This window comes from Hoplias malabaricus, chromosome 4, assembly GCF_029633855.1.
Source record: "Hoplias malabaricus isolate fHopMal1 chromosome 4, fHopMal1.hap1, whole genome shotgun sequence".
In the NCBI taxonomy this organism is placed as follows: domain Eukaryota; kingdom Metazoa; phylum Chordata; class Actinopteri; order Characiformes; family Erythrinidae; genus Hoplias; species Hoplias malabaricus.
The window spans coordinates 62,673,153-62,745,241 of NC_089803.1; the positions used below are offsets into that span (position 1 = coordinate 62,673,153).

General features: G+C 38.4%; 3 protein-coding genes across 4 annotated transcripts in view; all 3 read right to left on the reverse strand.

The window, feature by feature from the left end:
- Positions 1–29,312: 29,312 nt before the first annotated feature.
- On the reverse strand, positions 29,313–39,844 carry mdm2 (MDM2 proto-oncogene). Of its 2 annotated transcripts, none has more exons than XM_066669610.1 (12): positions 39,800–39,844; positions 38,192–38,263; positions 37,820–37,894; positions 36,290–36,423; positions 35,686–35,735; positions 35,526–35,584; positions 34,986–35,049; positions 32,753–32,907; positions 32,429–32,572; positions 32,079–32,144; positions 30,947–31,324; positions 29,313–30,662 (listed from the first exon to the last, which is right to left on the reverse strand). In XM_066669610.1, exons 2-12 carry the CDS (start codon positions 38,249–38,251, stop codon positions 30,432–30,434), a joined length of 1,416 nt encoding a protein of 471 aa, XP_066525707.1. In that variant the 5' UTR covers positions 38,252–38,263; positions 39,800–39,844; the 3' UTR covers positions 29,313–30,431. The 2 variants fall into 2 exon arrangements, with proteins under 2 accessions (XP_066525707.1, XP_066525708.1); XM_066669611.1 differs by lacking the exon at positions 39,800–39,844 and adding an exon at positions 38,355–38,624.
- A 10,916-nt stretch (positions 39,845–50,760) lies between these two features.
- On the reverse strand, positions 50,761–58,432 carry slc35e3 (solute carrier family 35 member E3). The gene is made up of 5 exons (XM_066668592.1): positions 57,718–58,432; positions 56,780–56,890; positions 54,638–54,796; positions 53,562–53,644; positions 50,761–52,219 (listed from the first exon to the last, which is right to left on the reverse strand). Exons 1-5 carry the CDS (start codon positions 58,108–58,110, stop codon positions 52,033–52,035), a joined length of 933 nt encoding a protein of 310 aa, XP_066524689.1. The 5' UTR covers positions 58,111–58,432; the 3' UTR covers positions 50,761–52,032.
- A 1,422-nt stretch (positions 58,433–59,854) lies between these two features.
- Positions 59,855–72,089, reverse strand: part of nup107 (nucleoporin 107) — a 16,210-nt gene continuing 3,975 nt past the window's right edge. Inside the window, exons 6-26 of the mRNA XM_066668249.1 lie at positions 71,742–71,845; positions 71,236–71,363; positions 71,001–71,049; positions 70,755–70,826; positions 70,580–70,668; positions 69,346–69,538; positions 69,121–69,211; positions 68,890–68,969; positions 68,586–68,645; positions 67,615–67,760; positions 67,038–67,086; positions 66,266–66,335; positions 65,740–65,855; positions 65,415–65,604; positions 65,157–65,269; positions 63,508–63,610; positions 62,411–62,571; positions 62,063–62,188; positions 61,490–61,603; positions 60,896–61,063; positions 59,855–60,087 (exon numbers count right to left, since the gene is read on the reverse strand). Of these exons, the coding sequence (XP_066524346.1) occupies positions 59,980–60,087; positions 60,896–61,063; positions 61,490–61,603; positions 62,063–62,188; positions 62,411–62,571; positions 63,508–63,610; positions 65,157–65,269; positions 65,415–65,604; positions 65,740–65,855; positions 66,266–66,335; positions 67,038–67,086; positions 67,615–67,760; positions 68,586–68,645; positions 68,890–68,969; positions 69,121–69,211; positions 69,346–69,538; positions 70,580–70,668; positions 70,755–70,826; positions 71,001–71,049; positions 71,236–71,363; positions 71,742–71,845 (2,330 nt within the window). The 3' untranslated portion in view covers positions 59,855–59,979. The remainder of the gene's footprint in view (positions 60,088–60,895; positions 61,064–61,489; positions 61,604–62,062; positions 62,189–62,410; positions 62,572–63,507; positions 63,611–65,156; positions 65,270–65,414; positions 65,605–65,739; positions 65,856–66,265; positions 66,336–67,037; positions 67,087–67,614; positions 67,761–68,585; positions 68,646–68,889; positions 68,970–69,120; positions 69,212–69,345; positions 69,539–70,579; positions 70,669–70,754; positions 70,827–71,000; positions 71,050–71,235; positions 71,364–71,741; positions 71,846–72,089) is intronic.

A 72,089-nucleotide genomic window follows, 5' to 3' on the forward strand; every position in this document is an offset into this window, starting at 1 on the left:
GTAAGCTCTGTGTTCAACACATCATACTTCATTTCTCTTTGATTTTCACCAAACAGTACCACAACTTCTGACAGGATCTTCCTCGCAGTCATTTGGTTAATACTACCAAGATATGACAGAGTGCGGGGGTAAATTTTTACAACTAATTTCATAAGAGCTTTAACCCTTTAAAGCCAACAGTTTAATTTTAATCAAAGTCTGCTGTGAATTATTCAGAATCTACATCATAATTCGATGAATCAGATCTTGTTAGTTATTAATTACTTTAAGTCATCGGGTAGCCACTATAAACAAAGTTGTTCAGTTACTGTTATGTATTTGGAGTCTACTATAAAATTTCTGTATGTTATATTCTGTAGTAGGTAACACGTGCAAAACTATCACCATGGCAACACCTTATCTAAAGCCGTGTACCTTCACCAGTTCTGCTCTGAGGTTAAAAAAAACAACAATGGCTTTCCAGTGCCTTCCTGTAACTGCGTCATTAAGGGGTTACAGCTGCTAATAACTGAATGAGGTTTGCAGCCTTTGGTCCAGTCAGATTGTTTCTTTTTCAGGTTTTGTGTGACTGAACATTTCCATTAGATTCAGTCTTTAACTGCAGTCTTTAACACACCACATTAGCTGCTTAACATCGCATCTGAAGAGAGTGCATTTGAAAATCATGCTCTATCTGACAACCATATCCTGCCACATATCTGGCAACCCGCTCCTCCTTTCCTCCGAATGTGCATACGAACAGGATCACGCGTTGTCTGGAGGGTCGTTTACCACAACATAATTCAGACCCAACAGCTGCTGTTTACAAAGAAAAAAAAACACCACCAAGAACTAACTCTCTCTTCCCTCTATGCTTCTTTCAGCGGAACAAAAGTCATATCTCTGCTTTGGGAGGGTGGCAATTTCCAATGAGCTGGTATCTTAATCACGCACACACACACACACACACACACACACACACACACCAGTATATAATGGGTCTGGCCACAACATTAATGACACCCCCTTGTTTCTTTTTGATCAGCACCACTGACCATACAGGAGCACTTTGTAGTTGTACAATTAAAGACTGTAATCCGTTCATTGCTCTGCATACTTGTGCTTTTTCACCCTGTTTTTCAATAATCAGGATCCTCATAGAACAGGTATGAATTGGGTGGTGGATTATTCTCAGCGCCGCAGTGAAAATGACATTGTGGTGGCGACAGCGTATTAGTGCTGCCGGAGTTTCTAAAACCCTCAGTGTCACTGCTGGACTGAGAAAAGTCCACCAACCAAAAACGTCCAGCTGGCAGCATCCTGTGTCCACTGATGAAGGACTTGAGGACGACCAACACGCACCGTGCAGCAACACATGAGCTACTCTCTCTGGCTCTCTGAGGGCAGTTTTGGTGAAGTGCCAGGTCTTGTGCAAATGACAGGAGCCTCACTCTCACTCTCTTTAAGCTCCAGTACTGAATACTAGATTTTACTTTCTTTTCTTTTATACAAATTTTAACAGCTGGTTGTAGGTTAAACCGGTTGTCCTCCAGAATAGAGACAAAAACAAACACAATCTCACACAGCCACACATGCTCTCATATACCCTCTAAAACACTCACAATCTGAAAGAGAAACAATATCCTGCTCTCTGGCCTCCAGACACACACCCTGATGGGGATTGACCTTGAGAGTAAAAGCTGGAGTGTGATATGAAAGCTTTCCTGTGCTTCTCTGGGGGCTTGTCTCCTTTTCATTAGAAATCTGACGCTGTTGAGACCCCTGCTCTCTCGCCCTGCACTCTTTCTCTCCAGGAGACCCTCTTTTATTGCTAGAGACATAGGGAGGGGGTTATGTTGGAGGTAGGATACTGAAACAGTGTGGTTTGTGGGTTCTCTTTACTCATAAAGCCTTGGAAAATGATGATGATGATGATGGTGACAGGGATAGATTCCAATTGATCCATATTATGATATCTACTTTTATCTTGTCGTGGTCTCTATTGTTATTCCTCAATATACCTTATATACATTGGAATGAAATGTACACATCACATGACACAGAAAAAAGCAGCTCATTACAGAAACATACACACAACATCAACACACACAAAGTACTACTTAAAATATGGATAAATATAGATAATCAGCAGTGAAAGCTAAAGTATGCTAAATCCCCAACAAGTTTAACATGATGCTTGACCAAGACACATAGAACACAGGAGGTCGTTATGAACCCATTTCTGAGTTATGAAGGCTGGAAAAACGACCTGCAATCTTTGGTACCTGTGTAAAGTTTTCTTTCTCCCTCGCTGGCTACATCTTTCTTTCCCTCCATTTGTTTTCCAGTGGAAGACCCCAGTCATGCAGCTCTTACAGCTACAAACAGCTCCATCACGCTCAGCTGCCACATCAGCAGAGTTACAGCACCACAAACCGATCCGTCATCCCACACAGAGCCGGCACAGAGAGAGGAGGAAGATGAAGGAAATCTCACCATCCTGTGCTCCAGCTTTTGAGTCATTAAACACAGACGTATTGGTTTGACTGAGTAGTGAAGGCTGCTGTTGTGCTGTGTGAATGAGGCGTGTTTGTCACGTTCTCCATCAGGGAGAGTCATCTTCAGCTTCCACAGATTCTGCCTCATGAGCACACCTCAGCCCTCTTCAGTTTCATCTGATGTCTTTGTGGCAATAGAGCTGTGACTATCGTTGTTTCACATGTCTATTGTTTAATGTCCAAAAATGTTGCAGTCACTCATTGCTGAAAGGCGTCCGATCGTAGACTCTGGACATAGGCCTACTATTACCTCGCTCAGTGCTAATGCTGGGTTCTATTTTAAGTCAGATGCCAGATTTTCTGAGCTCCACCTACAAAATCTCACCTGGAACGCCTCTGCAGGTTGGATTTCCTAATCGAGCATCAAGTTCAGAATCCAAGATGGCTGCCTGCATATTAATAATGTGTAAAAGCAGCAGTGTTAAAGTTCTAAAGTAGTAGCATTAATATGTAAAATATTGCAAAATGTGCTGATAACATCTGGTATCACTAACAAAAAGGGCTAACTAGGTAAGCAGGTGTCCACTACATTTGACTGTGTTCTATATTTGAGCATAATCTGATGAGAACAAGATACATTTTTGGGACTAAAATGGCAAACTACAATTGACTGGATAATATTTTAAATATATTGCTTGGTTTACACAAATGAGTTGAAAACTTTTAAAGTATCTAAAGTCATACACAACTACAATAAGTTACATAAAAAAAACAGGAACAGATGAACATCTAATCAATTTTCATGTACACACTGAACATGTGTCTAACCTCTCCTTGTTTCACTTCTAAAAGTCTCACTCATTTTCAGGTCTGCACTGAGCTAACAAGCTGCAAAACAGAACAAACAGTTTGGAGCCCAATTTGCAAGTGTTGCAATTACAGAAGCAGCACAAAAAAAGATGAAGAAAAGAAAACTTTAAACACGTCAAGAAAGAGAGTGTTCAGATTACAACAGCACATTTCAAACAGACCACAATGCTTCAGGAATAAGAGAGAAGTTCAAAACAGAAATCACTGGAAAAGGAGACTCAAGAAGTGGAATCATCTCAAAACTTGTCATTTACAAAACAATATACTTGTGAAAAGCCATCATACTTTACAAAACAGAAAACACGGCCCACCGTTACTGACACATTCACCGACATTTAGTGTTTTTACATTTATATAACTTTCCCTCCATTTGTTGTTGTCTTGAATATTTTTTTATTTAACAAAACCCTCCCAGACACAGATTAAACTCAAACTAAAACCTCATATCTGCTCAACAAATGAAATATATAGAAATAACTTCCAAGAAACAAAAAATCCCTAATGAAGTTTAGACATATAACTTTATACCTTCACCTCTATGCAGCACACGCAGATCCATGAATATGCAATTAGTCCCCATCTCCATCTCCACTCAACCGCCACTGTTCACTTACAGCTCAAAGCCCTGCCCTGTAACTTGACGTAATTAGTTCTTTAGGTTTTTGACACAGCTGGCTGTCTGAATCCTCCTGTTTGAGTTTGTCTTTGGAGCGTAGCAGTTTCAAAACCGAGGTGCTCAGCCATGGTGTTGATTGTTTTCACTCATGATACAACTAATATGTGTAATATGTGTATTAACATATATCAAACACACAAATAATAACAATGTTAAACACTCAGTTTGTGTGAATTTGAAATTCTTCACGAAAATCTCGGAATGGATATAATTTGTCGTATTTTTATTCAAGATTTTATTTTTCATTTCCATGGTTTTCAGCAACCTTTCGATTGACTTATAATGGGTCTTTAGGTTGAACAAAAATGGTCTTAGGAATATGGCATCAGAAAACACACTGAAGTGTATAATATTAGCAATTTACATTTTAATTATATTTTCAACCATTACCCGTTTAAATAATGATACTCAAGGCATTTGAATCTGTGTAAAAATCCAATACAAGTTCCACAAATGTTAATGGAATTATTGAATTACTGAAATGTAATTTTCTTTCTGAGACCAAAATGTGCAGATGATTGAGCAAGTTCAATATAGTTATAGGACTACATGGACTTGTCATATGATATTTTCATTTAAATGTGAGATTTATACACAACTACAGAAAACAAGACACTGTTTATTATTGATTTTTGTGTCAAACGTATTGTGTAAACAGCCTGTTAGCTTTAGCTGGAACTAGGGAATATAAAGCAGAGCTGCCAGCAAATTTAGGACTCCTTTTTTAACAGCATTTCATATTCAGTCTGAATTCTGTATCTGTGTCAGTGACAAGAGCGGTGGTATCAGTCGGTTAACCTTATTACATCAGCTACGTATTCATGACCATGGATTATTCTCATTGGGTTGATCCCACTGTCTTTAACAATCAGTAGGGAACTATATGGAATATATAGAAATACAGAAGTGTTGATGATCTGAAGCAGTGAAGCAGTAACTCTAATGAAGGTCAGAGGCTCTGAAAGACTGAATCTTAGTGTGATGCAGCAGGTTGAGACAAAATAATTGGCAGCGTTCATAATTAAGTGGAAAGATGGCACAGAGGGTCAGCAAAGAGGGTCCACTCTATGTCCAGGCCATTAAGGACAAGATCAATTCTGCAGAACATCCAGCAGATGTGCTTGAATTCACCAAGAATACATAAAGAGGGAGAAATATTTCCCATTTATAACATTTCAGGAAAAGGAAGAGCACTGGGAAAAAGATTGGATTTACTTCATTTCCACAAAGAGTGTATATTATTTATGTCCAAATGTGCAAAGGAATCAGCATTTCTTCTGAAATCAAAACTATTAAAAGCTTGTTTGTTGCCTTTAACTGCAGTAAGGGCCTCTGTTCTTATCGGAAGGTTGCACGCTAGCAGCTAGAACAGTGCCATGAGGTTTTACAGCAGACTTAAGAGCATTAGTGACTTTTTCTGGCCCACTCTTGGCACAGATTACATAATTATGTACGTTTTGCACAGTTACACATGTATCCATATCTGTGCACATTAGAACAGCTGTTATTGTTACTGATGACAGGAAAAATATTTTTAACTCAATTTCCATAAAAAAAAAATAACAAAGATCATTTTCTTTAATTCACGAGTACAACCACTTTCCAACCAGCAACATTTCTGATTCATTCTATGTTTAATATTCCACTTTCGTTGTTTACAGTCTACAGGGGGGCGCTTCATTATTTCTGAGTAAACCCCCATGTCTGAGATCATGTATGTAATCTAAATGCCTTGTCCATTAATCCTCGCTGGAAATAACTCAAGACTAACTGCAATTAGAGGCGTTAATCCTGAATCAGTCAACAAGTCCACACTGTGAAGTGCCCCCCACCCCCACGGCACACACATATAAAAGGTGGGCCTTCCAGAATTTATGTGGTGAGTGCACTCATTAAGCATTTGATACCACTGTGAAGCAAATTAGCAACACAGCTAATTAGAAAATAAATTGAAGTCATTAGCACAGCGTGGTGATTATACTCTTAGAGTATGGATAGATAAGGATGAAGTGTCATTTATAAATGTAGAAAAATTCAGACAAAGGAATCCACCTGGAGTGGGTTTGTTAAAATACTATTCAATACACTTCTATAAGATTTTATATGCTGTAGCTTCAAAATTATCCTTCACTGTAATAACAGGCCTAGCCCAGATACCGGTATGCAGTCCCCAAACCATTATTACTCCAGCTATTTAACTCTAGCCATTCAGCCTATCACAGTGTACTCCACACCCATTCAGCCCACGGTATTTCAGATCGGACTCTTCTTTGACTGAGGTGCAGTAATGCACAGCCAATCAGAACAGCCCTCACTTCCCTATATCCTTCATAAATTGACAGTCATAAAAACATTATTGATCCTATAGAATTACTCAGGTTGCAAAATGGTCATGTAGGAATGGACTGATTGAATCATGACTAAATATTATACACAGTCAAAATAAAACAAAAGCCTTTTAAGAAATATTGTAAATGATTTCAAGTCTGATGCAAAAAAAAAAAAAAAATACCCAAAAGATAATTAAGCTTTGATCTTCTCTTTCAGAAAGATTGATGAGCGCAGTTATCCTGATTAGTCACTCGTCTAAAACGCCACTAATATTCATTTGATGGATCCTTGATGTTCCATTTTCCTTTTATTATTTTGCTTATTTTAACTATGATTGATCAGCAATTATTCCCCTGTGCTTAAAAATAGATCATACAGATGTTTCTGCCAAACTTAAAGTCTCAAACGGAAAAGGATTTCCTGACAACTTGAAAAAAGTATTAAGATTAGAGTTAATTATCATAATTTATATTTATTTTCCTAAAAGAAAACAGTCGTTAACATTTAATGAAGCTTTTTCTGATGTATACAGTTGTTTCCAAAGCAGCTTTTCCAAACAAAACCAGCTAATCTGACTGGATAAATACATCAGATTTAAAAAAGAAAGAAAGAAATGCTTGTTCTGTAGCATCCCTTATAAACATAAAGTGTATTCATCTGTTTTCAAGAGTTTAATCCCTTTATCCCTGTGGAAAAGATTGAAATCAAATGCTCTGGGGCAGCTGCACACAAGCTTATGGTCACCGTGTTTAATGCTATGTATAGACCACAGTAGTATAAACTGGCAAAGCTCCATTCAGTAATTTTGGGATGAGATAGCCCAAAAATTATTAGAGGGTGCTCCATCACTCCAGAGAACACAGCCCTGTCCTGCAGAGCTTTATGTCCCTTTATAGTATGTGGCTGAACACAATCTATTTCATTTGTCACTCATTATAAGAGGTGTCAAAATCTTTTGAAAAATATAGTGCAGCTTTGATATTACAATAAAATGCCCTACCCAGTCTCTGTCCAATTAAAACTTGTATTTTCATTTTTGTTGATTAAAAGTTTACTACATCTTTTGAACACAGTAGGTGTCCTTCACATTGTGTGAAAATTGAATGATGAATGAACCAATAGAATTACTCCAAATTTACTTTTTACATTATAAGAATATAATCTTTTTACACTGACTTCCATTAAAAGTTTACAAGGTTTGTTCCTTCTCCTGTTAAGTTACTGTTTTGGGAGATACGTGATTTTAATAGGACAGCGACGATATGCTCTGAAGAAGTTCAGGATCAGTCATTTTTTATGTTAGGAAATTTAATTACTAATTTAATTGTACTTATAATTTCTCTAATCTCAGCTCAGCTGTCCCACCGATCTCTTTCATATGCATTACATGACAAGTACAGAAGCCACATTTTAACAAGAGGGTTTCATTTATTAATGTGTCAGAAGTATTGTGTGTTTGTGTGTGTGTGTGTGTGTGTGTGTGTGTGTGTGTGTGTGTGTGTGTGTGTTTGACTCTGAACGGTCCCATTGGAGTAGGACAGATTAATTAGATATTGTAGCGGTGAGATGTTATTACCAATTAATCAATGTGTTGCACACTATAAAGCTCTGGGGGAGAACTTTTCAGGTTAACACAACTTGACACGAACAGTGAACTTGCAGCCACATCTGATTAGAACAGAATTTCAACTGTTTAAAGGTGCACCCATTGCAGACACAGATGTTTTATTTGGGCTGTTCCTGAACAGCTGCATATGAGCAGAATGTCCCTATGTTAAATGGTAAGCTTTGAATAGATGATGTACACAATGAATATTGGTAGGCTCTGGACCCACAGTGATCCTATGAAGTGCTTACAGAATAATAAATGGAAGCATAGAGAAAACCTTTGTATTCAACTTATAAGGCACCACAGCTGTTTGTTTTCTTATATTTCAACAAATTTTGGGGAATAAATGGTACATAAGACAGAGGGCATGCCAAAGTTATGGTACCTGTTCTATTTTAATGATTCTAACGTGTAAAACTGAGTAAATAATTCCAAAACTGTTTATTAAAATAGTGCTCCACAAACCATATTTGGGTTGGCTATATGAGGATGTGCTGAATTATGTTAACTTGAATATATAAAGTGTCCTATAGCTGTGATATATAAACAGCTTTTTGTTTCTCGGCACTGGGGTTTAATTTGTGTTCGTGTTTTATTCTCGGGGCAGATTGAAGCGAAGGACTTGTAACGAATGAACTGTGAGCAGCCGTGAAGTACTGCAGAGTGATTGTATCTTGCTGATTAATGTCGTCCATCTGCAGCTACTCCAGCTCTAAAGCCTTCTCTATTCCTCAGGATGGAGGCACTATGTCCTGTTTATCTTCTGAAAAGAACAACGCCTGGTTCCACCAGTGTGTGCGCTGTAATGGTGACTGAAGAGTGGTATTATGGGCCAGACTCCAGCCAGAGTCCAAGGACATCTGGAGTTGGCGTAATTTCACTCTGCCATTGAAAGGACTGCACCAGCTTGGCGTAAACGATGGAGAACACGCTGGAGTGACAGCAGTGAAATCCATCCTCTTCATGCCTCCACATTCGCTCAATTCAATACAATTTCATGGTTCCAATAAAAAGGGGAGTATTTGTCCTAAAATCTGATTGGATGAGCCACATTCGTTGTAAAACAACACACAAATGACGGCACATTAGGACCGAGGACTTTAACTGTGAAAAGCTACTGTAATAAAAACCACTGAACTGTTCATGGAATCATCTTTGTTATGTTTTTTGTCAACCGTTGCCTACACTGGTAGCCTCTAGTTTTTGATTTGTTTTAGGATTTTTGTGCATATTATGGAGCATTTTATCATATTTTATCATATAAATGAAGAGTCGATACTGAAGCCTACTTTAATTATCACAACTGCATCCTTACACAACAACCATATCTTCATCCATAAACCTTCAGAACTACTTAATCACAGCCGTGCAGAGACAGGAAACTGCAGCTATGTGTCCGCTACACCAAAATTTATAGAGGAAGGGTGGACAGATGAGGACGTAGAAGATATTTACTGCTGAATCACTGCATAATGAATTCGGTTAAGTGTCTGTGGAAGTTGCTTTTTGTTCCATTCTCTTTGAGTTGTGCCTCTGATGAGCAAGGCTGAAACTTTCTAGAACATGTCAGGTTATTACGGAGGACAAGCTCATTTAGACGGCATCAGGACTTCATGACGGGATTCGTCAGAGAAGGATGTAAATAGAATTAATGAAGCATTTCTGCCCCGTTTTGCTGCTGCCGTGTCATTCAGCTGTCACAATATTCCCCACATCCTGGAGCCAGATATTATCTCCTTCCTCAGGCCTTGAATGTGTGGATTCGAAATGTCACACTGTCAAAGTGGCTCGGAGATGAAGTTACACTTTGTGTTCAACAGGATATTATAAGTTGAAGGAATGTTCCAGCCCTTTTCCACTTCATCTTTATTTGCAGCGTTAGTACTCTATGGTGAGACACCATGGGCAATAACTGAAATTAATTTCCTTTTACCAAGAAAAGAAGTCAATGGGCAGCTGCGGAACACTTTCATGAACTCTTCATTCAAAGTTAATTGGTCACTTTTGGGAAAAGAACTCATATCTCAAGAAAAGTAACTGTACAAAAAGAAAGGGGAAACATTCCTCATTTTCAGTGCAATTTAATTAAAAGCAATACAATATGAAGCTATTTCAGAGCACTTCTATTCTATTTGTTAATCAGGAAGTATAAAAAATGCCTGAGTGGCTTTTGTTTTTAAACATTATTGAACAAAGCTGTAAATCTGCTTTGTGAATGGTTTTCCAAAAGGAAGGATTTGTATGTACCAGTGGTCTTCATAGGCTCTATAGACTGCCATGAGACAGGAAACTTTAAAAATGTGAAAAACTAGTTTTTCTTATATATATATAAGCGGTTTATAAAGTTTCACAGGCTACTACAGGATAAAGGGGAGTAGAGGGTGCTAAACCCCAAACTTTCTGGACCTTGGGTATTTTCTGGAATTTACTGAAGTTAGTTCTCTGAATATATATTTACAATCACCCCTACAGGATTTGAACCTCAGATGGTCAGAGTGTGTGACATTCCTGCTGATGGTGGTCAGACCATCGTTATAGTATGAAAGGGAAAAAGAAGGACTACCAAACAAATGAATGCTCAAAAAAGGAAAATGAACATAAAAACATAATCACATTAGAATAACACTGTCACTTTCTTCCACTTTACACTTGGAAAATGTCTTTTTCCTCCCATGAATATACAAAAATAACAAAAAAAATTCACATCCAGTTTGTTAGGTTTTTATGAAAAAATGCTGTCCATTTCTGTCATTTTCCACATTTAATAGCCTTTAGATTTTAGAGTGAACTGTTCCCCTTTCAAATGTGTGTCATATTGGAATGAACTTTAATCCTTTATTAAGGAATTCTGCAAATTCAGACAGAATTACTGTCTGTTTTTTTCACTAATAGTATGTTACAGACGTAGCAGCTAGTGACTTGATGAAAAATACTGAAGTATTCTATTAAGGTTGGTGAATGTATGCCTTCATATTTTTTCGCCATGCTTATGGAAAACATTCATACAGCTGAAATAAACCTCATCGAGGTCACCTCCTTTACAGTAGGAGAAGAAGAAGAATTCATTAACAAACTGATTGACCATAGCTGCTGAGGGCTGCTAATTGATCGGGTCGTGTAAATTATGCATGCGCTCATCTCTGGGGGGTTCCACGGCACTTGTGGTGATTACAGTATACATAGAGCTATGAAGGATGATGTACTTTGACACCAGGGTTATTTGAAGCAATGTGACACCTTGCTAATTGCTGCAATTAGGCAGATGGTGTCTCTAATCAGATGAGTCCTTCTCCTTGAACTTGGGCATCTGTTTGAGAACAAACCTCCTCATAAGCTGAGTTCATCAATAACTGCTCGTTTTTGGTGCATCTAATGAAGCAATATGCCAAAAAAATTTGATACATTTCAGGGATTTTGCCACAGTAAATGAGTGTCTTTATTGCACACATCTGCTGGCAAATTCGCTATGTCACATTCTGTTCATTCCAGTGAAGAGCACTGCCAGATCTGCATGAAGTATGGTGGTGGAAGTGCAGGGAAATCTCCTTTATGCAAATACATTGTGAAGTCAGTAATTTGTCTGCTCATCCAGCATCTTTTCTCAAATGAAGATTACTTAAAAACTGCCTTTATCCTGTCTCCTGGGACATTTCTATAAAGATTTGATTGCATATAAACATTACTAAAATCAGAAATGATTTGTTCTGAAATCCAGAGGTACTGGTGGAAGCTCCATCATGCCAGCGAACACAGTTCCAGTGCTCCACTGCACAATGCATTGAGCACAGTGACCTAAAAAGGAAAGTCTACAATTGTGGGGAACTGTGGTCCTCTCTGGTTGTTTACATTCAGAAGCTCTACTTATTTTAATGTTGAACAGTGTGTTTGAGGGGGGAAAACAAACACATGGCAGTGAGACTTTTGAAAAACACTTTAGATCCATTTTGAACACGCAAATAGACATGAGAGCAAGCAAATGATGAGGAAACATTTTCTGAATTTTATAAAAAGTGTTTTTTGATTACAGTCGGGAATGTCACCTTTAAGCTCATGTGTTGCTCCCGATAATTCTATTTCATTCATTTCTATAGCAATTCCAAGAACTTCATGTACACAATGGGTCCAACATAAGTAGCTGAATTCACTCCTGGGTCCACTTGCAGTGTTGCTATTTTTTTTTTTTTTTGGGTAGTTATTCAAAAATGTAATCCATTACTCACTACTTAACTAAAATTGTAATTGGATTACTTTACTCATTAAATCTTGGAAACTGTGATCTCAAACCTCATTATTTTACTTTTAAGTTACTAAAACCCATACAAACACACTTGAATAAAATCAATGAACAAATCTTTAAAGTATGAAAATAATAGACAATTGTTCTTTCCATAGTTTGTTTAGGATCATATAGCAGTAGCAGCATCATTAAACATGTATAAAATTACTTTCACTATACTTCATGTGACTGTTTTCTCTGAAAAAGCCTTTATGTATTTAAGAAATATAAAATAGTCAAATAAAACTTAAGTGGTCAAAAATGTAAATAAATAAATAAATAAATAACACCTAAAGCATGTTTCCAAAAGTTGGCATTGAACTAACAAAAGCTTAATCTTCATAAATTAAAAGTTACAGACACTTCAAGGGGCTCTTTTTAAACTAAATCTCAAAATCCACTACTGAAGAATAAGCTATTTGCTCTGTAATAGTGGTAATACACACACACACACACTTTTTGTGGAAAAATGTGTGTTTTCCTCCTTTGCCGCTGTATATTAAATGGGTTTGTGCTGCTCTCGTCACATTCAGAGTCACATGAAATGCTGTGCAAGCAGCTACACCGAGGCGTTAGGGCACACAAAAATTACACAGAAAAGGACTTAGGAAATGTTATTAATATTATTAAAATATCTTATAGAAAAATGTGAGAAGCGAAAGTAATGTAGTCTTTATTTGATAGTAACTGTAATGATTGCAAAACATTTACCAATAATTTATTGCATTACTTGTAATCACATTGTTGTAATGCATTCCTTTGTACCACATTAACCCCAACACTGTACACTTACACCCTATTATTTAAACAGAGATCTCTACCAGATCTGTGAAACATGATGGTGGTAGCTTAGCTCCCTGCAGAATTGCTGTTTATCGAGTTACGATTCATGCAAAAAGGATCAGGAGTCTGGACGTGTTCATTTTGCGATTTTGCACAAGCACAAAGAAAAGTACAGCATATGAGTAACTCTTTGCAACACGTCATGAGAATATGTGGTGTACGGCTTGACGGACAACCGAATTCAGCCATCAGGTGTCAGCGAGGCAGTGAGGTTAACCTTCAGGGAGCTGCTGGAGCTCATTTACGTCTCTCCACTGGGCCGAGGCGGGTCACAAACACCTCACAACAGCTATGCTAGCTTAGTGAGTAACTTCATCGCCCAAACCAGCAGACCTCCACAGTCAGAGACAAATTGCTTTGCACGAGGCTGACAGCGTGTCAGAAGGAGGTGAGAATACAGCAAGCATTACCCAGGAGACACAGGGAGTGACTGAGAAATCCCAATAATAACAACGCTGAACCTGTTTGTACTCATCCAGAGAAGAATACAGACTTCTATCTTAGACGCTAACCTAGCTAACACTAACACTAACTAGCTAACTAATTTCTCACGTATGAATCTGCCGTGCTACAGATATGTACATTTATATGTAAATTTCGAAATCTTTTTTGTTTAGCAGAATGGACTGGTCATAGTTGAAAAATGAATGAGAAGACTTGGAGCACTAAACATTGTATTGGTTTACAGAAAGCATCCTGCCTTTCAATGAAAAAAGCCGATCAGTTTTCTAGTAGAAGCACAAGCAGAAAAAAGGTCAAACCCTACAAACTATTTACAGAATAGTTATATCAAATGCTGCTTTATTTTTATACACTGCTCTTTGTCTGTTTTGCTCCAGTGTCAACAGAGGAGGATGGATTCCCCTTTTGAGTCAAGCTTTCATCCTCATACTCTGACAGAGTTTATCCTTGCCACTGTCACATCAGCTTGCTCACTTGGGGCAAGGACCCAGAACTCTGTAAAGATGATCTGAGGCAACACCAGCTGTAAAAAGCACTCATAAATAAAAGAGGATTCTGTTGAATTGAACTAATATATTTTTAAAATGTCCCTGGTGGCTATTTATTTTAAATGTATAGGTCTCTCCTCATTCAAAGAGATATGAGCCTCGTCTTTTGTAAATGAAAATACCTGCTCAGTGATGTTACCAAACGGCTTTGAGTGGACAATGTTTCCTACAAGAACACTGGTTTTGATTTTTCTCAGAAACTACATTAGCCACTTACCTCATGAGAACAAATCATCTCTCCAATTTGACCTTGACGTACCTCTGAGTTCAGACGAACATCTGCCTTCAATAAATCCCTTTCCAAACCCTCTGTTATTGCACTATGAGCTTTTTCACAGGAGCTGCACTGATTAGCGAGGCTAGCATGGAGCAAGCTCCTAGCTAAGTGTCATTCATCCTCCTCACATTGTAAATAATTGTCTCTGTGGTTTCACCGCGGCTAATGACTGAGGCTCCTGCTGTGCCTTAAGTGATCATGACAGCGCTTTTGACTCCATATCAACTCTGAAGGACTGAGCACTGTGTGCTGTAGTTCTGTTTGTACAACAATAGAACAACTACTGTTCAGTGTTTCACACCTAATAGCCATCAACTGGAGTCCTTTACTTTTACATGTCTCTGATCACACCATCAACACAGAACAAAATGTCAGTATTCTCTGAATATATTACACAAGGTAGAGCAGGTGGCCAGATCGTTTGTGTGCCACTAATCCAGTGTTTCTTCAGAAATCAAGTGCTGGGCCTAATCAGTATCACTTTAGGCACTTATCACCCTGTTATGGCACTGGCAAGTGTTGTCGGAACTGGACATGTGACAGCTGTCGTGAACCAAGCTTGACTTGTGTTATAGCACATGTTGTGTAGGCCAAATGTCAATTTAGCCCAGTTACAGACCAAAACACACATTGCATATGGCTTATATAAATGGACCTCTGGCTGAGTTGAAGAAACCAGACTCACCTTGCTCAACTGCTCTGTGAACTACAGGCGTGGGCCACATTTGGGCCAACATTTATTGCTATCTGGGTATTTATAGGGAGTGCATCTGAAAAAAGAGAGAATTGTACCTCTAGCAAGCCTTCAAGACCTGGTGCTGCACCAAAACTGTCCCCATCAGATAAACAGCACTGAAAGCTTTTGTCTCTGGAAGATAGGAGAAAATAAACAACTCATAAACAGCTCAGCACAATGGGTAAGAAATGTGGAGCTGTCATTGAACCCACACTGAGAAAAGAAAATGGATAAAAAAAAAAGGAACACTGCACTAAAACAATAAAACTGGACAAGTGAGATGTGGAACCACGGCAAGAACTATATATGGTGTAAAATCATTTTTGAGTGTTTTTATAGGGTATTTAATAAAATGGACAGTGTGTTTAAATTAATTTGTACAGCAAACTACACGTCATAAAGGAGGCTAATATGAACAATGACAGATTGTAGCCTTTAGTACAAAAAAACACTGATATATCAGCTGAAAAAAGCTCTTTTCACTGCATGTGTTCACAGCTGAGTGAGGGCAGATGAAGAGGGTCACCTGACCTCCAGAACCCAGCTGGAGTCAGACAGAGTCCAACAACAACACACACACACACAGTCTGATCAAGGCTGCAGTCCAGTAAAACTCACGCTCTTCTGAAGGCAAGGACCACACAGAACATGTTCTGAGGCAGAACTACAGAGTCTGAAACAGTGTTGACACTATATAACCAAATAACATGTTCAAATAAGTGAAGTGCCCTAAAAATGTGCCATTACTCTGCTAACATTTTAACACCCAATATATATAAAAGCTTTGTTCCCGAGGGCCGCATCATTGGAAGATCATGAGCACTGGGCAGTTTATGTTCTCTTCCAATCCTCTTGATCTCCAGTGGTGTTGAGTGAGCAACCAGTGGAAAAGACCTGTTAGCTAATTTCAGAGGGTTTTTGGTAGCACAGTGTTTTTTTTAAGACCTAGCTAACCCTGTAATTAGCTCAGGGATTAATAAAGTGTAATATATCTGTTGATCCATGTTTCTAATGGGTGAAACTGATGATGATTAAACTGGACTGAAATTTGATTGTCTGAATTTTAGCAAATGCAAGAGTAATTTTGCATACAAATGTGCTAAAATGTGTTCTTTGTAAATGATGCATCACAAAACACGCCATTTAACCAGAGTTGCCGGGGGCGAGTGTAAACATCAGTGGGTTTTCTCTGAGTCCTAAAAGGCGATCCTTGCATCAAGCTAGCGCTCCCTTCAGGCTATATGGCACCATTGCAGTGAAGGGGAGAAAAAGAAAAAAAAAAACATTGAGCACTTCCCAGGGTTTTCTTTTTTATGTATTTTTTTGTACCTGCAGGGTGTTGTTTTGCGAGACTTCAAAGTGAAGCGTGCAGAAAGAGCAAAAGGTAAAATTAATGACGGTCCGCTCGCCAGACGCTGATGTGACAGCTACTGGTTCTTTTTTCTGGAAGGTTTTCTGTTTTGTTTTTTTTTGTTTTTTTTTTGTTTTGGATGTTCCTCATGCTCAAGGGAGCATCTAATGAGAAGCTAAGAGCAAGAGACTGCAACAAAGAAAGAAAGAAAGAAAGAAAGAAAGAAAGAAAGAAAGAAAGAAAGAAAGAAAAGGCAGCAATGTATGTATGGATGCTGAAAATAACCTGTGGCAGATGCTATGTTCATGATCCTTACTGTAAACACAGACATTATTTATTTGTCTACAAGTTTGTAGGCAGCTGTTCATCCAACATTTCTTCTGAAACAAAAGGTAATAAAGAGTTTGTTCATTTTTTAACCTGACTTTAAATTGAAAAGTTTGTATACACTTGCTAATACAACACTTTCATGAAGTGAAGGGAGTTAAAAGAGACTTTGTTCTCCATTGTTGTACTCCTTTGGGAAAGGCTTATAGTAAATGTTTGACCATTGCTATAAAAATTTGATTGTACCTATGAAAATATACTATTTTTGTATACAGTACGTTGATGTTATTGTTATTAAACCTTTGGCTGTTCACTTGAGGGGTTGCCACAGCAGATGCAGAGAACTCAGCCCTGGATTTTAATAGGTTAATAGTAGCTAAGTTAATAGCTTAATAGCCCACTATTAAGGTAACTCGTCCATAAGGTAATGGACTGAGCACCACCAATCTAGAGAACACAGTTCCACTTCTCCACAGCACTGTGGAATCCAGAACTAATCATTGAACATCAGTAGCTGACCTCTACATCGCTTTTGTGGCTGCCATTAAACCCTGGCAATGTTCCAATATCTAGTGTAAAGGCTTTCCCAAAAAAATAGAAGCGGTTACTGCAGTAAAGAGGGAAAAACTCCCAATTAATAGTCAAACGAAATGTTCAGCCAATCTGCATTTGCATTATGAACGGAAATCTTTGATGCTCTATTCTGTGTACAGTGTCCTTGGGTTAATGACAGTGAGACACAATGGAACATGGTAAAGTTTGAGAGGAAGCCTACATAAGGTGTAACCCACGCTAAATGTTTCACTCAGAATAAAAGGATGTTGTGTAGTTCAAATGGTTGGAGTTGGAGTTCAAGATATTTCATCCTGAAGGACTTTGCATGGTCCACACTCTCGCAAACACTCAGCGAGCATGTGTAATACAGCCTTTGTTTAATGATTTATCTCCTGTCCTGTTCAATAAGTCATGAATCCTAAGTGCACTGCCATGGGAAAGGCCTAAGAGTGAATGATTATATTAAGAGAGACTAGGCAGCTAACATGAAACGTGATCATTAATTAATGAGAGTTTAACAACTGATTTCTAACAACATTAATGCTTACTATGACTACACACCACTTTCTTTTTTGCACTTTCCTAAGTTCCACGTATGCCAACTTCATAGCCAATACGTTTTATACACTTGTTTTTACAGCACATCATATGACAGGGGCTAATAGGGAGTTTGTGGGAAAGGTTAATACTACACGTAGGAGCATTGGTATAAAGATTTGACAGCAACCACTTAACTATACGATCTGCATATCATCACTGCCCAAAGTTTTTGTGGCTTTTTAGTTTACCAGCTCATTTGAACACAGCAGGTGTCCTTCACACTGTGTGAAAAATTCATAATGAATGAACCAATAGAATTGCTCCAAAATGGCTAACATCAATTTTACATTGACAACCGACAGAATATAGCCAGCAATTATAGATATGATCAGGGTCATGGTGGGTCCAGAGCCTACCTGGAATCATTGGATGCAAGGCAGGAATACACCCTGGAGGGGGCGCCAGTCCTTCTCAGGGCAACACAAACAATCACACATCCACGGACACTTTTGAGTCGCCAATCCATGTACCAATGTGTGTTTTTGGACTGTGGTAGGAAACCGGAGCACCCGGAGGAAACCCCCGCAGACACGGGGAGAACACACCAACTCCTCACAGACAGTCACCCGGAGCGGGAATCGAACCCACAACCTCCAGGTCCCTGGAGCTGTGTGACTGCGGCACTACCTGCTGCACCACCGTGCCACCCCAGGATCATTTAAGGTTGATGAAATGTTATGTACAGCAGGTTTCCTAAGTTTTTGTTGCATGCTCCATTCTGTCCACTGCTTTGCCTATCATTTTAAATACACATTATTCAGACATGTACACGTAAATCATTTTAGGCATCATCCTCCCAATGCTACTTCACTGTCTTCAACTGCATACATTTTATTTGAACGTAAAAAAAATGACAAAAAAGTTATGGATAAAACTTTTCTTTTCAGGCACCATTCACATGGGCCTGACATGTGCACTTGGCCTTTAATTGGCAATATCAATATGTTTATGAAAAATGGCTTTGGCAGGAGCCAAAGAAAATGAACTGTCACTTTGTTTGCCAGCAAACGCAAACAAATGCGAAATAGATGTGTAGACAATTTGTTTTCATCCTGGAGACTGTAGCTGTCAAAGCGGATGAAAGGAAATGCTTTGGAAGTTGTGTGGAGCGAGCGTGATTGCCGAGTGTGAACGGGTGATGTCTAGTACCTCAATAAAAGCTCCCAGGCTTTTTTCCTTTAACAGCAGCTGAGGCATCAACTCTGTGAGAAGCAGAACTGTCTGCAAGCTCTTAACACTGCAGCTCTTAGTCAACACCTACTCACTGAGTTGTTCTTCTCAGACTGTGAAAAGCTGAGGAGGACTTTTTCCCCGTGTGGCCACAGCTCTAATCTCTCCTGACTCATTACCAAAAATATTACTCTGTACTGAACCGAGAGTCTTGCTGGCAATCTATACTGAGTCTTTGGTCATGGCCTCTTTAACTCATTTAAATCCGTTGCCAGAGACGTGTTCATGAATGTGTTTGAAATACATCTGCAAATTGTGAAATTGGTGCTTGTTAATATTCTAATCACAGTTAAAATATGCATAAGGCTTCCTTTATTGATCGATTGCAATTAAACACTACTCATATGTGTCTGATCTGAGAGTTCAGTCATTCAAAAGATCATTTGGGAGATACTTCTCTTTAAAATTTGGCAAAATTAATCTGTGGTTACTGTCCTATCGCATGTTTGTCTGCTTTCCTTCTGCCCCTTGATTCTGTCTGTTCTGGCGTCAGACCTGCATGGAATCAAACTTGTATTAAGTTGTATGATATAAAGCAGGGACACATCAAGAGAAAAGCCAGATTCCATACAGTGAATCAGTCTCTGGGGCCTTTCTTCAATTCCCCTAGTCACCACTGCTGTTCATGGTCAGAATGAAAATGTTACACCGTGTTCTCTCTGGGCTGAGATGGATTGCAGAATTTCACTCTTTGTGCCGGTACAAAGAGATCCAAGACAATTGGCATTTCTTACCTAGACGACCTTACCCTCATAATGACGAGGTGGAGAAATAATTCATTGTGCCTTTTTAAACTACAATTTTAATTTTTTTTTCCACTTTTGAAGTCAGTATGAACAGGAAATCATTGCTCATTTTCCTTCTCTGCCATGACTTACAGGAGTGATACATGGTGTTAGTAGGATCTCTGAACTATATTATATGGCCAAAGGTTTATAGATACCAGCTCACGAGACACTTCTTGTGAAATAAAGTAGAGTTGTCCCCTCTGTGTTGTATTAACAGCCCCTACTACTCCCAGCGATGCCTTACATATTGGAATATTAAATAGCAGTAAGGATACAATTGCATCCAACCACATTAATATTATTGAAGTCAGGGTGAGGGTAGACAGGTGATTAGTTCTACACTCCAGTACTAGAGAAAGCTCCACTGTTTCACACTCCATTGTTAGTGCCTGTAGTCCACACATAGCATTGGACATAGTGACATTAGGCTCATGTGCAGCTGTCAGTGCACAAGCTGTCAGTGCACAACTGAAAGTAAAAGACTAACATGAATTATCTACACAATTTTTACAATAGAGCATATATAATAAAAAGTATGTACAATATGCAATATAACTGAATACACACTGAATATACTCATGCTCAATATCACTAAATGTCAATGTTTCAAAGCAGTATTGTATTAAAACAACAATAAACTTAAATATTATGTAAATAAATGTAAATGTCACCAGCTGGTGGTGTATTGAGTGCTTGGATTATCCCACAAACCTTCAAACTGTCAGGCTTCTGGAGGGATTAAAGTGTGTGAAAGAGGAGGAATAAAAATATAAGATTCAGGACCAGACCTCATCCACTGTTCGTTCATGGTGGACTTTTCACTCACAACACTTTCTGACTTTCTGACAATATAGGATTTCCATCAACAGGTGTCATCATCCTTTAAAAGAAGGGCGAAAAAAGAACAGGAAGATGATCAGCCTGTTGTTGTGTGAACAGGCACAAACAAAATTGGCAATAATTTATTCCCTTTGAAGCATTTCAGTCCAATCACACAGAAGTACAAACAAAGGTTCAGTATCATTGTTTGCTTTTGTGCAGCGAGATGCACCTAAGGCTTAATGATCCAATGAAATAAAGCCTCTTCGTTTAATTGCCTTTCATCTGCTGCTGGAGCCGTCCATAACAATACACATTTCATTTTAATGCTAATCAGACTCGCTGCCTTCCACCCGAAGCCCTTTCACCGGCGCTGCGTGGAAAAAAAAGATGAAATAATAAAGGACCAGGTGGTCAAATTAATGATTATCGGGTGGTCTTTATTTCCTCACCCTCACATTTTCACTTGTGGACAAGTTTCAATAATCAAATGACAACTCATCTAACAATAAATATGTTGAGTTACTTAGGCTTAGAATTATCCTTTTTTTTTATTGTTATTAGGAAGAATTCAAACTACGACTCAGTTATAACTTTCCAAGTCACAGTTCCTAGTATAAATCACACACACACACAATACAGCAATCTGGGATATCATAGAAACATCTAGCTAACTATACCTTAGCAAGCCCATGGGGTACCTTTATATAGTAATGGCTTATTAATCACCTATAGCTACAACTAACCACAGCTATCTATAATCTCAGCTAAAACAAAAATGGTCGTCTAGTCACACTTGAGCAACTACCTGTTCATACATCAACACTATAGCTCACATGTAGGAAGCAATGTAAGAAGATACCCACTGTGCCCTATTCACTATATAGTGCACTATTTTGTTGTTCCGCCATTTTAGAAAACATACTGGCCAATTTTTGGGACACTCAATCCTATAACGCGCCATAAAAAGTAGTGTACAATGTTACCCATATACCACTGAGTTCTTTGGTTTAAAATAAATAAATAAAAATAAATAATAAATATCTGCATGTAAAAGTGTCTGAAATCGGTTCCCTGTAATACTACAACGTATAGTGAGTAATTTAAGAAAAATGAGCAAGGAGATATTTCGTAAACAGGGTAGTCCGAATGATGCCTGTTTTCTATCACGAATAATGGTATATATGCTGTGTTTACTAGGACAAGTATGAATTCCATATAAATTGTGGAAAGTGGTGCATTGTGTATACCATAAGCCTTAGCAACGACCTGGGATAATATAAGAATGACGTATCAGTTCCTTAGCAACCACATAGAATAGCATAACAATCGGGAGTCCGATAATAAAAACATGTGCTAAAATAACAATAGCTTAGCCCCAGGAGGGAAGACTGAAGATTCGCCCCATTGACAAAAAAATAAAGCGCACATCAGCAAAGTGCCCGGCTCTAAGCCTCTACGTTTAGCCTGCACAAAAGAGACACAATATGGTCCCGGTTTCGTTTTAAAATCGTTTTGCACCCAGTAGGCCCTTGGAGGTGGTGAGGCAGACAGAGCGGGAATAGGGGATATCACAGAAAAGTCTTGCTCAGGACCCCTAGACGACTCAGTGGACGAGAAAGCCTTGTCCATTTAAGACATGTATTAATGGGGACTATTATACAATGTTGCTGTCTGGAGACTACAGAAAAACAATGAGAGAGCGCTCTCTGCTGGTGAACAACGGAGATTACAAGCAGTACATAGAGTGTACTGTACATGTTTGGGCACCTCTGGTCGAATTATACGTTTTAATGACATAATATATATTTGATTTTCTAACCAACCTAAATGTAAATAAGCACATTTATGCAAATTTTAGTGAATAATTTGTATTTACAATATATTAAATGAGGGTAGGCCTAACAGAGGAGCCCAACCTAGAAATGAATATGTTGCTGTATATTTAAACATGCAAACAACCTTAATATATGTATGATTAAAATGAAAGTGTAAATTGTGTGTGTGTGCATGTGTGTGTAGTCAGTGTTAACTGTAAAAGACTGAGGGTAGGATCAAAGTGATTTTTAACGTTTGCTCAAAACGTGAGCATGCTTTTACCCCTAAGTGCTACACCCGGTGCCAAATGTGGGTTAGAGGCTTACGCAGGCCTCCAGTACTGAGGTGTCGAGTAGTATAACTCTCTGTAGTGATGGAGCTCCATCCAAAACCTCAGGGTGACTTAGAGTGCAGAATTAATTAATCAACATCAGACCTCAATAATGTTCATGTGTGGCTGAATGCAGTCAGATCCTCTCAGCAATGTTCCAAAGCCTTCTCAGAAGAGTAAAGACTGTTACTGTAGGAGTGGGAGTAAACTCCGTATTAAAACCATTCATTTCAGAAGCAATGAGTTGGTGTCCACATACTTTTTACCACACAGTGAAGACATGTATGTGTGTGTTTTTGCAGGGCTACTGTACATCAGCAGAAAGAAAGAAAAGAAAATAAAAAGAAAATACAAACAGCTCTCACCGCAGACATAGATTCTCCTTGTTTGCATAAGGCAGACAATCTGTTCCTCACAAACACACTTTATATAGAACACCATTCCCATACAGAGCTGTGAAAATGGCTCAGTGCCAAGATTAATTTCATCTACTTGAATGTGAGTTCAGTGACTGGAGGAACCTGTGCTGATAGTGAAGCTCTAAAAGAACAGAGGATGGATTTGTTTGACTGAAACATTTGAGAAAAGTTTGTGGACAGCTGCTCCTTCTGAAATGAAGAGTATTCATACAATGTTTCTCACTCTGTCCCCAGGGAAGGCTTTCCACTACACGTTAGAACAGAGCTATAAGTGTCTGATGGCAGCCAAGAGCATTAGTGAGATCAGGTACGGATGTTGGATGATTAATTCTTCACTCCAGCTTGTCCCAAAGGTACTGGATGGAGCTGCATCACTCCAGAAAACACAATTCCACCCTTCACAGCCCACTACTGGCTTGGTAGGCATGGTGATCTTTTCCCTGAAGATTAAAAGCTATTACTGCAACAAAAGATATAAAAAAAAACTCTTATCCATACCTTTGATTTAAGGTGAAACCCTGGATGAATAGGTGTCTATAATGTGTTGGGCATATGATGCAGTAGTTTGTAACCTACCAACTGCATTCATCTATAACTGCTTGCTTATATAAACATTTGGTTCTGTAAACTCTCACATATATATGCACCACTGATAATGCAATTATGTTCCCAAATTATATATAAAACATTCCCCCTTTAGCAAAACATTTTATTACTTTTTTGGGGGGGTGATGTTCTGGCACTGTAATTAGAAGCTGCAACACACAAGTCCCATCTGGATCAACAGGTACAAACACACACAGAGAAAAACTGCATTTTTCATCACAGAACAAACAGAAAAGAGCATATTACCATTTGTTTACAATTAAAAAATGCAGCATGTGTTCATAGGGGAGTCCCACAGACACAACACTAATAAATAATCTAACTCGCTACCGCAGGCTATTGCACAGGTCTCGAAAAATCATTGACTTTGTGTTAGATTACAGTAAAATAAAAGCAGGTGTCATGACCTATTAGTTGTTATTGTACAATGCATTACACTTACACAAAATGCGATAGTTTGTAGAGACACATTAAAACGATATAATGCGGGTAATATAAGATTCACACACAGCACATTCTCCATATACAGAAAAGCCTGGAATAAACACTCTGAAACAGCTGCGCATGAGCCTAAGGTCATCATGACCAATGCTAAATGTTGGCTAAAGAGCTATAAAAGCCCTCGAATGGGGAGCAGTGGAGCTGTAATTTCTGGAGTAATGGTGATCCATCCAGTTTATGTTTGGAATAAGGTAGAGTCAAAGTCAGTACCAGACTTCACTGCTATGTCAGATGAACAAGTGTCCAAACACCTTTCAACTATTAAAGATCAACCTGTTGCTCTGCATGCTTTGCTAGCCCTGATCAACAGTGTACAGGACCCCCACAGGACCACCGCAGAGCAGGTATGATTTGTGTGATGTGTTGTGCTGCCACCGGACAACATGTATTTTTTTGGACTGTGGGAGGAAAGCACAGCACCCAGAGGAAACCTATGCAGACACAGGGAAAACATATTCTACCCACAGATGTGTTATAATACCCCTCATTAGAGGTGATCTTTTGAATGTCTAAAAACATTTGTTCTGCTGTATAATGTATTTAAATATGTCTTAACTTTTCATTCAAAACGTCATGTCCGTCTGTTACAAAAGATGCTCATTTACGGTCAGACCGCATCAGCCAGCGGAAGACTACTTTCACACTCTGTCAGAAAATTTCCCAGAAGTCAGAGTTGCTAAACAGAAAAATGCCAGTCTCAAGAACGCACACAGAATTTGTTCAGTAACCCTCTGACCGAGTTTCAACAAAACTAACCACAGACGGCTGGAATTTATGACAAGGGTTGAGTTCAGAAAGCTGGGGGAATAAAGAAAAGAAAAAGGTGGCTTAAAGAGCACAACACATATACTCTTTTCTTCATTTATTCATTCATTATCTATAAGTGCTTATCCAATTCAGGGTCGCAGTGGGTCCAGAGCCTACCTGGAATCATTGGGCACAAGGCAGGAATACACCCTGGAGCACCACACACTCACACCTATGGACACTTTTGAGTAGCCAATCCACCTACCAATGTGTGTTTTTGGACTGTGGGAGGAAACCCACGCTGACACAGGGAGAACACATCAACTCCTCACAGACAGTCACCTGGAGCGGGAATCAAACCCACAACCTCCAGGCCCCTGGAGCTGTGTGACTGCGACACTACCTGCTGCACCACCATGCCGCCACTCTTTTGTTCTTTTAAAAAATTATGCATTTAAAATGAACAATGTATCTGGCAGATAGATAAATAGATCTGTGTGCATTGTTCGGTGTCTCCATTATGATGTCCATCATGCAATACTTCAACAATGCCTCTATATTTACCCACTGTCACAGAGAACAGGACTTTAGATGTTAGCTGAAAATAGTTTACTGCTTTAATCCATTAATCCATATTTATACATTGACAAAGTGCTTTGCGCGTTTGAGAAAAGTATTAAAAGAATTATTGAAAAGCTGTTTGTCGGCCTCATGCTTGTGCACCTCTTAGTGAATGAGGCAGCATTTAATAAAATATTTTGTCCCGAATAATTATATGTAACATATATGAATATTATTTAATACACTATTGCACTTAAGATGAAATAGAAATGATCCAAGATTTCCATTATTTTGCAGAGGTGCCAAGGTGCTACAAATTTTTTTTTTAACACCAAATGGGAATTCTATTACGTTTCTTGAATTTTCTGCAAAAATCTATGTTTGACATGTAGAGTCATTGAAATGGTTTGTTGCAATGTGATTGATTGTATATAAACATTCATTCATTCATTATCTGTAAGCCCTTGTCCAGTTCAGGGTTGAGGTGGGTCCAGAGCCTACCTGGAATCATTGGGTGCAAGGTGGGAATACACCCTGGAGGGGGCTCCAGTCCTTCACAGGGCAACACACACATACATTCACTCACACACACGGACACTTTTAAGTCGCCAATCCACCTACCAACGTGTGTTTTTTGGACTGTGGGAGGAAACCGGAGCACCCGGAGGAAACCCACACAGACACGGGGAGAACACACCAACTCCTCACAGACAGTCACCCGGAGCGGGAATCGAACCCACAACCTCCAGGTTTACACATTTCTTGCATCACACATTGCATCCAAGAATAACTTGAAAATGTTTTATGCTTTAAACCAAAAAAGTCTGATTGTGGGGTATCTGTATTCATAAGTAACTTTCTGTGAGTAGTTTGCGACAGATGTGTGGTCACCAATGAGAGCCATACTCTTAAGTAACATTCTCTAAATCATGGGTCACCAATCCACAAAGGGCTGGTGTGGCTGCGGGTTTTCATTCCAACTAAGCAGGAGCACACCTGATTCCACTTGTTTGATCAACTAGTCTCCTTCTCTATTTAGGGTATGCTTCTGATTGGTTGGAATGAAAACCTGCAGCCACGCCGGACCTTTGTAGATAAGACGGGTGACCCCTGCTCTTAGTATTGCACACCAGATCACAAACTATTTACACCTTGACCATTTCATTAGGCAGGAGCGTTGGTAAAACAACAGGAAGCCCCTTTGATCTGGGCTTTCAGTTGTGTTTTTCATTCAATTAGCTACTGATACACTATGAATTAATATCCCAGAGCTCTTTAATTAGCCCCATGTTCTAGTGCAACACGTCATCATTATACAATAAAAGTATTACCAGTAACTTCCGCATGAAAGCTGAGTATCAATTTATTCTCATCTACATGAAGCAAATCTAATGATTACTCAAGTTTTGTATCTGTTCAGTGGCTAAAAGGAAGTGTCTGCTTCAGTGGAACTTTACATTGAGAGCTATAATTTCACATATACATTCAGTTGATGATTTGAGCTGTCTGAATGCATGTAAGCAGCACTGTGGTGCAACGGCAAGTTTAGTGTTTTTATTTCCCAGTGTCTGGATTTCCTCTGTGTGCTCTGGTTTCCTCCCACAGACCAAAAAAAAAACCACACTTTGGTGGACTGGCTATTCAAAAGTGTAAGTGTCCACAGGTAGGGTACACCCCAGCCACAACCCTGAGCTGGATAAGAGGCTGTTGACAATGAATGTATCAGATTTGTCATCAGGGAAGCTCTGTAGACACAGAACAGGCTGCAACATGCCTCTCAATCCTGAATGGAAAGCTCGGGTAACCTGGGGATTCTCCTCGTAACCCAGGGATAGAGTCAGCAACAAACCAGGTCCACCACCAGCTGAGCACACAACACATAGTCAATGGACAACTGTTTCCTTGACAATCATGCAGTAATAAAGCCTTGCATTCTGGGTAGGCTCCGGACCCACCGCGACACTGAACTGGATAAACGGTTACAGACAACGAATGAATGATGAAAGACTTGTTATCTCTCTCATATATTATGTGTTTGGGAATGAGAGAGATTTAGTTGTATTTAGTTGAATTTAGTAAACTATGCATGTTTTACATCCATTGCAAATGTGTTAGCAAATAAATAAACACAATTCTGAAATTTCAAATATATTGTGGTATAAGTCATACCCAGGACAAACCATAATTCAAATGCAAATGTTATCTTGTAATTTCCAAGTCATCGTTTATATTAAGTACAATGCATTGTGACATTTATTAGCAGACATTTAAACGTATGTTAACCAATAATATCTTTGAACTGCCCAGGTTTCACCATCCAATCAAGTCTCAATACGTAACACTTCCCGCACAATTACTTTTAATTAAAATTTTATGAGTACTTTTAGGAAATAACTAGTTTGTTAGATCATGTCAAAAAAGAAATCAGATTTTCAGAACCAAAACAACTACCATGCAACTAGGGATGCACCGATACCACTTTTTTCCCTTCCGATACCGATATTTCATGTTCAAGTATCTGCCGATACCGAGTACCAATACCAACTCTATTTATCTTACTAGATAGGTGCCTATAAAGCCAGATATGTATGCTGCTATACTTAGACTTCATTTTGTTAAAGCAGTGTTCTGTATCGCTAAAAAGATATAAGCTTGAATGAACAACATTTACTTTTTATTAACTGCATATTAAAAATATTTAAAGTTTCAGAGCCATGAAAAAAACAGCTATTCCCACAATGCAGTAACAAGGACAAATAGGAAGAGTCTAGGCTGACTGAACAGCTGTTTACACTGTCCTGAGGATATTTGTCACGACTGTGAAATGCACTTTAAGGACTGCTGCTGATCTGTGTTAGTGTGCTTCTTTGAGGTTGCTTGAATGAAGGCAGTGTTCTTTGGCATGCCTTAAGCTGGAGTTACACTACGTGACTTTTAGCCCAGTTCTAAATATTTTTGCCTCGAAATTGTGTTTCAGACCAGTTTTTGAACGAGTCCCTTCAACAGCCAATGAGAACAGAGCACAGAACGTAAACAAAGTCGCGTGGAGTGGAGCGCTATAGCGGAGGGCGGATTGAACGGTAAAACTACAGCATATTACATAATTCTGGATGCACATGTCCCGAAATAACGAGTATTACCTGTAGGAGAACACAGTCAGCCACAAAATACACGAGTTGTGTGTTTGGTTGGGGAGTTTGGGGTCGTGTGTGTGTGTGTGTGTGTTAAAATGGACAAAAACAGTCGAGTGGTGTGAAATATCTGCTTCATGGGGTGAGTCCTGAAAAGTGCCCTGTGTACTACATGTAGGAAATAGTGAGTAGTGGGCCATTTCAAACACACCTATGGTGTCAGTGCTCTCTGTAGTCGATACCGATACTGTGTTTAAGTGCGGGATCGGTGCCGATACCGAAAGTCTCCAAAACAAATGATGCCCTTAGTAAATGAAATAAACCAGATTTTGGATCCTTAAACAGAGTTGCAAAATGATTTGGGAATCATCACTTCACCAAAGAAAGAAAAAAATGACCACACGTTAGGCTGATATTTTAAGGGACACTGCACTAAAACAGCATTTTATTCATCACTTTAACTCAATTTATTTGCAAACCTACAGGAATAAATGACATCAGGGAATAGTATTAGTAACTCTTATCCTGGTAGATTTAGATTTAGTCAGTTTCCATATCTTATAAATGTTTATGCATCAGCATTGGCATAAATGTGCATCCCATTAACTAAAGCCAGAAACTATTTTATTGTGAAAGATAAATACAACAGCCTCTACCTTTCTGGGAAGTAGATGCTGGGACATTTCTGTCAGGATGTTATGGCACTGGCCCAGGACTAAAATATTGGCTGTATCTTCATCACATTAGAGAACAGCTCAACTGCTCCACAAGCCCAGTGCTGTGGGGCTTCACACAACTCTAGGCAACACCAGACACTCAACATGGTGATATTATGTTCAGCTGATCTACAGAATGTTGTTTCATTTAATGCTTTTCTTGGAATTTTATACAAATTATGTCCACAATAGGAAAACACAAAGTACATGAATTCCCCAATTATACAAGGCGTTGAGCATATAGTGTAAAATAAATACATGACGCTCAATCTTATATGACAGCAAACTTGCTGAATTTAAGCAATATCCGGAGTGAACATCGGTCTGTGCAATACAGGAGTGCAAGAGAACTTCATATTCAACAGATACTAAATATACGTCTTCAGATCTTCCAAAATATGTACAAGGAACTTTTAATTTGGAACATCTTTGCCTAACATAAATTAACTGTGCAATCTTTGGCAAGTAAAAATTAATATCACTCCAAATGGTTATTCACACTACAGTAAGAATTTCTATACAAAGAAATTATATTTATACACACATTTACACAAATAAGATAACTGCTGTGCACTTTAATTTAAAGATAAAAATGAAAAATTATTTTTATATTCCATCCAGTTTAAACAATCTAATAATTCACTGCAGAAAGTTATTAAGGCACTGCAGTATATGTACGTTAATTTAACGCAAATATGCAATGTGTTTTTTTTTTTCTCTTTAGTTTTTTTTAAATGTTTTATTAATTTAAATTATTTATGTGTGTGGGGGGAGAAGGGATGAGGAAATTTGAGGTAATCTGTGCCTTTTGATCCACGTTTTCCCATCAGCTGACATATGTGAGTACAACTGACTGGATAGGCTCTCTGCAGACAGGACAGAGTTTGTTGCGGTTCTTTAGCTTCTTGGCGCAAGTGTAGCAAGCCATTAGGTGTCCGGTTTTGCCGTGGACGATGCAGCCATTTTTGGGGCGACTCTGACAGATAACGCAGGGCTCAAGGCAGGTGGCAGGAAGACAGGCTTCAATGCTGTTAAAGCGTTCCAGCTCAGGGGTTTCCTAGCGAAAAAATTATAAAAAATTGTATTACTCAAGTGTGCTTTACAACTGCAAACATTAACAGTTGTTACTAAACATAAATATAAACCCATTTACAAGACACACAACACAGTTCCCCAGATGGCAAGGATAAAACTCTCAGGGCCACAACATTTGCAGACAACAATTGTTAAATGTACAATGCAAACAAGCATTCTTACACAGTACACAAACACACACCCTTCTTCTGGAATTTCCCCTGGGGATCAATAAAGTATCTATCTATCTATCTATCTATCACCCACCTCTTGGCTGTTAATTTGTGAGGATGAGGTTGAGGGCTGGGAGGAGGAGAGACTGGTGCTCTGAGAGTCTAATGATGCTGTTGCTGCTTCTACTGTGGTCTCATCTCTGCTGGAGGCAGAGGTTCGAGAGAACTTTCCATCTGGCTCATCCACTCCTTCATCCAGATCATGGGAGGGCGAGGATTGACTGGAGGGCAGAGGTTTGGCTTCTGAGGTGGTGCTAAGGCTGGTAATATCTGCAGCAATGTTGGTTTGGGTGATGTTCTCAGAGCAGAGGTTCATTTCTGGAAGCCAACCTGGACGCACCTTCCAGCAGCTTTTACAGTGTCGAGGGAGAGGAGGATTCAGTTGCTCACACTCAGAGCACTTCCAGTAGTCCTAAGAAAACGCAGAACATTAAGATTGCGCTTCAGTTATTACTGGACATGCAACTTCTTGTCCAATGGAACACACTACTCCAGTGGTGGGTGACCATGTTGGCTGGATGCTCTCTCCTTGCCGTACTCTCGCTACACCAGCAGCTGAATGTCTATCAATATCTATGTTCCACTTGTTAAGCTTGCTTATGCCTCATCTCATAAAAACAAGGCCACATACCAGGAGCAAGTAAAGTAGCTGATGTCATGGTGTGGAATTAACAAACTTGAGCTGAACGTACTAAAACTTTGGAAGTGATCACTGATTTCAAAATTAAATTCAACCCACTACTCTCACTTGAATACATGGCACCATAGTCATTCACTCATTCATTGTCCAGTTCAGGGGAGCGGTGGGTCCCGAGCCTACCCGGAATACAAGTACAACAGCTCCACTTTAAAGAACTATCATATCATCCATCACTGTTTTTTCTGTGTGTTAAAAATCAGTGATCCTTAAGGTAAGAGATTTCACTTCCCAAATATTTGTCCATATATCTGCTCATGAAACAGATAAAATAAAATAGAATAATGGAAAATACATTAGACATTACATGTAATGCATGTAACCAGCAAATTGTATTCATCAAGATTTAATGTATGTATAAAGTATTCATTAATATGTAGACATACAAATTAATAATTAAAAAAAAAATATATATTTTTTTTCACTAGATTAAAACTGGATATAAAATATTAAAAATTTGCCAACATACTGCCTCAGTGATCTCAGGATCTTCATCAAATGAATCTTCTTCTGTAAAGATTGTGACCTCATATACCTATGTCAAAAAATAAAAAATAAAATAAAAATAATCAATAAATATATATATAAAAAAAAGAACATAATGGAACAGCTGATATTAGAAGAACATTTAGATGCAAGATACTGCATGAATTTGCACTCCATTACCACAAGAGGGAGCGATGTGCTTTGTTCAATCCATTCATTTCAAGTAAGTTAATCACACATAAATTTAAATGTAGAAATCTGTATTTGTGGTATTCTATATTTTAGAAAAATTCTGGTCTATTTTAACTGCACTACAGAACTGAGAGCTGAGACCTCGTCTTCCCCCGGCACAGTCTCGACATCACTCTCGCTGTAGGTGTCCGAATCAATGGACTCCACCTCAAACTCCACGCTGAAGTTATCAGAGTCAGAATCTTCACCTTCTTCACTTTCCTCACTGTGAGATATACCTACATCCTGTGGAGCACAAAAACACTGGTTAGACATATTTATGGCATGCCATGAATCCAAAGAGACTAAAGCACGTAAACAAAAAGAATAAAACAATAACACGAATCATGCAATATCCTCAGATCGCTTTTTATACTTAGTTACTTTTTAAAGATAAACCTATTAAAAGTACAGTCAAATACTAACCAGATTGCTTAGTGAGCCTGAAGATTCGCTGCTTCCTCTCTCTCTGTGCAGTCCTTCAATCACACACCACGACAAACTATCGTCGAACGTCAGTGAGAAGCTGTCTGATTTGTGCCTCTTCCGTTGCTCGCTGCTTTCATCCTCTGCTGAGAAAACTGTGAAACATGATCAAATGTAAAACTCGTGGAGAAAAAAAAAATACTTTCATCAAGAAACACAACCTGAAACAGTATTACACGAGAAGAAAACAACACAACTCTATGTGGAAACAGTAATGAGTTCTCCCAGACCAAGCTCATCTCAGATGGTCACATAAGGCAGTAGAAACTTGTGCGGTGGTCAAAGGAGCCCATTTTTCGTTTTCATTATTTAAACAAAAAGGACTTTGCGCTTTCTGATCTTTTTTTTAATTATCAACAGGACCATCCAGATTTTCTCAGCGATAGTGCAAGAGCCAACATCTCTCGTCGTATGGAGGCATCTCAGTGACCAAGATGATGTCTTAAACTTGGAAATCCAAGTTTTTTTTTTTCAATAAGTATATTCCAGGCCTCGTTCTGTTTGTGCTACAACAACATGGCTGTGTGGATGCAGAATGTGTTCTCAAGTTGTCTGTTTGCAGCCCAGATTTCTTTTATAGCATGGAGAGTCAGACAATAGCAACCATAGACTGTTGAGCAGCTAAAGTTTTGTGTCAAGCAAGAGTACAAATATTCCACTTGCAAAACTTTAACAATCACTAACCTCAGTTCTTAAAATGATTAAACAGTGTAATTAAACACAGCTTTCAGAGGATCAGACAATAAATAGACTGCCAAACACTGAAAAACATGAACCAAGGCGAAGATATTGCCCAATCCCTGTTTATAGACAGGTAATATCAACTGTAGATGGACCTGACTCTAAATTCATGAGATCACTAACTGCATGAAAGCACACTAACATTTTTATTCACTGTTTGAATGAAACTCAAACTTTAGCCACATACAAACTGTTTTATTTCACCTTCAAAAACACAGAGCTTCTTAATGTAAACATATTAGAGAACAGTGTTTCCCCACAATCGTAGATGCTGCCTTTAAATTAAGCTTGAAGAAGACTAACATATTGCAGAATCTTTTTATACGACATTTTAATGTCCCAATTAATTCTAAAAGTATTAGAATGGTGCTCCAAAATAGCTGGAAAACTTTGGGGGAAGAACGACCCAGCATATTTCCCTTTAGGGGTATTTTATTTACGTAACTCTTCCTAAAATGCTACCTTCCGAAACTTGCTATATGCTAAAATGTTGCCTAAGCACACGTGAGGATGATAAACTAATTTAATTTCTCATTTGTTAGAACCTACTAATCATAAACATCATTATAAACAACAGTATGAACTTCTGTTCCTAATGTGCACAAATGCTGTGACAATTGCTTAAAGCAATGACAGTTTGTAAATTGTGCCTCACATAAGGTTACAAGTAGCCGCCTGATAAAACAGGCTGCCGTTTGTGTGGATGGCTACAGCTTGGGAACGAGCCACTGTAGAGAAACAGCCTTCTGAGCCACATCCTCCACTGCCCCCAGAACTCTGTGTCCTTTTCAGCTAATGGGTGGCTGTGCACCGAGATAAAGAGGGCAGTCATTAGAAGTGCCACATGTTGCCCACACATGTTCTTTTCTCTTGGGTGAGGGAGCCGACACACACACACTGAGTGAACTGTCAAAAATTCACAAGCACCAGGGCCTTAACTCAAATCAAAATCTAAAAATGTCTAAACATAGAAATGCTGATCTTGGATAAGGTTTTCCAATTTCCTTTTTGCAAAGAAGGAATCAATGTAATCAGCATTTTTACAGCCCATTAGATGACACCAGTGTTTAGAGCTGGATGGGAACAAAAATGTATCCTATCCTAAACACGTGATTGACTAGGGAAGAAATTTAGACTTTACAACTATGTCACTCCTACACTAAGGCTCTGACACTGAACTTTAATTTTAACTGATGCTGCATTTCTCTTCATGTTACCTGGTACAAATACTGCTAAACAACACAGTGGGTATCAGGAAAAGGCAGACAAGTAATTGTGGCCAATCTGAACATTTGGTTCCATTACTAAAATGTTTACTAGAGCTGCCGGTATTTGTCAAAACATACATAAACAACAGTTTCTACATGCTCTGTATCATCATTATACTTTCTCTCTGGTGCCTGTGTGTGGTTTTTTTTATGTGTATGCTCACCAGGATCACTGTTTCTCCGTCTTCTTCTCTGCTGTTGTTGCACTGAGGTAGATGAATTTGTCTCCTGGATCAGATAAGCAAGATTCAGTCAAGCCACTGGAGGCCTAAATAGAACTGGTGAAGTGCTACAAAACTCATTCAACACAAGTCTTTCAGTGTTATGCTATTTTAGGGAGCCAGTGGATCTGATTTTGCTCTGGAGAGTGATGTTAAATTAGGAGAGAAAAACAGCTAATTATAAAAATTAAGGTAAAACACGCATTAAAAAGTCTATCCTGCAGGGATGAACATTAAGACACATGCCTGTAAGAAGTAAATATAGAACAGTAATCGCTCCACAAATCCAAAAGGTATGCTAAATCACTGCACAGATGTTATAATAATATAAATATTGCAAGAAAAGGATGTTTCGAAAACATTTAGGTAGGATCATTTTGAACAGCTAAATTAGAATGGGGCATGTTTGTTAATGTGACAATTGATTTAAATGTGTAGATTTTGTGATGTTGTTCCTGTTATTAGGATTGTTTGTTTTCTTACCTCTGACCCTCGGTCAGGTTCAGTTCGACTCCTGGGTTCTGCAAGGTCTGACTGAGACTCTGAAAGAATAAAAAAAAAAAAAAGACATCTGATAAATAACATGTTGAAAAAAAGGGAATACTTACAGCACTAAAATGAAGTACAATCATATTGTTTATACCTGGGTTTTTCACTGCTATGAGGTTTTTGGAAATCATTGCAAACAAAATACTGGAGGAGGAAAAAAAACAAAGACTAATAATTTGCATCTTGAAATTTTTCAGTTTCATTTAATGTAAACGCAGCTGTAAACGAAAAAGCAAGTTTCATTAAAACAAATATTTTAACCACTTTACATACAGCATGTTTAAAATGAACTATCCCATAAACCTGAATCAATATCTAAAGGAGCTGAAGGTATTATAAGGCATTAAAGCAGCAACCGGTCCACTTAGTCTTCACTTGTTATAGAGACTACCAGTGGTTTGGATGTGTCTGTGTTTCTGTGCTAAATCTACATTGGATGTGCAAACTGATTGTATCGTATTCTACAAAAAAATAATCACTGTCATAAATATGGTTTGTTAATTTTGGTGATAATAAAGATGTGATTGTCCTTACCACAAAAAAAAAAAGAAAAGAAAGACGACCACTTGTAGTTTTAAACTGCCCCAACCTACATTGCCTAGAGATATAAGCAGCTGTTCCTGTCTTTCAGTGAGAACTTCATAGCAGATTGGCATTTTATTTTTTTCACACTTTCAGTGACAAGCTTTTAAACTCACCGTGGTTCTTTTACAGAGAAGCTTGTGAGTCCCAACACAGTGCCAAGAGCATCGTTGCCACAGTACACGATGTGCTGCTGCTGCTTATCATACAACTCCTTGCTCATGATGTACTTACCGAGGTAAAACATGACCTGCAAGGAGACAAATAGAAAAACATGAACACAAGAGAGGCTAATTAGCAATGTGAGAGACAAAAAAAAATACAGTCCTGATTACAGAAACAGATCAAATACATAACTGCATAAGGATGTACAAACACTTAAAACTACTGATACGTTCAAAAGGAAAAGGTGTCAGCAAAAGCATGAAATGAGAACACTAGAGGCAAAATGGGAACTAGCTTAATTATAGACCACAAATAAAAAGGGGATAATTCTAGACTGCAGTCAGGAACCCAGGGAGACACTGCAATCTCAATTCACACTACAGTCTAAACATAATAAAAAAAACTTAAACAATTAAACTGTATAAACATCTTACTGATTAAGAAAACCAAGTGTAATATAAAACAATTTACTTACTAACTTAGATTGTGAAACCTTTAAGAAACAGCTACACAAACTCTATTTTGCATAAATTGATGCAGTTTTATTTATATGATTTTTAGTTGCTTGCTTTTGTTATTCAGGATTTAGTGCATTACAGTGTGTGATTTGTGTAATTAATACTCTAGTAGGGTCACCCTTTGGACACAGTTATTTATGATTCTACATCTAAACATTCCATCAAGAAAAATGCTTCTCTATCTATTTATACAATGCTTGCTATTTTACACATTCATTGTAATTTAACATTATTTTTTAATTCCTATCCATGTTAAAACCAATTAAAAGGATTACTCAAATGCACTATCCACTCTAGAGACTCATAAAAGAGAACTGTGGTTAACACAGGAATAATATTTTCCAGTAAAACATACCACAGTAAAATGAGTCACAGTGACACATCAACTTTATAATCTGGACTGGCCAATCACAAACGGTCTCCTTTAAACTATTCAAAATTATTCAAAATATTACTTGGTACACAGAGCACAAAAAGATAAGATTCTTAAGTTCTGGCCTCATTCAGACAGCAAATAAAGAACTTTAAAATAACGAAACTGAAAGTATGAGAAGTATAAAAGTATTAAAAAAAAAAAAAAGTTGACAACATTACAAGGACACGCCCGTGAAATGATCAAAGATAATACACGAGTGAACTAGTTTAAAGATTGGTAACCGAAACTATAGAGAAGTGTTTTCTACATACACAGCACAAATTCACCTTGTGTGAAACGTACACTACATGAAGTTTAACAAACCAAGCACCAGATGATTATGATGTTATCTTATTTGAACGTATAAGCAATAGCCACAAGAAAATCACCCTGCTGCCTCAATGTAAGGTCAGCTTTTAAGATATTAAGTTGCATCTGAAAATAGGCTTTACCCTGCTGATTAATCTGTGCAGAGCCTAGGCTTAGACGTTATACAGGTGTAATAGGAGAACAGACAGGTAAAAGCTGTTAGGAGCCCCTCCTCATACCTCCTTCAAGGTGAATACATCCTTGTCTGCACCTGCATCTTTTAAGAGGTTTAGCAATTGCACTGTCGGTCTTACCTGAAAGGTAAAAAAAGAAAAACCTTAAGTTTCACATCAAACATACAAGAAAACTTTATACTGCTATATACTTCTTTAACAAAAATAAAAGAAGCTTAACAAAAACAAAGTTATAAAGATTCAACAAAAACATAAGTTTAAAATAAAAATACCCTGCTAAATCCTAATAAAACTACAAGAAACTCTGACAAATACATAAACTGAAATCATATTCAGAATCACAAGAGACCTCAGACTTTCAAGAATGTATGCCAAACCGAAAATGAAAAAAATAAATAAAGTATCACTTTTACTCACCAGTTTCTCGTTGTCAATCTTGTTGATCTGGGAACTGCTTAAACAACTCTCTGTTGCCATTTTAATAATTATCTAGAGTTAAAAACAAAATTTAAGCAAATTACAACCACCATCAAAACCTGTATAAGATTAGCCATGAAAGTGTAAAATGAACAAACATTACCTAAATAAATAGAGGTAATTCTAAACTGTGCTATAGACTCTTCATCTGTACACTGTACATAAAGTGCATGGGTTCAGAAAGAAGCGAAGTAAGCTTTCTGCTGCTGATTTAAATAGACCTGCAGAGACATGTCAGGACTAGCAGGAGTCGCGTATGTGTAAGGCGGAGAACAGCTGACATGTTCGAGCATGACTGGATCAGCGCAGGGAGTCACCTAGTGGCGGAGCAGCACCAGCGCACGCCCTTAGATACATGTCCGGACATGTTCTTTACACACTGCGCTGGGGACATTGTGTAACTCAGAGAGCGGGAGTCTGACTCAATGGAGCACGTTTAACGCCATTTAACATCTCAGCAAATATTTAGGAAACAAGTGGTCCAATCCTGCCTAACTGGATCTATCACTGGACACAAAATCCTGACGATGAAATTATTTTAAAATGGTGCTTTGCAGCTACACATTCTTCACGTCTTCGGGGTTTTATTTCATGTGGCGGTGCATTATGAGCTACATTTTTTTTTTCTTTACTAAAAGTTGATGATTGTGACTTTCAGTAAAAGGGAACTATTATCTTCATGTATAGTCTGATCATTTACAAATTATATTAATGTCGTGTCTATATTATCGCTATATCATCTGTAATATAATACTAATTAATACAATTATAGCTCATATATATATTACATTGACATCACTAATATTCCCTAATCCTCAGCTGGTAAAAAGCAGCAATTTATAAGAAAGGAAAAGTCTAAAGTCCACGATTAAAAAGTAAACCTAGTGAATTAATATTTCATATTCCTGAAAATTAACTTGAACATATTTCAACAATAATAACTATATTCCAGTTTAAACCTAAAACAGCAGCTGCACGATTGAGAAAGAATGGCAACTGTTGGGAAACGACAGCTGAAAAGTTAACGTATTGAAAGACTCAAGAAAAAGTAGAGAACGCATTTTACACGGATGCTAGATAGATACACAGATAGCACTACCTAGATAAATAGACTTAATCATTAGGCAAAGTGCAGTTTTTCATAGTAAACACAAACGCCATTTAAAGTATAAATAACCTCCATTAAATGTGTAGCTACATTTGTGAAATGCCGCTGATATCATGTTTCTTGGGCATCCCTTCATTAAATACTTTCTACGGTTTTCCTACAACGCAAATTATAACGTTATCTCAGCTGAGAAGAGTCCGCCTTCCCTCCCTCGTGCTAAGGGACTCTTTGTCCAGCGTTGTGCTGAGGAAACACCGTGGCTACAACAGGCCTCACCGCTTGCCTAGCTTAGTTTATTCTGTTTAGCTCCCCTTCCACCGCTCCCGACAAGAATTAAGCAGCAGATAACGACTTTAAATCTAAAAACGACATTCAGAATGTTAACGTTTCTCGAAACTCAAAAAGAAACACTTTATAAAACTGAAACAGCAGTTTCTCACCTCCACTCCTGGACAGTCTCAGCATACACCACTACAACGCCCTCTATAGGACCGTTACTATAACAACACATTTGCAAAATATTTAAACAATAACAGCAATGAATAATATATGTACACTATTTAAAATAATAAAAAATAACAAAAAGTAACAAAAATAGTTTACGTATTTTAATAATTTGATACCACATCCAGAAGTTTATTTTTTGTAAAATAAAATTCTGTGAACTAATTATCATTAACATTTCAATGACAAATATACACTGAAATGATTCACTGTGCTTTGGCTAACCAATTTTTTTATTTTTTATTTATTTTATTATTATTATTATTATTATTAATTTTGTTAAAAAAACAACTAATTTAAGGGTTTGAGTGCTGATGTCTGTAGCATATAGGTTATGGAATATCAGTATATAAAATGCATAAAAGTAGCATCCACGGGTATTTACCAACAAACATGGGTCACCATGTGATTACTAAACCTTGTCAGGTAGTGGTGAAATTTCTCACTGTAAGTTTTTTGCAAGTAAATTACATTTCCATCTACCCCTGATACCAAGAAAACAGCTGGCCACTGCTAGTCCAATGAGGGCAAAGTTGAAGGTCAATTGCCATTTTGGCAGGTCACATATTGTTAAAATCAATTTTTGACAAATTGTCAGATTTTAGCACTTTTCCATTTATAGTCCCATTTATTTTCCTTCATTAATTTCTTTAATAAGTAATTTGAATCCAGTACAGTATCGACATTTTCTGTCTGCATGACTGTATTCTGGGTGCTCCAGCTTCCTCCCACAGTCCAAAAACACGTGTTCGTAGGGTGGCTGTGTGACATTGTCAATAAGTGTGAGTTGATGTTTAAGAGTGTGGTGCTCTATCCAGGGTGCATTGCTTACTTATGCCCATTGATTTCTGGTAGGTTTCTGACCAACTCCTGAATAAGTGGATAAATGGTTACCCACAATGAATGAACGAATGTCAATACTGTACATTTGTAATTACAACTTGTTTATTACATTTTTAATCACATTAGAACAGTGTACTTACACAGAATAAATGCTGCAAATTGTATTAATCACCACTTATAGGATCCCGAAATTGGCCCTTTAATCATGGCCATGCAAAAGAGTGTGTGCAGTGATCTAATCAATGATTTTCATTTTGAGTGTAAAACCGATGACCTACTTTTAAACTGATAAACTGCAGTTCAGCAGATGACAAACAAAATCAATAGAATAACTAGTGCTAGTATGCAAACAATGATTATTATTATATTTTTAAACCCGGTCATTAATATTGCAATTTATCCATTATTTTGTTACTTTATTTTTTAGTAGTGTTTTTCAGGTGATGCAAAAAAAAATGAAAACAAAAAAATTGAGGAAAAAAAACTATACTTTATAAGTTTAAGGAATAATTAAAATATAAAGAGAAAATATGACTCCTATGTGTTGCACCAAAATGGTACCCATGAAAGAAACAGCATTCAAATCCTGATGCAGATTTTCACAGAACAAAGTAGTTCAGACTTCAGACCTCAGCATCACTGAATGCAAACCAATCAGCGTCAGAGGTGTGGAAAAATCACCACTTTGAAGCCTCATCCAGTTCAGGATTGTGATGTGTCTGGAGCTAACCCGGAATCACTGGGCACAAGGCAGGAACACACCCTGAACAGGGTGCCAGTCCATCATAGAACACACACACACTCACACCTACGAACACTTTTGAAAAGCCAATCTACCTACCAATGTGTATTTTTGGACTGTGGGAGGAAACCGAAGCATCCGGAGTAATCCCGCGTGGGCATTCAGAGAAGACACCAAACTTCTCACAGTCACCCGGAGTGGGGTTCAAACACACAACCTCAAGACCCTGGAGCTGTGTGACAGCGACACTCCCTTTTGCTCTACCATGCTGCCCTGCACTACAATTAGAAGACAGAAATGGAGTAAATAATTCAGCTATATTGAATATATGAATGTTCTCTGTAAAGGTTAACATTTCTTTACTCAGACCTTCAACAACAATAGTAGTGTGTTTAGGAGGTTTCCCAATTTTAAGAATTAAATCAAATTGAGAAGTAAATAGTAACAGAAAGGGTACTGGAACATGTCCTGGGCAGGTTCTGAAGGGAAATATGACTAGTGTTATGACTCTATAGCTGAGAATTTATACATACATTCCTTTCCTGTTTCATTCATTTGTGTGTGTGTGTGTGTGTGTGTGTGTGTGTGTGTGTGTGTACTCAGTTTAATGACTCAGGGTTTATTTTAGAGCCACATGTTACTCTGTCCTCAACATGTTTGGGCTTGTAAAGCCGAATAGTGACTCAGCTCTTGGAAGAGGACAAATGCTGGAGACGATCCAAGATAAAGGGTCAAACACTAGGGATCCAATCAGGAGGAGGACATTCTGTTCACATCTGTTTATTCCAGCCTTGGCAACTTAAACTATGTCTAACAGTATTATAACGCAGTATCAAAACCCCTGCTTGGGTAAAATTGTAGTTAATGAATTTAAACAAATGCACAGCAAGCTACAGTATGTATCTAAAACTATCATCTGTGAATTCAGCTACTTTAAGGCACATCTTAAGTTGCTAACACTGATTTTCAGGTATACACACTATTGGCATTATCACATTAAAAACATTGAATGACATGGTAACCTCTGGAGCAGCAAATCAAGATTGGGCTATGGAAAAATATAAGATATATACGCTAACATCTTGTGAAAATGGCTATTTTCAAATAAGAGATATACATCAGTCATTACTACATTCAACATTAATACCACCTCCTCGAACCTGCCACACTGTCCGTTGATTGTGAACTGTGTGGATATACAATTACTGACTGTAGTAAACCTGTTGCTAGGATCCCCTGCATTTTAATGGTTAGGACCACCACAGGACCACAACAAAGCTCAGGTGGACTTTTCCCAGTCAAGCAGTAACCCGGGGGGTGATTAAATCTACAGCAGCACTGCTCTGTCTGATCTACTCATACCAGGAAAACAAATATTAACACAACACTAACATGTCAGTGTCACTGCAGTGCTCAGAATGATTCACCACCCAAATCATACCTGCTCTGTGGTGGTCCTGACCATTAAAGAACAGGGTGAAAGTGGGCAAAGAATGTATGCAGAGAAATAGGTGGACTGTTACATATAAAGGTACAGCTCCAAAGTGCTCTTTTTTAGTCACTGGGGTGTATTTTAGCCATATATCAACATATAAAAACATATGTGCATAGAAAATTGAAAAATATCGAAATGTTTTTATCCTTTCTTTTGAAACTACAGAACTCAATCAGTGTAAATTGTATTTTTTTTCCTATAAAGATTACTCAGTAAAAAGCACTCACTAACAACGGATTCATAAATAGCTCTTAAACATGCTAAAATAACATGAGATAAGAGACCAGAAAAATGTAGCTTGCCTGGAATCAAAATATGCTTTTATTTGCAAACTTTTATATTGAAAATGCGCCATAGAGTTTAACGTGATTTGGCTGAGAGTCAGACACAGGGTGTGTCTTCTTTCGTTAAGGCTCCTGTTTAAATATAAAGCTGCTCCAGTCATCAGCTTCACTGGCCTCCAATTCACCACCAGAATGTGGTTTATACAGTTACTTTTTACCAGCTCTGGGCTTTCATTCATTCATTCATTCATTTATTCATTGTCTGAATGTGCTTATCCAATTTAGGGTCGCAGTGGGGTCGGAGCATATCCGGAATCACTGGGTGCAAGGCGGGAACACATCCTGGAGGGGGCGCCAGTACTTCACAGGGTGACACACACACACACATTCACTCATGCACTCTTTTTGAGTCTGCAATTCACCTAAAATGTGTGCTTTTGGACTGTGAGAGGAAACAGGAGAACCTGGAGGAAGCCCCCGCGGACATATATATTTTATATATATATATATATATATATATATATAAAATCAAATCAAATTTATTCGTATAGCGCCTTTTACAACTGACGTTGTCACAAAGCAGCTTCACAGTTTCAGAACATTTAAATCAAAGCCCAATGCGAGCAAGCCGAAGGCGACAGTGGCAAGGAAAAACTCCCTCGAGGCTGGAGGAAGAAACCTTAGGAGGAACCAAGACTCACAAAGGGGACCCATCCTCCTCTGATCAAACTATAGATTGAATTTTAAATGATCACCAATGAAGTGTCATTATGCTACATAATAATAATAATAATAATAATAATAATAATAATAATAAGGTGAGCAGCTGGTCTGGTCTGGTCTGGGCCGCAGGAGAATCCAGCAAACAATCAGTGGGCCACCATTTTCTCAGAAAACAGTAAAACAGTAAAGGGGAAGCAGTTAGTTTAGTTGAGTGCAGCAGAGAATAAGAGCATGTGAATATTTTCATTAGTGTAGTGACGGATCTGACTGTAACAGAATGGGAGGAGGGAAACCAGAAGGAGCTCAGGCAAAGACATCCTTCCGCTTCAAACAAGACAAATTGTGAGCACATCATCCAGGTTTATTCTGATTCTCCATGTCCATGAGTTCCTAAAAACAACAACCTTAAACTAGACAGAGATTAGTTGCCAAAGGCTAAACTGAACAAGTGTGTTTTGAGCCTAGACTTAAACATAGTGACTGTGTCTGCGTCCCGAACACTAGCTGGAAGATTGTTCCAGAGCTGAGGGGCTTTGTAGGAGAAGGCTTTCCCCCCCGCTGAAGTCTTATGAATTCTGGGTACTAGTAAGAGGCCGGCGCCCTGAGATCTGAGTAATCTTGGTGGTTCATAGTGTGTGATGAGGTCTTGCAGGTATTCAGGGGCGTGACCATGTAGGGATTTATACGTGAGTAAAAGAATTTTGTAATCAATACGGAATTTAACTGGAAGCCAGTGAAGGGCCAATAAGACTGGGCTGATATGATCAAATTTTCTAGTTTTAGTGAGGACACTGGCTGCAGCATTTTGAATTAACTGGAGTTTACTCAAGTTTCTGCTGGAGCATCCTGATAAAAGTGCATTGCAATAATCTATTCTTGATGCAATAAAAGTGTGAACTAATTTTTCCACATCTGGGAGGGATAAGGAGTTTCTGAACTTAGCGAGGTTCCGAAGATGTAGGAAAGCTGTTCTTGTAATGTTACCTATATGCTGATCAAATGATAGATCTGAATCAATTATAACACACAGATTTTTAGCTGATGAGCTAGGGAGAACAGGGAAGTCAAAATTATGTATCAAGTCTGATACCTTATTTATAGCAGGTTTTGGACCTAGAAAGAGAACCTCTGTTTTGTCGCTGTTTAGCAGAAGGAAATTGTATGACATCCAATGCTTCACTTCTTTAACACAGTCCTCCATTTTCTTTAGTGTAGGTTTGTCATCTGGTTTGGCTGATATGTATAACTGTGTGTCATCTGCGTAACTGTGGAAGGTAAAGCCATGCCTGCTAATAACTGTGCCCAGTGGCAGCATGTATAATAGAATAATAAAGGTCCTAAAATGGAGCCTTGGGGAACTCCAAATCTCATTTTTGTATGAATAGAAGAAACATTATTAACTTTTACAAACTGATAGCGATCTGTGAGGTAAGACTTAAACTATGATAGGGCCGTTCCTGTAATTCCAACCATGCTTTTTAATCTTTCTAGCAGAATAGTATGATCAATTGTATCGAAAGCTGCACTGAGGTCTAGTAGAACTAGCATGGATACGCAGCCTCGATCAGAGGCGAGAAGAAGGTCTTTTGTTATCTTAAGTAAAGCCGTTTCGGTGCTATGGTGTGGCCTAAAACCAGATTGAAATTTTTCATATATGTTATTCTTATGCAAGTATGACCTAAGTTGTTGGGCCACAACTTATTCTAATATCTTAGATATGAAGGGAAGGTTAGAGATAGGTCTGTAATTGGATAGTACACTAGGATCAAGATTCGGTTTCTTGATCAGGGGTTTAATAACTGCTAGTTTAAATGCTTTGGGTATGTGACCCAGTCTAAGGGATGAATTTATGATTGTTAAAAGGGGATTGAGTATGACTGGTAATACTTCTTTAAATAGTTTTGTTGGTATTGCATCAAGGGTGGCACGGTGGTGTTGCAGTCACCCAGTTCCAGGGACCTGGAGGTTGTGGGTTCGATTCCCGCTCCGGGTGACTGTCTGTGAGGAGTTGGTGTGCTCTCCCCGTGTCCGTGTTCCGGTTTCCTCCCACAGTCCAAAAACACACGTTGGTAGGTGGATTGGCGACTCAAAAGTGTCCGTAGGTGTGAATGTGTGTGTTTGTCTGTGCTGCCCTGTGAAGGACTGATGCCCCCTCCAGAGTGTATTCCCGCCTTGTGCCCAATGATTCCAGGAAGGCTCTGGACCCACCGCAACCATTATCTGGTTACAGATAATGAATGAATGAATTAATGGTATTGCATCAAGTGTGCAGGTCATACACTTTGACGAATAGATGATTTTCTCCAATTTTAGCTGTGGTATTGGGTCAAAGGACTCTAGTCTTTCTTCTATGTTTTGTTCTATATTATCCACACCAGATGACAGACAGGCTGGATTTAGTAATATTGTATTTATTGTTTGTCTAATATTTTCAATCTTATTGTTAAAAAAGTCCATAAAAGCATTGCTGGTGTGAATGGCTGGGATCTGTGGATCAGTAGCTGCCCGATTGTTTGTAAGTTTAGAGATTACATTAAAGAGTGCTCTAGGATTGTCTTTATTATTTTCAATCAGTGAGGACAGATGAGCTGAGTGTGCATTGACGAGCACCCTTCTATATTGAATAAGGCTGTCTTTCCAGGCACAGTGAAATACTTCCAGTTTAGTCGACCGCCATTTCCACTCTAATTTCCTTACGGTTTGTTTTAGGGTGAGTGTGTCTTCATTATACCAAGGAACGAGTTTTTTCTGTCGTAGCTTTTTACGCCTAAGTGGTGCTACACTATCTAAAGTTGATCAAAGTGTGTTATCTAAGTAGTCCGTTAGTCTGTCCAGCTCCAGTGGGTCTACTGACTGAGGTCAATAAATCAGTGATGTTTTCAGTAAATTTAGGGGCTGTAGATGGGGTTAGTGAGCACTTTATATAGTAATGTGAGCATGTACATTTTTTAATAGCCAAACTTCATATGAAATTAGGTAGTGGTCTGAGACTGTGGAAGACTGAGGGAGAATATTTAGGTTTTTTATGTTCATGCCCAGTGTCAAAACCAAGTCTAGTGTGTGATTACAATAATGAGTAGTACCTGATACATTTTGTGTGAACCCAACAGAATCTATGATTGATGTGAACGCCTTTTTTAGGGGATCATCACTTTTCTCAAAATGAATGTTAAAGTCTCCTAGAATTATTAACTTATCACAGGACACTGCTAAATTAGCAGCTAGTTCACCAATATATCACCGTATTTATATGGATATATATATATATATATATATGATTTAGATTGTGTACACACACTCACACATACAGGCAAATAGATCCGTTTGTCATATGGACATATTGACTTAGCATTACCCAGAATACACCAATCCCCTGACAGACAGTGACCTGGGGGTAAGACTGAACCAAAGACACTAAGACCCTAGAGCTGCGTGGTAGCAACACTTGTAGCACCACTGTGGCCATGGGCAAGAACCAAGGGGGTGGGGCGCACCCCAATTTTTTCATTAAATCACATTATTTTTGAAATGTGGGACATTTGTTACAGCCATAAAACAATTCCTATCACAGAGTAACACGTCTCTGTGACACAAGGGGGCAGCCGAATAGCAACAATCAACAGATTGGCTGGGCTATTTTTTTTTTCTCGGAATTAGTCATCCAATAAAAGCTGTATTGGTGGCTGTATATAAATGACTAAATGACTCAGTACACATGACGACTACTTTTTCACGGATGTGCCTTACACACCCTTCTGCTCCTCTATCGACCCCAGCTACTGAGCATTTTGGAAACTTAACCATATTCCAACTTGCTCACTTCAGGCAACAGAACAAGATCCAATTCATGGCATAGAAAACTGTCTGAACTGAGAGTGGGTCATATCAACCAATAATTTCATTTCCAGTAAAGGATCGTCGAAAGTTTAGGAAAAAATGGTTTGAATTTACATCTGGCTCGAATACAGACCCACAGCTGACTTTTTGTTTTCCCTGTCGTGTATTTTGTCAGTCTTATTATGTGTAGACTACTTTATTTTAATGGTTTTGGCTGAGATTCCCCGCCGGCATAAGTTTCAAATGTTGCTCTCGACTGTGGCTGTATATGACTAAACAGATTGCTGTGTGAGACCTCAGTGAGATTTATGTAACAGGATGCCCTCAGATCAGTGTTTTAGTATGTTTTGATATAAAGCCTTTTTGGAGGCTTTAGAAAAGTATATGGAAACATGCTACAGATACCCATGATGGTGTCGCCCTGATAGAAGAACATAGAACATGAGATGGATTCTTCAGTCTGTTGGTAACACTGCAATTTCTTAGGGCAGAACTGTGCAGCACAAAACTGTAGAGCAAATGAGGAATTCTGGATCTGTGCTGGAGTTCTCTGGGTTAGAAATTAATGGGATTTTTGAAAGTCACTGCTGTCACTCCCTGTAATGAACAAAACAGTTCCAAACCTGATACGCTTTTCTAGTGGTAATTTCCCCTAAATTTCTCCTGAATTATGAGATCGTTAAGGAGTTGAATTTCGAATATTGCTACATCAGAGCTAACACTGTTAAACACGACGTCTTTGATACATTCTTGAAAATGCCCCCACTCCCACCCACCCCTGAGACATTATGGCTATGATTACAAAGCTAGAATTTCAAATTACAGTAAATTATAGATGAATAAGAATAATCAAATGATTATTTAGTTTCTGTTGTAGTTGGGAGACAAAGACATGGCTGATGTATGTGTGGTCGGTGTGTATTACAGACACATATAAATACACATATAAACACTCTCAGACGTTTTGTACACAAATAAGACACACCCTGTCTTTCCAGCTCCTTTAACCCAACTCTATTCATTTGATCTCAGCTTTGAATGGAGTCATGTCTAGGCATAGGCCCACAGAAGAAGAACTACAAAGTGCCCAGTGAGTGGAAATAACACAACATAACGACATACACACAACATGACTGTGTCCAAATCCACAGAAAAAGAAAATGAGTAACGCCTGTTCTAAGTGCATTTCATTGTGCATTTTTGGGAGCTAATTTTGGTCTGGATTTGCATTGAATACACTCTATCATACAGGGTGGTGTTCTACAGACAGATGAAGCCAAATAACTTATGTTCAAAGCATCAGTCAGTCAATGGAGGCCTATAAAGGTATTTTAGAGAAACATGCAGTCGTTAGAATGAGTTATTTTCCCTGGAAGTCCATGTTTGTTTCAGCAGGAAATTGTCAGGCCTCATTCAGGGTTCATAGACTGAGTTCAGGTGCTTGACACTTTTCCCTGCATTCTGGATCTGTCTCCAATTGAAAATATTGGGTGCTGATAATATTTTAACCTAAACCCTGTTATAGAACATACAAGTCCATTCATGCAAATTTCTCTTTTGTTTTAAATTATTATTAATATTATTATTATTGGGCGGCACGGTGGCGCAGCAGGTAGTGTCGCAGTCACACAGCTCCAAGGACCTGGAGGTTGTGGGTTTGATTCCTGCTCCGGGTGACTGCCTGTGAGGAGTTGGTGTGTTCTCCCTGTGTCCGCGTGGGTTTCCTCCGGGTGCTCCGGTTTCCTCTCACAGTCCAAAAACACACATTGGTAGATGGATTGGCGACTCAAAAGTGTCCGTAGGTGTGAATGTGTGTGTGTGTGTCTGTGTTGCCCTGTGAAGGACTGGCGCCCCCTCCAGGGTGTATTCCCGCCTTGTGCCCAATGATTCCAGGTAGGCTCTGGACCCACCGCGACCCTGAACCGGATAAGGGTCACAGATAATGAATGAATTATTATTATTAGAGTGTTTATTCTTAACATAAATGGTTGCAACTCTAACATCAGTAATTTCCCTCTGGGATCAATTAATTACTTCTGAATCTGAATTCTGGATGTGGAGGAAATCTGAATGCAGGGCATTTTGAGACATAAAATTCTCAAAGAATACAATTCATTTTTTCAGATGAATCTCTATATTCTATCATCATTGTTCCACACACGGTGAAGTTCACTGGTGTCTGTGGAGACATGGAGACGCCAGCTACTTACCACTAATGTAAATAACTATAAGTCTTGGTTTTTTGTACCATCAACCACTCTACCATCGTTCCATCAACAACAAAAAACTCTCAATCTCTGAAATATGAAGACAACATTATCTTTGTAGTGACTGTCTTTTTACCCCCTAAAGACATACTTAACATGACCAGACATATAAAACTCAAAGGCTTCAAGGCAGCTTTCACAGACAAAGCAGAGAAAGAAACATTTTCACAGATAACATGAAAGTCATTCCATGTTAAAGATAAAGAGCAGAGTCACAGCAAAACACACCGCTGGCTGTGACCTATGGTCTATATGAGAATAAAGTACCACACATTTAAGAGATGAAATAAAACAGAATGTCATGAGTATACCCTCCTACAGAGCTGTGCAGCAGCCAAGAACACCCTTCATTAATTTACATAGCAGTCAAATTAGCTATTCATTTTTCAGTTTTAGGGAAAAACCGAAGACACCTTTTGTTTCATTTTCTTCTTTTGTGTCGATCACAAACATTTCCAAACACCTCCAGGTCCTTTCACACTCATCCTTCTCATAGAGGTAAGTTGGAAATAAGGTTTAATCTTAATTGGAATTCCAGGTTTGAAAATACTTGTTTTTTTTCACATTTGCATTTGATACATTTTTCTATGAGCTTTTTATTTATCTATGAGTTTGTTTCAAATCAGTTTTCAAACAGTGATTGAAGCTAAATTCATTCGAAAAATTACAAGAATCAAAATATTTTTATTGTATGAAAAATACATGATATACAAAATAACAATGGCAACTAAAATAAAATAATGTTTTAAACATTCAGACAGTGTAAACAAGCTTGTGATCACAGCTCAGGCTTTGTTTAGACACGGCCAGTTTCTTTTATGCACATTTGACATGTTTGTTATGTAACTAATATCTACACTCAGGCAGAAAATAATAATAATAATAATAAAACAATAAAAGTAACTAATCAGGGTGTTTTTGTCCATTTCTGTTTTTTTCCAAATCCATTCCAGTTGATTCCAAATTGGACACGAGTCGAATCGGGGTGAAAATCAGGCTAAATAATATAATACTAACAGAGCACTTTCATTCTGAAAGTTGTGACTGCAAATATGCAGTCAGTGCTGTTTTGTCTCTTGAAACGACACACTCGTAACTCGTGTACTAATATAGCACCACCTGCTGGAGAACATACAGACTTCCAAATATCTACATACTTTAATTAATATATTTTATAATGGATTAATTAGAGGAAAGGTAGACATTATAAAAATGCACTTATCAAGTGTTGTGAATAGATTTACAATGTTTTATAAGACAGTCACGGTGCATAGGAATAAATTATTTTCACCATCCCTAAGATGCAAAATTTGGGATCGTTGAGTACCACTTAAAACAAAAAAGAAGATATTCCATCCACTTTTACAGCATTGATTCTAAATTATTTATGCTTAATTATGCAAAAATACTGTTTATAAAATAGCTCACCTCTTTTGAAGGTACAAACAGGACTTGTCTTTCTATATAACATTTCCCTGCTCATCAAAAATGAGCAAAATCAGAGTCTATTATTTTTCGTTTGCTGCAAGAACACAGCTCTGAGGATATGATGGCAGCCTTAGTGAGATCACTCCACCTCTACAGGAAATGCAGTCTCACTGCTTCACAGCTTATACTCCTCTAGCCAACACTAGGGGGTTCATGGTCATCTTAGGATTATGTTGATATGACCATCTTGTTCTACTGGACAATGATTTTCTTTGGATATTACACAGACTGTGTGCACAAGTGAAATCTCACTCATTAAAAGGGTTTTAGATACTTCTGGACAATAGTGTGCAGTTCACATTAACATAAACATGGACTTTAGTTCTATTCTGAATAAACCATACTTTTCCTTCATGTGTTTTAGCTTGTAAACTTTGACCTTGTGACTCCAGCAGCTGAAATTTGCCAGTGTTTGAGTTCAGGTCCATGACTGTGTTCCTGGGGTCGCTCAGACAGAGCTGAAACTCTTAAAAGCACTTAGTTAATGGATTTAAGGGCGCTGAATGAGTCTGCTCTTTCCCTCCTCCTGCTCAGACAGCTTGAAGTGTGTGTATGCCAGGATCCCGCTGAGTGTGCAGACGATGCCCAGACCCTGGTGAATGGAGAGTGGGTCATGGAACAGAAGATATCCCCCAAGAAGTGTGACGCAGAACTTAAAGTGTCCAAACATGTTGTAGCTGAGAGTTTTCAGGGTTAAAGATCAATAACATCAACAGATGTTAACAAACATCACTGAGGTTCAGTGGCTCAAGGCATATAAAGTATCCTTATTATTGAATTTTATTATATACAAATATGACAACTCACGTAAAGGTGACTTACATTTAAACTTAAAAGACTCCTTTTGGGGGAGAATTTCTTTTTACTGAACATTATCACTGTGAAGGACTGGCGCCCCCTCCAGGGTGTGTTCCCACCTTGCGTCCAATGATTCCAGCTCAGCTCTGGAACCACCGCGACCCTGAACTGGATAAGCGCTTACAGATAATGAATGAATGAATGAATGAACATTATCATAAACAGCCATTTGCAGGCCAGGAAATTACTGACCACAATCCTGTGGTCTGTCTTACAAAGTAGGACTTCCTTATTCAGAATTTACTCATCTAATTAACTTTAAATTTACTTTAGAAGAACCTTGTACTTTAACTCACTTTTTACCAGGCTGCATCACTTATGCTGCGCATCTAATTTGAAGCATTTGATTCATTATCAAATCTTGGACCAATTAGGGACAGACTCCTTATCAGGGCCAAATATCTAACCAATCATGACAGAGCATTTGAATAGAGCCTGTTCAGTTGGCTGCTGATTTGTAGGTAGGGGCAAGTTTGTATAAATGTGTGCGGTGCGCCATCTATTGGTTAAATTTGGAAATATTTGTTCAAGAACTTCAGCAAACGTCTGGTCAATATACAAGCCTTTTTTTTAATGTAAAAATATGTTCTGTAAACATGAAATGTTTCAGATTTGTTAGAGCCTGGCTTTTATTTACTTGCTGAATTTAACATTTTATAAAAACAATACTGTAACTCCAGCACAGCTCACAATTTGTTTGGCATCTTTTTGTTGTTTGTCATTTTGTTTCAAATTAAGCAGGAGTGTGCTCTCAGTGAAGGACATGCTAATTTATTCTCACCTAAATCAACAAAACAAGTCCTTTTTACACTCATTCATTGTCTATAAACGCTTATCCATTTCAGGATTGTGGTGGGTCTTGAGCCTACTCAGAATCACTTGGCACACTTTTGAGTAGCCAATCCACCTACCAACATGTGTTTTTTGACCATGGGACCATGGGAGCGCCTGGAGGAAACCCACATGAACACAGGGGGAACACACCAAACTCCTCACAAACTCCGCCCCAGGAACAGGGCTCAAACCCACAACCCGGGAACCCTGGAGCTGTGTGTCCTTTGTACAGCAGCACTCAATCCTTTACATACTATTGTACCATACATTGAAATATGTGTTAAAACAGGGATATAAGAAGGTATCATTGTTAGAAGTAAAAGATACGTGACTGGAGATGTGTTGCCGATGATCCAGTAAATGGACAAATTCACAAGGAATGCAAAGACCCCAGAGAGTAAAACCATCCCCTGAAAGAAGAGGTAAAGACAAAGAAAATCAAATTTCCAGCAAATAAGAGTACACCAGTCTTTCATCAATGTGACATCACTTTTTAAAAGGCCTATAAGCCACAGTTTTTTGTATTTAATGATTTCAGCCTCAGGTCCACTCAAACAAAATCCAGGTTCTGGGTCAGTATCCCCACTCTGAATGCCTAAGACTAAGTCTGCAGATATAATTGATTTTAACTGTGCTGTCATACATATCCTGATTCTGTTTGCTACGTCAGTTGTAGGCATCCTCAGAAATGAACACTACACTTAAACAAGGTGCAGTAAATGCAGGCAGTCAGTAGCATCAAAATGGCAGACACTGGCAATACCAGATACCCATAGACTGCTGTCTATGCATTTTCTGTCATGACTGTAGAATGATCTAAGTGCCACCGTGTTTACACTGTGCAAATCCAGAAGATTTTTATGGTCAGTGTTCTCTGGTCTGCCCTCTAGTGGCAGCGTACATTAACATGCATAGCATAGGCAAGTATGTCAATACATATAGGCAAGTATGTTAATGAAAAAGCCAGGTATCCAAAGAATGCATACAGCATCCATACAGCAAGTGTATCTCTAGCTTAAAAGGTTTTGTTACTGTTTTTTTTAAGACATACAACATCATGAATTTGACATGACAACACTGCTTAATTTGCTAACATATCTACAAGGGCTTTGTAGTAAATACATTGAAATTAAAGACAAGTATGAATCACACATGATTGCATGAAATAACACACAAAAAAAATGAACTGGCATGAAGTGGTTTTTTAGGGGTCTCCAAACACAGGCGTCTCTGTAATGCTTGTGTGTGTGTGTTCAGGAAATTCCTGAGCCTAAGCAGGTAGAGGTGTGTCTGACCAGTCGAATAGAGGCTCTCTTTTTTGCTCACATTCCCTCTTTCTCATGAACTCATGCTTTCTCTCACTCTCCCCTCATCCCCCACCTCCCTCTCCCTCTCTCTCTCACCACAGCCTGTATGGACCAGGGTCCAAAGATGCCCCCATCTCCAGTGAGGGGTTCGAAGAATGGGATGATGAGTAGGAGGAAAGCGGAGGACATAGGAGCCTGGTAATAGAGCAGCTGCATGGAGTTCACCTGCAGCTCATGCTGCTTCGCCCCAACCCACTGAAAAAGACACAGGAAAAGATCACTGTTTACTATTACACAGTAAAGCACATTAACTCACCTTTCTCAAGGCTGTGAGCAAAACAGCAGAATCCCTGCTTAAATGCTGGAAGCTGCTTAATACCTAATTTATTGTGAACACACTTGTTGAGGAAAATAAAAGAATTTGGGACACCCTAAAGCTTTGCACATTTAGGTGGGCAAGCACAAAATTTGGGGAGCGAGGGTGCAAGTGCGAGTATTGGAACGGTGGAATGAGTTAATTCACTATACATTTAAATATGTAGATTCTCCTTGTTTAAAGAGCCAATATCACGAGCATGCCAGCTTTACAGCATCATGTGATCCAGGAACACTTAGCTGGGTAGAGCTTAGCTGAAACCTAAGGAGAATTGGGTTTAACAAAAAAAGAAACCCAGAATGTGCTATTTAACAAGAAGCATCAAAATTTTGCACCACGCTGTATGTTCTGAATAGAACTCTGGTAAAACCACAAACTGGAAAAGGGTCATTAAAGGGTTAGAGTGCTGTGCTACCTGTGCTTTGACGAGTTTAGAGCATCCTGTTCCACTCCAAATTTACACACACACCAAAAACCAACAACATTATTCACCACAAATATTAAGACTGCAATCATCTGTCAGCAAAGTCTATTACTTACCAAAAAAACAAATAATACTTATTTTATAGGAAACACAAAACCCTATATAGTGCTCTATGATGTTCATATAATCCACATGGTCATTCTGGTGGATTATAATACACTACAGGAAGTGAAGAAGGTGTTATAGCACCTAACTTTATATATAAGCTCTAATTTACAATAATACATAATCAAATCTGGATTAGAAGCTATAGGATTTTCAATTAAATATTTTCATAAATCCATACATAACATTCATCTAAGATAATTCGCATATTACTGTATATTACTGTATTACTGTAAATTTTATTTTAATTAAAATGAAAAGCTACAGCGGGCGGCACAGTGGTGCAGCAGATTAGTGTCACAGTCACACAGCTCCAGGGACCTGGAGGTTGTGGGTTTGATGTGTTCTCCCTGTGTCCGCGTGGGTTTCCTCCGGGTGACTGTCTGTGAGGAGTTGGTGTGTTCTCCCTGTGTCCGCGTGGGTTTCCTCCGGGTGCTCCGGTTTCCTCCAACAGTCCAAAAACACATGTTGGTAGGTGGATTGGTGACTCAAAAGTGTCTGTAGGTGTGAGTGTGTGAGTGAATGTGTGTGTGTGTCTGTGTTGCCCTGTGAAGGACTGGCGCCCCCTCCAGGGTGTATTCTTGCCTTGCGCCCAATGATTCCAGGTAGGCTCTGGACCCACCGCGACCCTGAACTGGATAAGCACTTACAGATAATGAATTAATAAATAATAGCTACAGCTCCGCTACCAAAAACTGCTCAGTAAATAACAATAACACTTGCCCTAAATCTCTAGTGAGTCAAGACATAAGGTCTTTTTTTAAACCCACAAAAGAAACAGTTCTTCTATATCTTCTTTAATGCATTGAGAATACACTTCACCCACAACATGTTTAACGCTGATGATACCAGCTGTGGTCAGAGAGCCACCAGAGCTCAAATTAATCAGTAACATGGTTTACTATGTTACAAAAATGTTCAACAAGTCACATTATGTCAGTGTCACCGGGGGCAAAGCAGGCCTAGCCACATGCTTGCCAAATCTGTATTCTGAAACAAAGGGTATTTACTGGTAGTTTTCCTTTGTAGTATATTAGGGAAGGTTTACACTATATATCAGTACATTGCTGTAAGGATGAGGGCATTAGTGAAGTCAGGTACTTATAATCCCAAAGGTACTGTATGGAGATCAACCTCTACAGAGAAAATAGTTCCACTGCTGAACAGCCCGATGCTGCGAGGCTTTATATTTCTCTAGACCATGTGGGGTAGTGAGCTACAGAGGTATACATGGGTGGGTGCACAGCTGAATATTAACTTTTGCATCACTTACCACTTGATACAGTGAAGTAACCAATACTCCCAATGTAGCAAAAACAATCCCCAGCAGATTAAACTTCACATCATAATACGAGTTCAATATGACTCCTAGAGTGATTGGCACCTGTCAAAAGGGAAACACTTATTAATGTACCGACATAATATACATATATGGACATGATATATATATATATATATATATTAATATATCATGTCCGTAAGGGTTTGTGGAAACTCAAGTGGTATGAATTCTCCCTGGCAGGGGGCTGTGAAAATGTGGCTGTTAAGTTACGCCATTCAATACCAGCTGAAGTGGCGTTGGTTATCCAGAGATAATCTAACTACTGTTCAAGTGACTGAAAACCATTCACTTTTACCAGCAATGTTTCCGTATTTACTAAACAGATCCTGTCTTTTGAGAAACTGAGATAAAAGTTTGAAGTGCATGTTAAAAGTGGAGTATGCCTGATAGTTTCTCTTCTGAATGACAGGAACAGGACTGAGCGTTCTCAACTCTGACTCTTACCAGAGCTTGGTTTATATTTTGGACAAAATTGTACAAAAATGCCTAAGTATTTCAATGTAAAATCTCAGTTATGACCATTTCCAAAATATTGACTTATTTGGTTAAAACATAAAATGATTTAATTTCCATGTAATTATTATTATTAAGACTTTATGCCAAAAATAAATGATTTCTTTCTTTCTCGAAAAAAAGCAAACGAATTATATTCTAAAAATAGTAACAGTTCTGATATTTACATTCTTAAACCTTTACTTACTCTGACGAAGTAATGAATGACTTTTTTCTTAAAAAAACAAAAACAAACGTAAACGCACCCTGGGAAGGGAAATTAAAAGACTTTAAGGAGTTTGGATAAAATGAGGGAATATTCTGACAGTGGATGGGGACACGGTGTATCCTCTCACTGGCTGCACTCGGTAACTCACCAAGGTGAGCTTGATCTTGGTGGAGAAGGTCTTCCTGTAGTACACGGTCTGGATGAGGATGATGACAGGAGTGGTCATGGCCTTGAGCAGCTGGTAGGTTCCGATGGTGTTGCTCTGGAGGGAGAGATTTGTGAAAGCCACGAATCCACAGAAGCTGAGGGCGAGCAGGATGATCTTTGATGGTCTGAGGTTTTTCGGGGAGAAAATGTCCAATTTTTGGCAAATGAAGAGGCCGAGCCACGTCACCACGAAGTGAATGAGGGTGAGGGTGATGTTGGGAAAGCCGTAGTGGACGTAGATCCATTTATTTAGAAACACTATGCAGATAGATGCGAGAAGGTTCAGCAGCAGAGCCGAGGCCAGCACACTCTTTTCAAACAGGAGACGAGCCATGGCCCCTTACAACTCGGCTTCAACTATTTTACAGCAGATTCAGGGTTGAACACCGCAAGAAAAAGTCCACGACCAACTTCACAAAGGCCCTTTTGCCTCCCCAGACCTCCCCTCAGCACGTAAGCCCCGGTTTGTTTCGACTGAAACCGGTTCTTCCTTCACGTCGCTGCTGATACACTACTTTCACTAAGACGCACACACGTGACGCGCGACGCCGTGGAAGACCAATGAGTGTGGGCGCAGCCTTGCCACGTCACTGCGCCCTGTCTCTAGGCAACTGGCGCCGCCAAATTACCATAACAAAGCACAGTATTAGGGTGACCAGATCTGAGACGGTGAAAAAGAGGACACGTTCCAGGGGGTGGGGGGGTTGGATGAGCTCTACACCTTTAATTGCTACACAAAAAAACATGGGAGACCGTCCAATCCGAAGATTTTAGGCTACTTCACCACGCCCCCTTCTCACTCAAAGCGAACCAATCGGAGTAGGGGAGGGCGGGACTAGTTTGTGAACGAAACTTCTCGAAGTTCTATGTAAGCTCTAGAAAAACAAAATCCCGGATGTTTGTGAAATTCCGGGCGGATATTTTTTAAGTCCGGGTAAAAGAGGACGTCTGGTCATCCTACACAGTATAAACTTTCAAAATATATCCTACATTTATATTCTTTCATTATTTATTGCGGGGATAAGATACAGATTATAGCTTTAATACTTCAGTGCAAAAATGTAACGATTAAAGAGGACATACTATTAAACTCAACGTTTTAGCACATTACTTGTTATTTTGGGATCTGTAGCCCATACCAACCCACAATCTTTAACGACCACCGAGACATGTTCTGTGAGGTAGCTAGTAAACGTAGGAAATAATGAGCCGTTCGCCTTACATAAAGAGTAGACAGGAATGATACTGGCTCTTCCAAGTGTCTTCAATTACAAGACCAGTGTTTACAAGTGAGCATGGATGAGGTTAAACAGAACAAAACACAATGACTAGAGAAAATACTGATAAATTTGGCCAAAAATGTAAACATAAAAAAGGCCAGAAGTAACAGGTAATGTCTGAGAACCAGAAACTCTTCTTCCTGCTTCTCACTCATAGGCTCTTTAAATGAATTGAACTGTGGCTCATTCTCATTTAAAGGATCAGGCGCTGAAACCAATAGTTTCAGATCAGCTATGGGGTTTGATCTTTGTGGTACTTTAACCAAAATATGTCAGATCTTTCAGGGAACTTCGCCGATTTCTGTAAAAAAGGGTCTAATGTACCCTTGATAATCCAGCAAAGGAATATGTCATGACAATTTCTCAAGTCCCTCTACTGTAAAAATCAAGCGGTGTACCTTAACATCAGTTTGGTATTTTGTATATATTAGAAGGCATATCATTTTCTTAAACTGTTTTGTAAGGCACTCACTCACATACAACTAATCTAACTTTTTCCAGAGTGGGTCCATGCTCCACGCATGCATGACATCAAAGACATCAGTTCCTTTTTATATATTTATCTTTCAAAGTAAAGTATTTTAAGCTATTAATTCAGATTCAATTTATATATAGATAATAAAAAATGACACTACTGTTCATAGCAGCACAACTATGGTTGTGTTCCAGTATTTCAGAACCAGAAAAACAGACCATCTCATTTCTAAACGCACAAAATCTTACTACCATAAACACTTGTGTCACAAAGGCATTTGATGGCTGAAGAAGACTAATTCACACAGTAAATACAGTCAAAACCATGCACATATATACTTAAACTATTAACAAATGTTTATTCAAATACAAAACAAAAAACACTGCCTAATTTAAATACTCTTAGAAGAGAGTTAGAGAGAGCGAGAGAGAGAGAGACAGAGACATATTTAGGACTGAAGTTCATAGCCAAGAGGATCCAGCCCTTTATCCAACAAAAGCAGAGATGACTCCCTCATGTTCTGAAGAAACTTCTGCAGCTCGTCTTTAGAGAACACCTACAAAAGACACACAGTTTGAGTACAAATCGATAACAATAAAAAAAAGGGTTTTGAGACTAACGGCCATTTTATGTAGAGACACATGCCAGTTGTCCTTCTCACAAAAGGGAAACAATTTCTAACCATTTTAAAGGACCAGTCAGTCATCTTTAGTACCAAAATGTAGCAAATGATATTTCTCAAAGAAAATGAATTATTATTAATTCATTTTAAAAAAAGGATAGTTCAATTCATAAAATAGGATTGGCTGAGCCACATTGAACCCATTTGTAAAACACAAACACTCAATATATGCAACACCTAGTCTGTTTTATTAAGTTCTGTCCTAACAGTGTGATTTCATCACAGAAATACAGTGCTGTACATCGCTTGGTTAAGCCATTTTCCCCTAAAACAAGTCCAATGACATCGGTGCCCCAAAGACAGTGATTTCAGGATAGAAATGCTGTGCTACAGGTTTTTTTCATACAAGTTAATAATACTCAGCCACCTTCTTGAGATTAAGGCTAAAACACAGCCCCAGACAACTAAACTCACAGACTTGCAAAAAGACACTTGATACTGTGCAATTTTATAATGGGGAAGGAAGCTTCAGGCACCCCGCTTCATGTCATGTCAAAAACACCCTTCCCCGTGATAAAAATCGCAGTTACTCACATCCTCCCGTGGCTTAATGCTTTATTTCATTACAGTGCATTCGACTGGGATGTTACAAAATTCTAGAACAGGACAGTGTTTATGTGCAGAAGAGAGGAGAATAGAAAATAAATAAGGCAAGGGAAGTTAGATAAAAGGAGGGTCAGACCTCATAGAGCCGGTGCTGGTCAGAGGAGATGATATCGGCAAGGCGGAGACTCTCCTGGTGCCGTTCATTTCTTTGGAGAACAGTCAGCAGAAGAAACGTCATCATCGGTAAACACAGTCTCCGTAGCAGAGCCATCTGGATTGCACGCTCAGAGTCGTCCTCAGCATCCTGACAATAACCCACAAACTTTAGCAGGTGTTATTTTAAACATCTGATCTGTAACGTGACTGTGTGAATATTTTCTATAAAAACCTAAAGGTCTGTTGTTTTAATCACATGCACTTTTTGTACCTTGAGGTTTAAACACTGAGCAAATTGTGACTGTTGTTATGTTAGTCGTGGTTGTGAAGTCAAAGCACATAAATGTTTGGTTGGTACTGATTGCTCTTTAAATATCCCCACGTAATTTGAAAACTGCAAACTTTAATTGTGATTTAAATATAAAAGGAATCTTTCAGCCTTGGCTGATACTGACACAAACGACATTTGTGAGACATTTTATATTCAGTAAATTAGGACCTACACGAGCTAGAACTGTATGTTTAGGTGAACCAGACTTCATATGACAGAATGTATATACTCTATGTATCTTACATCTCTAACATCCACCATCCAGCCTCCATCCACAAACAGCAGAACATTATAAATCCTCTCCTTCACCTCCTCAGTCAGAGCATCAAGACTCCCCTGCCAGTTCTCATACTCCATCTGTAAACATACACAAAAAAGAAAAATACAAAACATAATATTGGGGCACGTGCACTCATTGCTGACAGAGGTATTCAACTACACAATTAAGTATCAAATTTTCCAAAGAGAAGAATTAGGCATAATGTCACCATGCTGAATGCTAAGCATTAGTTAGAAAGGTATAAAGAATATCTCAGAATATCCAGTAGTAGGAAGCCTTCCCAGAGGTTATTAGCGCAGGAAAGAAGCAACAACTCTATTAATACCATTCAATTCAGAACGATATGTTGGATGAACAGGTGTTTACAGATGTTTGTTTATAAATGTTAGAAATTATATCTAATTAAAACAACACAGTAGTTCATTCAATCTAATATTCAATATTAGTGATAGTGATTTGGGACACATCCCAGATGGTACATTGCTAGGTGAATGTGAAGCAAAGATCATAGTGTAAATCATAGTGTAAATCATGACCTTGTACTCATTCTCCTTCATTTCAAAGGCCACTTTCTCTGTGAACTTGGCCTGGGCTGGCATGGTGGGTTTTACAGGGGGTGAATTCATATGTCTGAACCACTCATTGAAGGCCTCATGAGCTTCCTAATGAAACAAACAAACACACACAATTAATTAAGATAAACTCATAACTGTTTGTGGGTTTGCATGAATATTAAAGGTGGTCTGACATTTCATGTTAGACTATGTTCTTTACATATCAAACAAAATGAAAATGAGCATTAAACAACAACAACAACAACAACAACTACTGATTCTGTCACATTCAATGGCCATTTAGAGCAGAGAACAGATAGGGCCTCTCACCAGGTAAGCTCGGATACAGAGATGTTCTCTAATGGCATTCTCCTCCTCAGCAGGAAGAGGCGTGTTCATGCCATGCTCTTCCCACTGACGATAGATTTCTCTCATTGAATCTTCAGGTACTTTGGCAAAGACCAGTTTAGCAGCATCATGCTTCTTAGAGGCTGTAACAGAAAGATCAGACACTAGATATAAAACAATGTTTTGCTGAGAGAAAAATAAAGCATTTAAGAACTCATTCTAACTGCTGCAAGTTTGAGCTGCTACACAATGCTGCTTCAATACACTTTTGCTCTCCTCAGTTCCATGATTTGTATTTATTTATATTTGTAATTAATTCTTCGTTATATCCATTTATTTGGATAATCTAATTTTATTTTGTCCTACTTTCCATTTAAAAAGTATCACAGGACTTTGCAACATGTTTGCTTTGCTATACAACTTTAATATCCTTGTATAGATAATTACGTTTTTTCATTTTGTTTGAGAAAAATTGGGGTCAAACTCAATGTAAGAGACATTTTTGTTAACATTTTTGGATTAAACACTAGGTGCTTTTATCAATACTGTAAATTAAAAGAATGAAAGTAATAATGAATGTGAGGAATTCAGGAGAGCAGGTTTGACTGTCAAAACTATGCCATAGCTTTGTTTGTAGCTACAGTCGAGAAAAACCTGACTGGTTTGTTGCAATTTCAGACTGTCAGACATTTATTGGACCATATGTTAAAATTGTATTCACCACAATAAATAAAAACCAGAATTTTGACACAAAGAACCTGTAGTGCCATTAAAAACATAAAAACCATTTTATTCTGAATTTCATGAACTGAGCTGCACTCACTCAAATTAGAGAGAGGTTATTATTAGAGGAGTAATAAATAGTTCTGTGAAGCTGAAACTAATTGCAGCCAGTTTGTTCTATTCATATCTGTAATGTATATATTTAATGTGATTTCAGCTGCCTCAGTTCTGGCCCAGCCTGTGTAATCTACACACAAAAGCAATGCTTTATTCAAATGATAATGTTTTCATGTTTCCAGACTTACAATGATGTTGAAAGACAAATGTGTATATTTGAAAGCTGAAGCTCCACCTACCCAGGAATTTCCTCATGATAGCGTTACTTTGGATCAAAGCCTCAGCTCGCTGGGTGGGATCAAACACCAGCCAATCAATCACATCGATCTTTTGCTGATCTTCCTGCAGAGGCAAACAGAAAAATAACTGAATAAGAGGGGAACAAATAACAATTCAGTTTCATATTTTATACACTTATCACATAAGAAAATAGGTTTAATATATAATATTCTATTTTTTATTATATATTATATACACACAATATTTCTATTCTAATATTCTATCTGGTTTATAATGTTTAATCCCTATTTGATGTTCAAATTCATATTATCAGAAAAGATTATGAAAACCATGCAGTTCTCGTTTTCTCCAGCACCATGAACAAATGTAAAATACATTTCTGGCAAAACTTTAAAGCAGGGGTGCACAACATACGGCCCATAGGCCAAATGCCCTGGCAAAACATTAAATCCAGCTGCCAAAGTATGCACTGCTGGCACATTTTTAAATAAATAATGCTGCCACGTCAAGCTCATTGGGAAGATTCATGAAATTGCCTAACACTGTGTTTAGCACTGTGTGCCCCCTAGTGTTTACTTTTGAACATTACAACCTTTCTCCCCACTGTAGCCAAGTCCTGTTTCCTTCACTCCTTCCACCACAAATCAAAACAAATCACTATCACACCACTGACGCTTCAACAATGGAGTTTCTTTAGTTTTTAACAATGTCAGTAACTCAGTAACTATGAGAAGAAAAAAAAAAAAGAGTGGGAGAAACATGATGGATTCAATAACTGGATTTGACCTTGAGTGCCTTAGATTTGTTTGGGTTTAGTTAAGTATCCCTTTTATACCTTCACTCGTGTATTTAATTGTCCAATGTCAATGCAAATGATAGGCCAAATCAATGAAAGTATATGTTAAAAAGTCGTGCCCCCCGTCTTTAAAGCTCTTAACAATGATAAGTCCGATTTATGCTTTTGCACTGACTATCATGACAAATGACTAACATATGCAAGAGTGTTATGGCATTGTGAGCATTTATACTTTTGCGTTGGTGTCTGCACCACTCTGCAATTACACTGCTGCAACACTAGGGCTGAATCTCAAACATCTCCCTCTATATTATGTAGTACACATGGTAGTGGTATGAGTTTTATAAATCTTTAAAGCGCACTATTTAGTGCATAGGGCACTGTTTGTGACAGAACATAGTTTATAATAGGTGCCAGGAAAGAAACAAATACAAAGCCAGCACAATTTTCCTGGTTTGGTCCTGATTTTTCGGGGAAGTCCATATTTTTCCTTTGTTTAACATTTTAATTTGTTCTTCACACTCAAACCAATGTCTCAGAAAATCTTTAGTGGTGAATTTGCTGCTGTCTGCAGTCTCTGTAGTGTGGAGAAGAGGAATTCATGTTTCTGGACTTGGGCTTTAGGGTTTGCCACATGCTTTCAGTTGAGTTGAGATTAAGCTTTATATACTTAATTATAGGTTAATGTTAAGTTTATTAATTCGTTCACCTTATTAATTTCAACCTGAGCAGGGTTGTGGTGGGTCTGGAACCCAGAGAGAGTGAGAGAGTGGTAGTGAGAGCAAAAGTGAGCGAGAGAGAAAGAGAGAAATGGAGAGAGAGCGCGTGTGTGTGCATGTGTATTTGTTGTACCACTGTAGTCCCTGTGTCGAGTGCAGGGGTCAGATCATGATGAGAAAACTCTTCGCTGTCTCTCTCTCTGACGGACTCTACCACTGTCTTAGTGACTGCTGCTACATTAAGACCTAAAAAAACCCAAAACAAAACAATGTAAGTTTGCACCCATCTCTCTGGTGCTGATTTTCATTTTACATTAATACCTCACTGACTTAAAGGAGCAATCAGTAAGTTTTATGACTGTGTGTGTTTGAGTGTATTGTTTTGTCTCACCAGCCTGTCTGGCGAGCTCCAGGCAGTGTTTCCTCTGCTCTGTCTCCGTCACTTCTTCGAGGAAACGAGCGTACTGAGACACTGCCAAGTCAGATGGGAGATTACTGACATAAAACGCGATCAAATCCACTTGCTTCTCCTTCACCAACAGAGAGATGTACGCCTTTAAAACATCCACACACACCTCCTCCTGGATAAAAACAGACATACTCAAACCTTAGAACACACATTGAAAAATATGTAAATGTAAATTACCTGTATGTACGCGCACGCGCGTGTGTGTGTGTGTGTGTGTGTGTGTGTGTGTGTGTGTCTGTCTATGTACCTTGAGCTGAATACCCAGACTGCGGTAGAACAGAATAAGATGTGCCATAAAGCGAAGTAGATGAGATGGTAGCTGAGGACTCCTCCCCAACCAATTACTGAACTCCTCCAGGAGACCTGCAACACACACAGACCAGTCCTTATCACCAAAGTCTAAACAAATACATGCATGCTCTTAGGAATGAAAGGTACTGAACTAGCATTGATGTCCTTTAAAAGGTCTATATTAGTAAGATTAGTTAAGAACCAGTATTTTACTAAATAAGCTTCCAATCATATGTTTTGCAAAACTGACTTGTTCACTAATGCTCTTTATTTAAGTATTAGGTTATGAAAAGGTACAATAACACCATTTTCAAGTTTTAAATGATAGTTAATGTACATAATTCCACTTGTATTGAAGACCATAGCTGTACCATTAAAAGGTACATTTTGTACCTGCACTGACGTTTTAATATGACAGAGCAGAGGAAACTTACAAGAATCACAATGAACTGTAAACACAAACTACCCCTTTGGTACATTACCATCTAAGTCTCCAAGGATGACAAATTTCTGGATGATGTGGTAGTGCTCCTTTGTTGCCTCCAGAACCCTCTGTCAATCACAATTTGATGAATGTGAATACAGATAAAAATAAACTATATGGCAAACATAGCTTAATAATAATAATATACTGAATGGTTTATTTTTTTATCACTGGTGTTAAAACAGACCATTAGAAATTGTAAATATATCCTATAAGTAAACGTCCAGTAACATGGTAAGTTTTAATTCTATTTTAAAACAGCACATTTCATAATGAAATAAAAACATGCTTTGAATTCAAACAAAGAAACAAACAACCCCCAATAGCCCAGATGTAGCTCTATTACCCTACTGCATGATTCATTCATTCATTCATTATCTGTAAGCGCTTATCCAGTTCAGGGTCGTGGTGTGTCCAGAGCCTACCTGGAATCATTGTGCGCAAGGCAGGAATACACCCTGGAGGGGGTGCCAGTCCTTCACAGGGCAACACAGACACACACACACACACACACACACACACCTATGGACACTTTTTTTTTTTTTTGAGTTGCCGATCCACCTACCAATGTGTGTTTTTGGACTGTGGGAGGAAACCGGAGCACCCGGAGGAAACCCACGTGGACATGGGGAGAACACACCAACTCCTCACAGACAGTCACCCGGAGCGGGAATCGAACCCACAACCTGGAGCTGTGTGACTGTGACACCTACCTGCTGCGCCACCGTGCCGTACCCCTACTGCTTGATAAGTATCATAAATACACTGACCTTTGACTCCGTTGCTTGCAGCTCTTCAAACACTTTCTCCATTGTCCAACTGAAATACAATATGATGTGAAACATTTAAGAAAGAAAGGAATCAAGAACTAGAGTGCCTTCTACATTTACCACATCCAGTTTCAGTGGTTGGATTTTGCTCATGTCTGTATCTGTTGATACATAAAGACTTATAATATGCAGCAAATGGTGCCAGATATTTCTTTCAAGTCATAAATTTAAATAAATTCAAGAAAATAAATAATATAAACATAATTAGTGCAGTAAACCAGTGTGACTAAAATATTCTGCTCCTCAGACATTCTGCTCAAACACAATTCAGGGCATATCCTGCAGTCTGAAAGGCTCATTTAAGTTACACCTTGTCTTCCCCTCCTTCAGCATATTCAAGTCTGTGTCATCACTTCGCCAACAAATTAAGCTGTAGTCTGACAATATGAATGCAACATTGAAAAAAGCTTTCAGCTTTTACATCTCATCAGCTCATGAAACAAATCCAATTGCCCTGCAGTGTGAAAAAGCCCATCACTCTGTCAGTGAAGGGACAGTCAGCTGATTAGAGCCTTACCTGGCCTCCATGTATTCTCTGGGGAGCTCTTCTAGGTCTTCATGGCTCATTCCTGAAGACCGGAGTTCCTGCTCCAGCAGAGTGTCGACCAGTACACGGAAATACGCCCAAACTGTGTCTTCCCACGACTCACACACAGGCAACAGCTACAGAGTGAGAGTATCGTATTGTAAATGTTTTGATGAAGGCAGAGATCAGAAATTCTATCATACAAAAAGTGTGAACACCTTGTTGATTTTCTAATTTAAAACAAAAACATCCTCTACAGAGAGCTCACTTTTCATAAAATTCAGAAGATATTTCCTCACCATTTGCTAACTCTCCCATCTGTTTGCGGGTTCCAAAATGCTCTAATGTGTTAACAAAGAGCCCTAGTGTCTGTAAACGAGTGTTTTGGTCTGGTATGTTAGCCTTATTCTCTCTCAGCTCGTGGCAGGAAAAAAACAGCATTTTTAAAAAGGTTTTAAGACAGCATAGAGAAACCCAAACGTTGAAAAGCCCCCAATAACAAATGTGTTTCTGTGGTAAGTCAAAGAGTGAATAAAAACTTTCAGCTCGTACAAACAACTCTCTCCACAATCGTAGCTTGGCTCTGATCTTGTTCTGTGTAGAAGATGTGCTCAGAAATTTTTACTTAGAAAATCAGTAAGACAGGTCAGTGTCACCTAACGTTTGCATATGACTTAGTATTTTCATATAATCAAGTAGAGGTGTTTAGAAATACTGAATTACTTCCTGCGTAATTTTAATATGGTTTTTAAAATAGTTTTGTTGGGTTTTGTTTTTTGAGCCGATACTCAAAAAACAAACATAAATGTCAAGAAAAAAAGAACAGTGTTAGAAACAAATTAAAACACACACACACACACATACATATACATATATATATATATATATATATATATATATATATATATATATATATATATATATATAATAGAGAGAGAGAGAGAAAGAAAAAGACAAGTTACCTGTCGGAGGTTTCCACTCAGTACAGCATAGATGGCTCTCTCATATCTGTTAAACTGCTCCTGTACACAATTATCCATAAACACATAGTAAATTTTTCAATTCATGTGTTTTTCAATTCAAGTGTCAAGTACGGTTGCTGTTTTTTGTGAGTGGTGGACAATTAAAACAAACAAAAAAATATTCAACAGATGAAATATAGCAGGACTCATCAGTACTTGCAGTGAATATTTCAAAGGGATATTTCAGAGCAAGAGTATGAAGGGGAGTTAGAGGGTAATGAATAGTACCAGGGCAAGTACTTACCTCCTCTGCCATCCTCCAACAGCAGACCTTCCACACACACCTATGAGGGTTCCCTTCCACTGGCTGCAGTTCTGCACCCCCTACAAACACAAAAAAAGTTTGTTTAGGCTACTCTCAGCAACTTAACAACAGACTTCATGAAAGCAAGCATTGTATGAACGTTGCTAGTTAGGTTATAGATCGACAGGTTTCATAAATGTATCTTAATTTGAATATTTAACAGAATATCACCTCCATTGATGTTGGGGTCATGGTAAAGCTTCCATCCTTCCAACGTGGCAGCACGCCATGCCTGACCACAGCGTTTACACAACCTCTGAGCCTGAGTGAGAGATACGGTGCAAGAGAGAGTAAGAGTAACAGATTTATTTATTTTTATTACACGAAGCAAAAAAATAAGTACATTTAAATATATATATTCATGTTAATCACATTTCTGTCGTTTTAGAATCTCACCTCATCGGTCATTCCTGCACGAATGAGAGTGAAGAGAAACCTGAGCAGTCTAGCGTCGTCCTCTCTGTCCAGATCAGCCAGAGGTCTCTTTTGTCTGACTGGAGCATCAGGATCCAGCTCTGTCACCAGGGGCCGACTGAAACCAGCACTTGACTGATCTCTCCTCAGCTTCAAAGTGTGTAGAGTGTTTTCCCTAAAATTACACAAACATTCCAGTCTCCATTTTCCTTTTTTGCTTGTTGCTTTTATAACTGCAATACATTTTAATTAACAATACAGTTCCTTCGATTCAGATGCTATGGAGTCCTTGTTCAGGAATGTTCCTGAATTCTTCAGTTATTTTCAAGGTTCTAGAACTTGCATTTGATAGATTATCCAAAATACTGTTGCTCCTCAATAAGAGCCAACAATTCATCAACTGGTTTAAAAAAATCTTTACTCTAGAGAATTAGCCACCCTTTTGCTTCTTCTGAAGATGCAGCACTCTTTTTAGCCTGCAAATTTTCATTCTGCCAAAAGTTCTGAAACTTTTTGTTCAGTCAGATATTTCTGGATTATTCAATGTCTCTGTGATACTATTAATTTACTATTATTGCCTCAGAAACCAGCACCTGATCACATGTGGATTGGGCAACCTAGGGTGATTGTGGAAGGAGGATGGAGAAAAAAAACATAATGCACTAAAAAATTAATTTATTAGCACATTAATATGGGTATCTGGAGCCGACCACCTGACAAACTATGAAATAAGCCAGGTGTGCAGGCTGCATGCAAAGCCATGTACCACTGGAAAAATTAAACAATGCACACAGTCCAAGTGGTGACGCAAACCTGCTTAGTTCACTCATTGGCCAAAGATCACTTTGCAGACGTTAAGAAAAGGAGGCTGGACCATGGATATTCATGGTTATTTGGCAATAAAGGATTGACAAGACTACTCTTACTGGTCAAAAAACAGCTATAAACTGCACTAATAAACACACAAATATATTAGACACATTGAATCTTGCCATTGCACAGGGAAATGTGTTAACTTGTGGAATGGGGGATATTTTAAGATAACTTTAAGATGAATAGAATCTAACATTTTTCACTCCAACATTCTGTAATTCAACTGCACTTTGAATAATTTAATGATTTTTGCGTGGTTTGTGGTGGTCTTCTAGACTAAGTAGACAATAAACTAAGAACTGGATTCTCTGGGATCACCACACAATGATGTATTCTGACTCACCAGTAAACAGACTTGGCATAGTATTCAATATTATCTGAGAAATCACCAATATCATCTCTGGCAATGCTCTCCAGCCAGTCCACCACCAGCTGCAGGAAAAGAACAGTAAGAGTTAAACATAATGCACATTTATCCATGTATATATATGTATGTATGTGTATACATGTATGTAGACCTGGCTCTGTCGGATTATGCTGTCCCTCTGGAATAACTGTTCCATTATTGTCTTCTCACTTTCACTGGGAGCCTGATATAAACCATTATAACACAATTAAAAGGACATTAGAGTACCATTACTGACTATAACAGATGCCATTATAAAATCATTATAGCCTCTGGATTTCACCTTAGGAGCAAACACATATCCAATGTATTTACAAACAAAGAGATAGAAATGTCACTGTCTGCTATCATCACTTACAGACATATCCATCATTAGCCCATCCTCCATGGCAGTCTGTATTCTGTCCCTGAGCAAGAGAGAAAAAAAAACAGATTAAAATAAGAACCAAAGGGGAAGAACGCACACAAGCAACTAATGAAGATGCCAAAAGAAAGTACTGGAATTTAAGCCGAAAACATAAACATGAGAAAATGATTAAAAGCAAAAATAAAGAGGAAAAATATGTATATTTTAGGTGTGTGTGGGAGAGTACCTGTATAATGAGGTGATGAGTCGCCAAGTGACTGTTTCCTGCTGCAGTAACCAGGTGATGCTGGCAGTTTTAGAGGATTTCTGTTGACTGGAGGCTGAGCGTAGAACCAGTTTCTGAAGAGTATTCACCTATAAAAAACAGCTCGCAGTCAGCTTCATGGTGAACTCACTCAATTATAGCAATATTTATTTAGTTTTTATGTTTTATTAAATGTTAATTGTTCACTTTAACCATTTAAACATTTATTTTATTATTGCATTGCAATTACTCTCCTTCGCTCCTTTTCTTTCTCCATATATCTGATCATGTAATGAACATTAAACCAGTTGTTGACAGGAATGTAGTTTTCCAGTTAAATCTTAAAAAGTACGTATAAAACACTACGTATTGTTCCAGCACCGTAAACATGCTAAAATGTATTGGTTCAATGCTTTTAAGCATCAGATCTTCTCTCATTCATGTTACTGACCTCTTATGAGGGATTAATCACAGGTGTGTGTGTGTACCTTATCCTGACAAATAGATTCAAAGTCCTCCAACAGGTCAAACACTGCGCTGGATGAATGACGCAGAAAAGACTGAAGAAACTCTGGAAACAGACTCACAGAGGCTGACAAAGTGGGAGAGGAAGGAAGAGAAAAAGAGAAAGAAATTAATTAAGAACGGGAAACAAGTGATACCAAAAATATCCTGGCAAATTATACTACAATAATACATACAGAAAAAGTTCCAAGATGTCTATCCAAGTTTTAACCACTATTAAGAAAGGAAGTAAAAAATCTAATTGAAAAACATCAAGGAAAAAAGGAGAAAGAAAACAAGAAGGAAACTGATAAGTGCCAATAAGTGTGACA

Coding starts and splice junctions, on each gene's coding strand:
- mdm2 (XM_066669610.1), bottom strand. CDS start 38,251: ATGGCAACAGAGAGTTGTTTAAGCAGTTCCCAGATCAACAAGATTGAC. Junction 36,424..37,819: donor ATGTATTCACCTTGAAGGAG/GTATGAGGAGGG, acceptor GTCTCCTTGCAG/GTCATGTTTTACCTCGGTAA. Junction 35,736..36,289: donor TTCTCTGTAAAAGAACCACG/GTGAGTTTAAAA, acceptor TTCCTCCTCCAG/TATTTTGTTTGCAATGATTT.
- slc35e3 (XM_066668592.1), bottom strand. CDS start 58,110: ATGGCTCGTCTCCTGTTTGAAAAGAGTGTGCTGGCCTCGGCTCTGCTG. Junction 54,797..56,779: donor TTACTTCACTGTATCAAGTG/GTAAGTGATGCA, acceptor TGTCTTTTTCAG/TGGGTTGGGGCGAAGCAGCA. Junction 53,645..54,637: donor CCTGGTCCATACAGGCTGTG/GTGAGAGAGAGA, acceptor CTCTTCTTTCAG/GGGATGGTTTTACTCTCTGG.